Source organism: Lycorma delicatula, chromosome 6 (assembly GCF_047948215.1).
Source record: "Lycorma delicatula isolate Av1 chromosome 6, ASM4794821v1, whole genome shotgun sequence".
Lineage (NCBI taxonomy): Eukaryota > Metazoa > Arthropoda > Insecta > Hemiptera > Fulgoridae > Lycorma > Lycorma delicatula.
In genome coordinates, this window is record NC_134460.1 from 164,172,156 (window position 1) to 164,244,244 (window position 72,089).

General features: G+C 30.9%; 1 protein-coding gene across 1 annotated transcript; it reads right to left on the bottom strand.

Moving 5' to 3' along the window:
• Positions 1–3,920: 3,920 nt before the first annotated feature.
• Positions 3,921–40,689, bottom strand: fbp (fructose-1,6-bisphosphatase). Its single transcript, XM_075369025.1, has 7 exons — positions 40,371–40,689; positions 31,778–31,922; positions 26,426–26,532; positions 16,010–16,166; positions 11,919–12,056; positions 8,122–8,238; positions 3,921–4,245 (listed from the first exon to the last, which is right to left on the bottom strand). The coding sequence occupies exons 1-7, from the start codon at positions 40,538–40,540 to the stop codon at positions 4,057–4,059; spliced, it is 1,023 nt and encodes a 340-aa protein (XP_075225140.1). The 5' UTR covers positions 40,541–40,689; the 3' UTR covers positions 3,921–4,056.
• Between the last annotated feature and the right edge of the window lie 31,400 nt (positions 40,690–72,089).

Sequence of the window (72,089 nt, forward strand, 5' to 3'; positions counted from 1 at the left end):
TTGATTTAAAAAAAAATATATATATATATGTTTTCTGTTTCAGTGATGTAATTCCAAAGATTGATTTGGTTATTTGTATAGTGCTGTTGTTTGTGTTTATATCTGTAGGTGAAAATGGTTTTCATCCTTTCCTTTCTTGGAAATGACAACTTTTTAATGTTGGATTATAGAGTTTAAAATGGGTTAAACATACACTAGCGATGAACCATGCATTAGACGCCCTTCTGAAGTGACTACACCAGAAATTATAGAAACAAAGCATAAAATTGTTTTGGCAGATCAACTAGTGACAGTGAACGAGTTAGCAGAGTCTGTAGGCATATCAACAACAGTATGCATGCACAAACGTTTGGGCATGAACAAGCTGTACGCTAAATGAGTGCTGTGTTTGTTCATGCCTGACCAAAATAGTTTTAAAAAACATTTCAAGTGATTGTCTCAAGCTCTTTTTGCACAATCCAGAGAAATTTTACATTGATTTGTAACAGTTGATGAGACTTGGGTTCATTGCTGCAATCCCAAGACAAAACAGCAGGTTGAAAAAGGTCAACCTGCTCCAAGAAAAAAGTGAATATGACATTATTCTGTTTAACAAAGTTAGGCAACTGTTTTTTGGGATGATAATTTTCATTTATTATATTAAAAAGGATGAAACAATAAGAGGTGAATATTATGCAACCCTATTGCAACAGCTCAACGATGAAATTAATGAAAAATAAATTCAGGGGAAATAGTAATTTTCCACTGAGACAGTACCGTTAACATACATTTAGTTGTGATGGAGCAGTGGAATGGTGTAGATTGTGTGTGCAATTGCCGTAAGGGCGTTTTACCAACATGGTAACAGTTGCGCATAGTGTTTCAGTGACACTATGAGATCCCACCCTGCAGTCAAGTTCCTTCATGCTTAATTAAAACTTGGATTCATAACTTTGAAGAGACTGGTTTTGCTTTAAAAAACCTACTGGGCATGTATTGTTTATACGTATGCCAGAAGACATTGATGCTGTAAAAGCTGTAGTTGTAAGGGTTCTTGTTGTTTCGTGTGAAAAATTGCCTACTAATTGGAGCTTGGATATCAGAGCACGTAAAGAATATTCCATAACCTGAAATTTCATCCTTACAAGATTCAAGTTGTCCAAGAACTGAAACCTAATCATTGTCTATTGCATCCGCAATGAGAATGCTAACTTTATTGAAAATCTATGAAGCCAGTTTTTATTCAAGTGGATATGTGAAAAAGCAGAACTTCCATTACTGGACACAAACAAACCCTGCTCAGCTTCACCAGCGTTACAGCGCTAAACTTACTGTATGGTGTGCAGTTTTGTGTTATGGGGTGATAGGCCCTTACTTCTTTGAAGATAAAGGGGACTGTAACACACAGACATTTTTTGTTCCTAAGCTCCATTCTCTCCAAATCTTCACCTACAAGAAACCTGCTTTCAACAGGATGGAGCCACCTCACACACTGCCAGACAGTCTATGGCAGCAATGAAATGTTTGTTTGGGATCAATAATTTCAAGGACTGCGTACATCACTTGGCCGCCCCAGTCTCCAGACATTTCAGTCTGTGACTTCTTTTTATGGGAATATCTGAACAGCGTTGTGTATTTGTGTATCAGGCTATACCGAGAAACCTTGCCCAGCTCAGATTGAAGCGGAAATCAGCAACATCCCAGAGAACAAATTGCACCGCAGTTTGCAAAATTTCCAGAATCAACTTGCTCAATGTGTGTATGCAAAAATGGACAGCCCTCAAGTGAAGTGATTTTTAAAAAGTAATGTATATTGAAATTTCCACTCTTATAGAACATATTTTCAATATAAAATAATAAAATTTAGTTAACTTTACTTCATTTGTTCTAATTATTTAAAATTTCTCTGTGCCATCCTGTATATAAATAAACTATCATTTATGAGAATAAGGCTCTGGAATGTTTAATATGAAGTATTTTTAATTCTAATTTTCTTTAATTTATATGTGAAAAATTCAATGATGAGAAAAAACTTCATATAGAATTATTTATTTTTTATTTAAATAATGTTTTTTTTTTATGTTATCTGAGGAACTTACAATTAGGTAAGTGAAGGGACCTCCCCTATAAAAGATAACAAAAAGCATCAAAATCTATCATTTGGTGAAAGTAGGGCTTTGAATTTACATTAAGATAAAATTGTATTAAAAAACCCATAAATATTTGCAAATTGAAAAGCTTCCCTTCTAGAGATAACATTGCTAGTCGCAAGTAAAGAATCCCATTTATGATAATGATAGTATGTCTATGCCCATCAAAGTGAAAGTTGTAGATGATTTAATATGTGATAAATTAATTCTCTTAGCATGATCAAATTTTTTTTTTAATGAGATCAAACCATACTTGTTTACTTTGAAACATCTTAAATTAAGCTTGTCACCCTTATTATGTTTATTGTACTTGCATATATTCCCAACTGAAGTTAATTTAATAACTTCTCTTGGGGCTCCCTCAAAAAGTCAAATAAGTTTTTAAGATAAACAAATGGGATGTCAGTCTGTAAGCCAAATCATGTAAACCATTATAGAAAATTAAAAATCAAAATTTATCCTTTTGGTTTTCTATTTATGAATGTAGGATCTTTGATAAAAACAATAGTATTTCATTCTTTAAAAGTAACAAAATCATTCACCTTTTTCAAACTATACAACAAAATTGTTTTTGTGTTAACTCAATACAATATCATTTTTTTTAAATTATCAAATAATGAAAAAATCTCTTCAATTTATTTTAAGTAAAAAAAAAAGGATCTTCTACAGAAACAGTGTTACTATTTAAAAAAATGCCAATCAATTTTTTTTTTAATTTTAATTTTCTGCTCCTATTCAAACTGTACCTAAATATATATATATATATATATATACTCAATTTTTATTAATGCTTCTGAATTAGTTTGTGATTATTTTTTTTTTTTATTATGTTCTTGTATTACCGTGACGTGTGCTTATATTTTAAATTATTAATACCCATTTTAATCACATCTATTTCTTTTATTTTATAATTAATTGTATATTTTCTGATACTCTTCTTATCATTGTATTACTATGGTTTCTCCTGATTTAACCAGGCAAGTGCTTAGGCAGTTCTTTTTCTTAATTCATGGAGAGTAGCATATCAATCCATTCCTGATGTGAACTTAATACTGTATCGTGCACCAGTTAGAATAAAAGAATTATTTATTATTTACACGAGTTAAAAACTAGAAAAAAGATACACAAATTTTGTGAGTATTTATTGTTGCAAGCAACTATTGGTATTAGATCAAATTACAACGACTGATGACAATAAAAGATGAATTTACAGTACATGAAAATGCTAAACCTACAGGGATTTGTATTTAGAACCTTCAGTATGACATTTAAAAACAATATTCACTTTATCATCAAGGTTTGAAATTATATTAACAGCCTTAAAGAATCTAGAATAGAAAATTATCATTTACAGGCAAAATTATTGTCTCTACAAGCTGATCACAGTTCGCTTTGTTCACCCAACTGTCTCGCTTCCTAGCTAGACAGTTGGGTGCGCCAGACCGCTGGCGCATTCATTATACTCGTGGTTGTGAGAATATTAGGTAATTTAAAAATATTCATTAAAGAAAAAAGAAAAGAATTAAGTTAAGAAAAAATATAGTGAAGTAAAAAGATTAATTTTTGATTCTTTACTGAATATCTTTAATTTTCACAACTTCATCCACAAGAGTGCTAAGCTATGGCATAAAACCTTCCCTGCAATAACACAAATGTATCCTGAAAATTTGAATTTTTTTCAGTTTGTTCTTGCATGATGCTGTTGCAAACAGACTAGCTTTTGTATTTATATATAACATATTAAATATTATGTTTGTATGTATCATAAATTAAAAAAAATTGATAAAACAATTTTTTCATACTAAAATTTAAATTTTTTATTACTATACAACTTTTTTATATACATATGCTTATTATATAAAGAAACTTAATTCATTAACATACAGTAATATGCTACACTTTTTAAGTTATTAACAACCTTTAACGTTTATAATTTTAACTCTTTTTTTACTTGTAAATATTCATTGACATCATCTCTAGAACCAAGAAATATTGGAGAACGCTGATGAATACTGCTGGGAATTATATCAAGAACAGGAATTTCACCATCTACCGCAGATCCACCTGCTTCTGTAATTATGTATGCCATCGGGTTGCATTCATATAATAATCTCAGCTGAAAAAAGTTATACAAGGTTTTCTTATTTTTAAAAGTCAACAAAAAAATATTTTTTTATTATACTATCTTTAGTATAACAAACTAGGATCTTTAAAGTTTTGCTATTTTGGAAAAATAAAATTATCCATTACACATTGCACACATTCTCATTAATGAATAAATAAGCTGAAAAAACAATCATATAACCATTCACTTTTCCCAGTTAAGACATCAATTATGTATTTAAAATAGGTTTTTAGAAATCATAATCATAATTGTCATAGGCTGTCTGTTATGAGACATTATGTCAACTGTGTGTTGCTGAGAGAGCATTCTAAGAAACAAGAGTAAAGTGGTTACTCCCAACACCTTCTTCACTGAGCTGAATTTACCATACTGCAAGCCAACACCAACAATGCTGATATGCAGTCCTACAAGGGACAACTTTACATTATTTACATACCACACGGAGTGGTTGTGTAGCAAACACGGGAAAGTTTAGAAAGATTTTGAAACTTATTCCTTGTGAATCTTAAAAAAAGTTAATATTCCAAAAAATAAGTTGCTATAAGTTATCACGTCTCACATTTATCGTTAATAACCATTAAACAAGATTATACTTAAAGTATTCCCTGAAGAAAAGGCTCTTCCCACACAGATTAAGGAAGTGCTCCATAATTTCTCTGGATCCTCTCTTTGAATATGGGATTCATTAAAGCATGAAGTTTTTGTAAAGATTTCTATTTGAAGAGAGTTTCTAAATTATATGCGCCAGCAACTGAGGTTGCACCTTTTAATGCAACTGCAGGTATCTTAATCCAAACATATGAATATTTGTTTTTAGCCTTCAAAACATCTAATTATTTTAAAGAAACGCTTTTCTTCTGTGATGAGGCTTCCTAACCAAAGAATCTTTACTGCCAAAATGATCGCATTCTTAAAGTACTTGTAAAACGGAGAAGCAACATTACTTGAACTTCTCTCAATGTTAGACCAATAATTTTTTCAGACTAGTTTGACAATGCTTCACAAATTTCTCAAGATGCCTTGTTAATTTATCAGAATCCTACAGTAATATTGTTGGTTTCATAATTTTAAATATGTTTTAAAGTACTTTTGAAAAAATTAGGACAAGTTTTCTTCTAATAATTTATAGAGTTCCTTCCCACTTTCTTTTACATCATATTTTATACCTTGGTTAACCATTTTCATGGTTTCCCTCAATAGATTTGAATGGTTTTATCAGATAAAAAGTTAAAATTAGGATAAAGTTATCAAAATTACTGGTACTGGGAGCTAATATCCAAAGAGAAAGACCAATTAAATTTTAAACAAGCGATTACAAAATTTATATTACATTAGAATCATTAGAAGTGTGCTTTCTAATTATTTTAAATATAGTTCTAGCTGCATCTTTAGTCTGTAATTCAGAAATAAAGCAGATTGATCAAAAAGACTTTAATAATACTTTTACATTATCAGACAATAATATATATTATCACTGTATGTTAGGTGACACCTTTATAATCTTGGCGAGTCTTCAAAAACTTATTAAGAAACCTTGTGACTCAAGGCCAAGAAATCTTTAATTACATCACCGACATCTAATAAAGTTACCAAAGCTAACAAAATGTTTAGACATGATTTCTTCAATTATTTTTTTCAGCAAAAAATTTCAATAGATCACCGTCAAAAGTACAATACACCACTATAAATACTGAGTATTTTTTTGTTTATTTACTGCAGTATGAAGGATGTTTGGAATGTTCTCAGCTTGACACAGAGGTTGCGCTAGTATGACCAAATGACTAAGATATTTGTCAAGTAAGAGCTTTTATATGGGATGCTGCAAAATCTTAGGTGCATATGTTAAACTGCTTGTTTATGGCGATTGAGTAAAGCAAACAAGTTTTGACATTTTCTGTAAAATAGATAAAATTTAAGTTCGAGTGTTGTAAAGTTGTTTGTTTTAAAGGGCTTAACCTCAATGGACATAACAAATAGAGTTAGATTCACCTTTGTATTTCATGGTTAAAATGTAACTGCTGAATTTAAATATGAATCGTACATCCATTCAAAATGATGATTGGTCAGTATGACAGAATATCAGCTGCTGAAATTATGCGAGCTTGCTAACACTACAAACATCTCGATAGACTGTGTTTACTACATTTTACATAATGTTTTGAGTATAAAAAAGCTTTTTCTTTGACTGATGTCATTTTATAACTGTCAACCAAACACCTTCTACTGAACCCGTCTCAAGAGTGTTTTGAATTATTTAATTTAGTTCATCTAGCTCCATGCTTTTACCTTTCAACATTTAACCCGCTATGAAACTCTACTTACCCCCCCCCCCCCACAAACCTATATGAAACTTTGTAGCTGTACTGACAGAATGATTTTGTGTTTATTATGAATAAAAAATTGAAAATCCCACCAACTGTGAGCTACAATTGGTCATATGTTTTCTGAATGCTCAAGTTATTTGTGTTGTGGAAATTGATGTCAAATTGTTGGCATATATGGTGACAGTGTAATGAATGAAGGAAATGGTGTCATTTAGTTTCGGCAGGGAGAATATCTGTTCAAAACAAGCAATGCTCAGGATGCCTTACTCTCATTTCTGAACAGCTGAAAGGGCAGATTGACAGATATGTTAAAGAGAACCGATGTTTCATGTTAGGCAAACTTAGTGATAAATTTTCTGTATGTTCACAGTCTCTCTTACTTGAAATTGTGACTGTTCACCTAAATTACTGTAAAATTTGTCATCGATAGGTCTCAAGAATGTTGACAGACAACCAAAAATATGCATGTCTGCTGCTCTGTCATTCCTGGAGTAGTACCATAGAGATGGTGGTGAAATTCTGGATCTCATAGTGACTAGTGATGAAACTTGGGTTTCGCACTACACACAAGCTTAAAACATAATCGCTTCAGTGGCATCATTCTCGAGCTAAAAACATTCAAAAAAATATTTTCAAAATGCAAAGCTATGGCCACAGTTTTTTGAGATTGCCATGCATAAGTTTATGCCTCGTGGAGAAGCAATTAATGCTCTTATTTAAAAATGTATCAGTCCAAAAAAGGTTTTTACCCCTATCTGTTTATGGGATTTTGAATAAGACAACAAAGGATCTTAGTTACCTGAGGGGCATTAAAAATTGTGAAAAAATTTACCTACCTTTGAATAAAATTGTGATACACAGAACCCATAAGGTTCATTCATATATACTTGCTGCCCCCCCCCCTGCCCGTGATAGAGATAAATGTTATCAATGTGCCATATTCAGAAATCATTGTGCCAAATTTCATCCAGATTGGTCCGTTAGGCTGGAGATGTCAAGCCAAAGACAGGATAACATATATGTACATCCTTCGGGAATTTTTCAAGCGTCAATACTGTATTTTGGTTAGAAGAATCATGAAACATAAAGAGCTGCAGAAACCCTGACGTGCAAAATTTGATTCGATTAGCATACTTTCCCTTACACAGCATAATGTTTAGGTATACAAGGGCAAAGTAAAAAATAGGTTTCAGTTTTGTTATTTAATGCAAATTAACAATCCAACAAGATAAAGAGATTTAAATAAAAAGTTGTTCAATACTAATTCAAACTGATAAACAATTTTACATTGTACAGTGATACCTGACGGTAAGATTTAATAGATAATTATTTACCTGCTAAATTAAGCATATAATAAAACATTAAAACAAATTTACTTTTTAATTAGGTTTTTACAAAACAGTTAGAGAGAACTAATATGGACAACTGTTTCTTTCCCCCTGCGTCCATCCATACATAAAACATTATCAACAGCCAACATTATCAACATTACTAACCAGATGTGTCTTAATGAACTAGAAGTATTTTAATATCAACACCTCACCTTTCCACTAGGAGAATCTGTAGTTGCGGGATACATAAATATTCCTCCATACTTCAATGTTCTATGGACATCTGCCACCATTGAACCAACATATCTTGCACCATATGGTTTACCATACTGTAAAAAAACTTTTCTATGAAAAAGGTGTTAATTTAAATTAAAGTTCTAATAATATTTATTTTTTTATAAAATTAACATTGACAATTATATAAAATTTACCAGTAGTTTTAATTGCTTATTTGACAACAAACCTACTAGCTGTATGACACTTTTATACCGGGTATCATTTGAAAAGTTATCATATTTATTATTCAACCGCTATCAGTCCTATCATATTTCTGTTTGCAGGCATGTATACCATTCTCAGTGGAAACTTTTAAAACTATTTTCAAAGGGGTAGAATCCACCCTTCCACTACACCACCCCAACTCAAAAATCTTAAATGATAATAGTAACACTTGATTACATTACTTGTTAACCCAAAAAAAAATAATGAATTTTGGTGAAAAATAAAAATTCACCCACCCTTCGCTCAGTAGGTGCAAAAAATCAGTTCGGGTAGTACTTTTTTAAATTTCAATCCAACAAAAATAACTATAAAATTATGTGATATAACTTCTTAAACCGTTTGAAATAATCATAATCTACAGATTAAAACTTTGAAAATTATTTTTAAAAATCCAACACAAAATTTCACCCTTAAATGTTTTCTAGATTTTCAAGGGTTGAAAACGTGGTTTATTAAATGAGACAATGTAGCTTGTGATACCACATTGGAAACCTCTTTGAATGACAAGTAACATGGTACAAATAAAATAAAAATTGGTTCACTGGTATTGAAGTTATGATTATAATAGAGTTTTTTAAATTAAATTAATATTTTTTTTAGTTTGTGTTGGGATACAGCATTACTGAATTAATACAGTGTTACTGTATTTTAATGTAGTGAAAAAAAGAACCATAAGAAACCCCAGTTTTACAGAATATTTTACAAATTGAGCTCTGAGAATTTGCTACATTTCAACCATACCTAATAATCTGAAAGCTTTTGCACTGCAAGTTTCTTATTCATGATGGATCCAGTTTCTTGAATTTTTTACAAGTTTTACAATGTAAGAGTGTGAAACATTTTTATTTAGATGCTGTTCATTAAACGCTTGGGCAGTTCTTCTAGCACATTTATTTTGTTTGACATATGTAAAAATTATTTCATTCCTTTCTTCCAGATAGGAAGTCATTTTAGCGAGACAAATTTTAAAAACAATTAAAGGTCAAAAGGTAGAACAACACAAACCTAATGACAATTTTAACTAAAGAATACAATTTAAATAAAATATGACGATGAATTAAATACAATAAATACTTTTTGCCACTAATTACATGTAATATGAAAGAAAACAATTTGCAAAACTTTACTATAGAACTAATATTTCAATAATTGGCAGAAAATTATAAGCTGTTATAATGGGATCTTAAGCTTTTTAAAATTGTAGAGTGCAGCAGCAAACATTTGAATTCAAAATCTCCAAGTGTTAACTGAATAAAATTTGTTTGTTTGTTTTTTAATAATCAAAACTTTTCTTAATGATGGTATTAATAATCATTATTCATTAGAATTTAAGCATTAAGTATTTTTTTTATTAAAAATTATTCATTTATGAATTTATTTTTATTTAATTATTAAGTTTATCTGGTAATCAATTTTTTAACAAGTTACCAGCAAAAAAAGTAGGTACCATATTATTGGTTTTTCATATGTTTAAGTGATGTTATAATGCAGTGTTTATCGGTACGTGTTTTTCGATACTGGAGAAACCTAAAACCCATATATTTAAAAAGAACAAAAGATTTCAGACCTAATGCTTTGGGTCACTATTACTGTATCCCAACATAACCTAAAAAAAAATCGTATAATCTAAAAAAAACATTTTTAACCATAGCTTCAGTACCAGTGAACTAATTTTTATTTTATTTGTACCAAATTACTTGTCATTCAAAGAGCCTTCCAGTGTAGTACCACAACTATATTGTCTCATTTAAAAAAATAAGTTTTCAACACTGGAAAATTTAGAAAACATTTAAGAACAAAATTTTGTTTGTAATTTAAAAAAATAATTTTCACATTCCACAGATTATGATTATGATTTAAGAAGTTATATTACGTAATTTTATATTTATTTTTGTTGGACTGAAATTAAAAAAAAAAATTACTACCCCAAATGGTTTTTCGCACTTAACGAGCAAAGGGGTGAGTGTATTTTATTTATTTTTTCACCAAAATTCATTATATTTTCAGATGTAATTAAATGTTACATTTGCCATTTAAGACTTTTGAGTTGGGGTAGGTGTAGCTGAGAGGGAGGGTTCCTTTTAAAAATAATTTTGAAAAACTTCTCCCCAGAGAATTGTATACATACCTGCAAACAAAAATACATTGGGAATGATAGCTGTTGAATAATAAATTCAGTAACTTTTCAAATCATCACCCAGTATAATTGTTTTGTTTAATATAATTTAAAGGCTTTAAAATAGTTATCTCTTCTGCATTCATGACTCGTAACATAACAAGTGAGGATAATGTTAAATCAAAATTCTTTAATAATTTCTTGTTAAGACAAACTGAACCTCTTAACATTGCAGTTCTTATAGATCTAGAACGTATCACGGAATCATTTTATAAACTAAAAGAAAACAAAGTAAGGATAAAATCCAATGATTGAAATCATATAAGTTGAGCAGCATTCAGCACAATTTTCATTAGGCGATAGAACTTTTTTATTAGGTGATAGGTAATAGTACTTGTCCACCAAATACCATATATGAGGTGTAGCCTTATTATAGTGGACATACTTTTTTACAATGAACAAGTTTCCATATGGTTATTTAAAATGATAATCTTTTCACATTTAAAAATAACATGCATAATAAAGCAACCCTGTACAATCTTCATATGAAATTACCTTATTACTACTATATCTTTATTCACTATTTATTGATTTGCTTGAGACATATAAAACAAAATCCTACAGATACATTCCTTGTAATTCTTAATAAAATTCATATGTGTATAATAATTAAAAATTATTACCAAAAGCAAAGAAAGAATCATATACAACTAATACTATAGAATGTTAAATGAACAAGGTGCTACTCAGAAGTTCCCAAAATTTGTATTGCATTTTATTACATTTAGTTGTAATACAACTAAATGTCATTAATAGCATTATAATAAATTCTTCAAGCGTTAGTATGTCTAGTAAATTTGATTTAAACAGATTGTTTATTGTTGGCAGGTAGTTCTCCACTGTCACGTTTGCCTGTGATTATAATTTTACAATGACCAAGAAATAGCGCATCAGCATCGACTTCATGAAAGAAGTGCTGGGTTAGGTGTCTGAGCTCCAGAGGACACTACTTTGAAGGTAACAGTGGCAATTAAGATCCATCCACGTATGATGCATTCATTTCAGGAACTTTCAAGTAGCAACTTATAATTTGATCAACCACCATTTAGTGTCAAGTTTTAATTAATAATGTATTCTGGCCAGGCGGAGCTAGAATATAACATTATCAAAACATACTCAACATCCCAAAAAAAAATCTGCTATATATATCCTTAGGCATTCTTAAAACTCATTCAAAAATATTTCCAGCTGCTCAGTAGTAATATACTTACTTAAATATTTTTCAGAAGCTTTAATTTCAACAAAGATATACTTATATAAAATTAATAGATACAGATAAATTTTTATTTATTAAAATAAATGTATGTACGTATTTGTTGAAATATTAATTACCTTAGGATCTTTTTTACGTTGCACATATTCTACGACTGACTTATCCCAGACTGAAGCATAACCTTCATTGATACTGTAAATTTTACCTTTTGCTGGAATCTTTATATTAGGATCTGTTAGTACAAATTCACCAATTGCCTAAAAAAATAAAATTAAATAATAAACGAATCAGCATTTATGTTAACCCCAAAAAAATGGAAAGTAATATATGAATTAACAAGTTAATTTAAAAAAAAAAAAAATTAAAATCAGCCACTGCTAGGACAGATATTTTTAAGTTTAAAAGGAATAAGTAATATTTATGTATGAACACATACTGAACTGTACTTTCTTCTACTTACAAAAATTTGTTAATAATAAAATAGAATATTCCTAATTTTTTATAATTGTGCAAATTAATGGAAACACTTTTAAATTTTAACAAATTTTATTTATATGAATTTACACTACAACGTTTTCTAATATGGAAGATATGTTCGCCTTTATACTTCGTCACATCCTTCACTCTTTTTGACATAGATTGAAATTGTTTTAAACGTAGATATTTAATTTTTTCACTGCAAAATCGTAGATGAATTGCACTGTTAATAATTTTCCCCTTTGTTATGTAATCAAGCTTCCTCATTTCCCTCTTGTACGTGGCCCATAAATTCTCGGAAGAGTTGAATTTGGCTGAGTTTCCTTGCCGGTCTAACCAACAGATATTATTGTAATTCATGAACGTTTTCGCTGCTTTTGAAGATTTATAGAGAACGAGGGCTTGCTAGAATATTCAATTCTTGCTCTCTACAAAATCAGAACTCTGTTTTTCAGATCACTATATAATTTTTTTGGCATTCATAATTTCTTGAACAAGAATAAAACAATGAAATTCTTCAACAGAAAAACATCTACAAAACATTTTTTTTTAACCAGATGTTTCACCGACTGAACAATGTGTTGTTTGATAGAAATAGAATCTCAATTTATCAATAGTTAGGGTATATTCCTTCTGTGACAAACCTGACCTTTAACCCTGCTCAGTGCTCCTGCTAAAACGTACATAACTAGTACACTTATGACGTCACTTCTATGTCGTCAGCTACGACGTCACACTAAACGGCACTGGTACCGCGATAAAAACGGAAGATCGCAACGAACCGCTTTATGGCGGGTGATAAATTGCAGCGAATATCCAATACCTTTGATAAGCTGGAATCCCAACCGATGCGAACGCGTATACATTTGACGGCTGGAGGAACTTTGTCGCGGTATTCCATGCGCCGCGATAAAAGCGAAAGAGCGGAAGGGAGCGTTTTATGGTAGGTGGTAAATTGCGACGGCCGTATGGTCGGATCGCGAGGTTTTACGATGGTTGGTACAATTAAAACATAGGGCTAAACGATTTAATTTCCGATTAGTCAAGATTCGGTCGATCGAGAGTGTACTCGATGCGTTAAACAGTTAGCGCTCGACCTGCTGATACATACGCCGTTTGAATCGTGAAAATCGGATGAGCGGATACCGAGATATTACGACAGAACCCCATCGCACCCCTTCCCAATTTCCGAATGGCGCCCCACCGGCACCATTGGGAGGGGATGGGATAGTCAAGGACGTTGAAAAAATTTCTCAGAGCGCTGGGACCTACCATTTTCGAGATATTTGCTATTTTCGTCCGAAAATTCGGATCCGGTTACAAAGTATTAAATTTTCCCAAAACTTCGATCGCTGCTGTACGGAATTTTTAATAGCAACTGTGTATCTACTATATATCTCGCTTCTTTATAAAACTAGTAGCGTGTTATGTTTAACTACTGTTTAATATTTTAGTAAGAAGCAATTCTGTTTATTATTCCAACATTTTTTTGTAATAACTTCTGTATATAATACTATATATACTTCACTTATAAAACTAATAGTGTGTTATCATTTAGCTTCAGTTAGTTGTTATACTATGTTTTGGTAAAATTATGTATTTCAAACGTGTGCGAATTTTAGAACCTGCAATCCTGCTACGACATAGTTGTTATCACTTTAAGTTGAAATTTCATACCACGCTACTATTATATTTTATGTGCAATTTTTTTTTTGACACAAATTTCATAAACTGATTAAATAAATACATACTATAATCTAATTATTGTTAATAGCACTACCAATAATCATGTATTAAAATATAAGAAATAAACCATTAGATCAGTCAGTTGAATGGGAACTGAATAACAGGAAGATTGCTGTATATTCAAAAAATAATTATTTTTCTGAGTACACACCATTAATAATCTTGAGTTAGCAAACTTTAATAAAAAAAATGTTAGTTTAAGTCTCATTTCAAAAGTAGGAAAATAAAATGTTTTTCTCTAGTGAATTATGTAATTATTAGTATTGAACCTTTAAAAAAAAAATCAACTCGGTACCTCAATTAATTATTACGACACTTATATTGTGTAACTTTAAAACATGTTATACTGCTCTAATGTAATCTACATTATGAACAAAATAATAGCTTCTCGTATGAAGTTTTAAATTTTGTAATAGGTAGAAAATTCTGGTTTTACAGTTTGTATTAATCAGCTGGTGATATAATTACCATTCAATTGTTCAGTTCATTTTTTTGTCCGCATTGAGAAAAAAGAATGGTATTTTAAGTAGAGAAATTAAAAATGAGTTTTAACGTTTCAGTATTAGTGGAAAAGTAACAAACTGCTGCCAGTCCATGAAGGATTCCATAAAAAAAATTTCTACTTTATACTAGCAACATAAAAATTTGTGTAAGCCGAGTGTAAAATCTGAAAATACTGGAGGCGTTGGAGATACTCCATAATCGGATAGGCTTAGAACTGGTGTGAATTTAGAAAAAAATACTTGTTATGGAGATATTAGTAAAAAATTCTCGTTAAAATTGTTAGCAAGATAGAATTGTTGTTATATAGATAGACTACATGAATTACCATTAAAAAAACCAGTATATAAAAGAGTTTTTATACTATTTTTCAAATAGCAGAAAATAACAGGTATAAAAAACAAATGATCAGACAAATGAATAAATATTGAAATAAAAGAAATGAAATTAAAATAGCAAACTATAAAGAAACCTTTAAATGGAATAAATTTACATTTACAGGAAAAAAATTACCTGATTAAATAATTCTTTAGTAAATATAATATAAAAAATGGCTATAAATATAAATAATACACTAAAAAGTATTTCTAATAATAATATAGAAGAAAAAAGTATTTATAACAGTAATGGTATATATAAAATAAAATGTAAATGCAATGCAACAACAACATACAATGGACAAACAGGAAGAAAATTAAAATTAAGATAACACACGAACTCTTTTAAAAATCAAAAGCAAGATTATAATTATGCAACGCATTTAATAAAAGAAGGATATACCCCGATGAGAATTGAAGAATCAATGAAATTAATTCACAATTGTATTACAGAAAGAAAAATTGACATTTTAGAAAATTTAGAAATCTTTAAAAAGTAACAATAAAACTATCATAAATGAACAGATCAACAATCAAGCAGATGTCCTTTTCAAGAACTTCAGTTTACTGAAAACAGGAAATAGATAAATAAAATTAAAATCAAATATAACAGTTAATAACAAATAAACAATAAGAAGACCAGATAAGGCATGACATCAAATAAAGGGAAGAGACTGAATGTTATGTAAATACTAACAGAAATTTAAAAGTACCAATACAATAAGTTACAACAATTGAGTTATTCCAAAACATATCAACATCTAATAAAAGAATGAACCTTTGAAAGGTAAATAATACTCAATACATAGAAATAATACCACAAACAATACCCAGAAATCATAGCATTCTTAGCAGAAAATATAATAACAATAATATTGTTAATAACATTTTTGGGAAAAATGTTTTTTTGAAAATTAAATTGGTAGAAGGTAAGAGTAAATAAGGGCAGAGGATTATTCTTTGAACACTTCCCCTGATATGTATTAAACATGCAATAATAAAAAACTTTTATTGTTTGCTTATTAGTTATTTGGAAAAATGACTTTTAGCCCACCTGATATATTACAATAATCTATGATTAAATATTTAAATGATTCTAAGATAATTACAGGATCCAACATGAAACCATGTACACCACTTCCTCGGCCAAGTGCTAAAACCATCATTGTGGCACTTCCATAAAGAGCGTAACCGGCTGCCACCAGTTTATTTCCTGGCTGAAGAACATCATCAATACTAGCACGTTTATCACCAGCATCTTGCTTCCTAAAACAAAACAAAAGAACCAACTCGTTTCAAAATTCCAATGAACACGATTAATTTAATATTTCTAAATTATGGTAAACTTAATAGATTGGATCTCTACTTGAAATAACTTCTAAAGATAATATTTATTATCTCAGGCATCAAAAAGTGTGAATATTTGTGAAAAAAGTACTACTTGTATATATATGTTAGTCATTAATCATTAAATATTCTGTGATAGTGGACAAGAATATCTTGTATATCTTAAAGTGGACAAGACTAATTGCTGAACAGTAATTTGGCTCACAGCCTGTTTTGTAAGTATAAATTTTAATAATTCAGACCATGTAACATACTTTTATCATTTCATTTCAAACCTGCAATCAAAATAATACTACAATTACTTCTTTGGTGCATAAAGTGTGTTCAAAAAAATTAGCAAACTATTGCAATAACACAGAGCAAATTCCAACAAGTAATGCTAATAATTAGCAAATTTAAAAGGCCAAAACACTACTTGACTTATTTTTCATGTTACTCTTGTTTATGTCAAATTTATAACAAAGTGAAAATGAAAGACCTTGAAGAACAACATGTTTGTGTTAAATTTTACATCATAGTCATCTAAAATGCTTCTGCAAGCAACTGGGGAAAATTGTCATTTGTGGAATTTGCATTGGTGGCATCCTGACTGAGGTATTCAATACTGAAGGATACCTGTTGTTGAAGTTTGAAGATGAGTTCTGGTAAAGCCCCTAGAGGCTACGTACAGAGGGGGTGGAGTGGTGAACTTAACCGCCATGGAGAGTGTCTTCCCTTCAGGGTCAATACTTCATCATCAAGAGTTCAGCTCGCAACTCTGGCCAGTGTGGATGTGTTTATGGATCTTCTAATTAGTTATTTTTTGTTTAGTAGGTTATTAGTTATTTAGACTCTTGTTTTATTTGTTTACTGTTAGGTGTTTATAGTTTATGTTAGTTATTAGTTTTCATTGTGTTTTGTCTTACTTTTAGTTTACTTTTGTTTGTTCTAATCAGAATGACCTAGGATGTCTTGGTTATTTTGGATTTCGTTAGTTATATTTTTAGGGTTGTTTTTATAGTTTTGTAGTAATTTATCGGTTTCTTTTGTTGTTTGTTACGTTATAGGTTTTGTTTTTTATAAATATATATTTTATTATAGCTGATTTTGTTATTACCTTTTCGTTTATGCTACAATACAGAAAGATTTGTTTAATGCGGTTTGTAGCGGTTGCTACACACCGCCTAACAACGCGGTGGCCATGTTGCCATTTTGATTAGCTGAGTGTTTTGTTTACTTTTCTTAGGCAATTGGCTGATAGGTTTGTTTCCATTTCTTGTGATTGGTAGATCTTTGTTTAGTTGTTTATATTTAATATGAGTAGAATTTCCGAATCTTTTTAAGGTGGTATTCCGAGCTGGCCACAAAGAATCTAATGTGATGCATTGTGTAGTTGAATACGAGAAGCAATTGCGAACAAAATTCCTAGAAACCGGGAGATCGTGTGTAGACTATCAGTCATGTAAAATTAAAGATTATTCGAATGTCAGTCGATGTTTTTGATGTCAGGGCCATGGTGTGCGAGGAGAAGAAACTTTGTTCATTTTGTGGCAAGGACGGGCATCTGACAAAGAATTGTCAGGTTAGGAAGGGCGATGGTCCTGCCAATAAACTGCTCTGGAGCCCTGAAGAAGGCGAATCACGATTGCCGTTCCGAGAAATGTCCCGCGTTCAAACGTGCGCGGGAACTTTTGAGCGGCAGAATTGATATGTAAGCGGTTAGTAGGGTTAAATGTTTTCCTGGCTTTCGAGTATTCGTTTCGTTTGTTGATTTATGCTTTGTGTTTTGTTAGTTAATTTTTCAGTTTTATTTTTACGAATTATGTTATTTTGATTGTATGATAGGTTTAATTATTCAGCGATATTTGTAATTCTGTTTCGCTTATGTTTTAGGGTTATGATAAGTGATTTTAATGATAGGTGTTAGTGCTGTTGTTTACTCTTGCTTTGGTTAGTTTAATTACGCGTTTGCTGTTTTATTGAAAGTTTTTGTGTTATTTAATTGTGTTTATTAGCGTTTGTTTATGTTTATGACCGTTCACACTTTTGTTGTATAGATTTCTAATGTTCTTTACTCCTGTTTAGGTTAGTTTAATGTTTTGTTGTAAGTTTTTAGTTATTTTGTTAGTTTTTAAGATATTTTTTTACTTTTCTTTGTGTTTAATAGCATTTGTTTATGTTTATGACTGTCCACAGTTCTTGTTTCTCCTTTGTGATTTATTAGGTTTTGTTTATTTAGATTAATAGGTTTATTTTCCAGGATAGTTTTATTTTGTTTTTTTGTGTTCTTGAGACATTATTTTGGTTTGCTATTATATTCAGTTAGTGTTTTGTATTATGGAAAGTTTAGTTTTTATTTGTATATTCTTTTTATTTACTTTGTTTTTTTTATTTTATGGGTGTTGGATGCCTGAGTTGTGTGCTAAATGCATCCCTAACACTGAGTAGGATAGTGGTCAGCTCAGTCGGATGGTCCTGTTTAAAATTATTTATGATTCTAGGAACCAAGCTAGGCACGGTGGCATCTTGACAGCGGCCGGATGGATATGTCTAGGCCATCAAGATGACCTTTGGTAAAGCCCCTAGGAGCTAGAAAGTAGGTACGGTCAGATCCACTTCCTCATCATCCTTGAAATGGAGAAGACACGACACTGTCCAAGGGTTGTCCACAGAGCAGTATGTTAAGTCAATTTTTGTGGGTGGTGGAGTTTGATTAACTTCTGCGGCTGAGGTAGCCCAGCGGGTGTCGCATCATGGCTTACGCTGATGATGGGCTCCTGCTGATTGAAGGAGATTCATTGTGGGGGGCTGAATTCCAAGTCACTCAAGCTTGCAGGATATTCAAGCTATAGGGTCATCAACACAAGATGACATTTAGCTCGGAAAAAACCACGATGATGCTTCTCAAAGACCGTTTGGGTGTGAGACGCTGAGTCTGCATATTGATGTCAGGCCAACGTATTAGATATGTTTAGTTTCAAAAGTACCTCAGGGTGTTTTTTGATGAGAAATTGCAGTTTAAGAAGCACCTTCAATACAATGTGGGAAACGCCTGTAATGCCTACTTCAGAATTTGATGTGTGGTCAATCTTGATTGGGGTCTTAATTTTAAGACTATGAGTATAAGGGCATCTGCAAGGCAATTATGCTTTATGCGGCGCCTGTTTGGGTACATAAGCTAAAATTTAAAAGCTATCAGGATATTTTGTTCGGGCTCAATGCCTTACATTGCTAATAGTAACAAGTGGTTTCTGTACAATTTCTTGGGAGGCGATCTCAGTGATCGCCAGTGTGAAACCCATAGACTTGATTGGTATTATGTTGCTTCTTAGCAACATAACAGTCAGGTGAATTGGCTTTTGAGAAAATATAGGACATAGAACAGTGTGGTGTCGCCCTGTGGCAGGTCAGATGCATGATCTTTTCCTTAATGTTGTCGATTTGCAGGACCTCTTGGGTACACCCAAACAAGTATGTGACACAGTTTCTTTCAGGGCATGGCACTTTTTGGGACAGACTATAGAAATTCGGCCTGGTGGACTCTGATATATGTCTGCAAAGCAGATTATTGGACGACGCTTCATGTTTCACATGTAATATATTTAATGCTAGATATGTTACATTATTGTTATGTTTTGTTAATGATTTTGTGTTGCGGTTTATGATTCGTTATGTGTCGATCTCCTTTTTACCTTTTAGGTAGGTAGAATTCAGTTCCTTCATTTTTAGCTAAACTTGGCTAGTTGTGTTTTGTTTGGAGTTTATGTTAGTTAATTGTACACTGATGGGAATGTTGCTTGTGGCATTTGCATCGGTGGCATCCTGGCTGAGGCTAGACTGAAAGATGTCATTGGGGGTACTGAAGATGACCTGTAAAGCCCATAAGAGTTATGTATGGAGAGGGTGGTGTGGCGACTGAAACCGTCACATGAAGGATGTCTTCCCTTATGAGGTCAGTACTTCCTCATTCTCTCAGATCGGGCTTTCTTCATTCTTCTGATAAGGTGTTTGGTTCTATTTTCTTTCTTTTTGGGCAATCTTTGATCCTCTTGACATTGAACCGTTCCCTTGTACTCTTGTCTGTAACTGATCACTTCTGGTGGTTATATGTTGTGTTCTTTTATGTCCTCGATTACCCTTTTATCAGTGTGTTTGTATCTCTATTTTCTATGAAAGCTAGGATTTGTTTAGTTAGTCTCTCCATTCTCTTGATATAGCTATAGAAGATAATAATGTTCTTTTGCTAATGGTTGCAGTTTTTCTATAGTATGAGTCTATGTCTTCTATGGGCCAAGGATTTTTCTCAAGATCTTCCTTCCTTCTAATAATATTCTTTTAGCAGACTTTTGTTGTTCTGGGCTATGCATTCTACATTTATTATATTTATTTACATCATTTTTTTTTGTTTGTTTCTATTTAAATGTATTACTATGTGGTTCTAAGACTGGTTTTAATTATTATTGTAAATTAGACATTTATACATTTTTTTCAGTTAATATATTAAAATATCTATAAAAAGAACTTTTTTAATGGGAGTTATACATGAAATATATAATAACATGCAATTTGCAATTAAAAGTTGATAAACAAAATACTTAATATTAAAGTACATTATATTACAAATTTTTCAATGCGTTAAAGAATTTACACATATAATGGTAATTAATATTAAAGTTTATATAGATATTTATTTATCTCAATATAACGATCAGTTTATTTGTTTAATAAAATAGATAAACAAATTACTCTTAAAAGTACTATCATAACAGCAGTTAAAACATATTCAAAAATATTGGTAATTTTTTTTTAATACCAAATTCAAATTAATTACAATACTAAATATAAATATCATAATTTTTTTACAATGTATAAAAATCAAAAGAGACAAAGAACCCAACTTTTCCCTGAAAAAAAAAAACTTGCAGATTGCTTTCAATTCAAGTCTATTAACGAACATTTAGAAAATTTGATTGAATTATTAGATATGAATTGAAAATTTTACTACCATAACAAAAACAATCACATATTGTTAGACATTATCATCATTATAAAATATTTGAACTAAGTATTTGATCACTTTAACTTGTTAAATCTATCATTAGATTTCATTAGGATGCCTTATGTTGAAGATGATTTTTCAAATGCCGCTCTCATGCTTCCGAAGTTACCCTTTGTCTTGAAGAATGCTATTATTAAGAAGGGGAACAAATGAATATTTAAAAAAATGCTTTGGATTATTTTTTAAAAATATTGTGTGTTTATAATAAAATTATTTGACAGTGGGTGGTATTGTAACAGATTAGTTTTAAAATAGGATATTCCCCGATTAAAAAGAAGCAAATCAGATGATAAAAATTATATTATAGTGGATTGTTTATTGGAACTGTATTGAAAAACCTTTAAGTGGCTTGCTGCTGCAGAGAATCACCTTGTGGATTAAACAAATGAATAAACATGGTGAGTCACAAGTTACAGAATGTCATATAAACATTACACATAATGTTCATCATAATTTTTTTAGATAATTACAGCATTTAAGCATTACAGATAATTTTTATAGAATTTTATAATTATACGGATATAAATAATATTATTCTAATATATTTAATTTTATATCGCGTTAATTTATAATATTTCTAAATTTGTGATGATACAGAAATAGAATGTTTAACGTTTATTAGATGGTCTGTCATATTAGATAAACCTAATAATAAGCAAACCTAATTTTAATTTGATAAACCATCAGACACTGTTTGCGGAAGAGTCTTATAAAAACTGCAACAGATAGCAACACTATATAATAAATTAATATGCAGTTTTCATTATCTTAGTATTTTCATTTTTATCATGCAGTTTAAATAAATTATTTCAATCATGATTGAGGATGCGGGATCCATAAAAGTACTTTCCTGGTAAAATTAAGGTTAAAATATGTTTTATCTCGATCTAGATGTTTATCTTCTGTACTAGGTGGTTTATATTAATAGAATTTTAAATATATATATATTTAATAGTGTGTAAAATGAAAATAGAAGTTTGTGTTGGAGAAAGTCGAGACTAAATTACTACCGAACTTGAAAACATTTACACCCACCTAATAGGATAACAATAATTATTGTACTTTAATTTATGCAAATTTAATTTATTATCGTTTTCATGTTTTATTAGTTTAATTCATTAGTATTAATAATTTAATAAATAAATATTGCAAAAAAAAAACTAGAATTTTAATTTAGGTGTATTTTTAAACTAAAAAAATCTTAACTACTGCTTGAATGTATATTGTATCCATAATTACACTAAATTAGATGTACAATTATTTTTGTACAATATTTAATTTCTTTTATTATTTAGAATTTTCAAGTTTTTTTTTTTGTAAGATTGTTTTCATTGCTGATTGCACTATTAACCCTTGAAATTTGCATTATACGTCCAGTTCTTCTGCAAGTTCACCATCTTCCCTGTCTTCATCAGAACAGTCATTTTCACTACCACTCTTTAGATGCATGATAAATTTATCCATCATTTTCTCAATTAGCAGTTTCACTTCTTATACTCAGTTTCAGCTTTTTTTACATGTTCACAATATGGTGTCCAATCATCCTTATTCATTTCATTCATTTTTTCCTAGACAATTTTTTAATATCTGACATTAAAAATGTTGCGTTATTACTATCAATATATCTTTTCAAAGCTGACCATACCATCTCGATCAGATTTAAATCGGGATGGTTAGGATGCAGAACCTGATGACCATGTTTTTTTAATACTTCATCAAAATGGTACTTTATTTTTTAATTTCTATGCGATTCAATTATGTCATACAATTGTGGTTTTAACACTGCTTTATTAAACGGAATACTGTTCTTTTCTAACTAATTAATCATGCCACTTTTACTAACATTTGAATTCGAAGATTTTTCTAGAAGAGAATTGTAGTATGACGCATTATCAATAACAACCATTGCCTAAGGTGAAAGACCAGGAATTATTTTTCCAGATGCCCACTATATGAAATTATTGTTGTTGACACTGACATGATAGTCACTGTTTTTGAACTCATCTTCCAAGTTAACATTGCATTTGAAATGAACCCCATTTCTCCTCCAGTGTGGATTATGATTCACCTTTATTAATTGATTGGCACTTTTATGACAGCACCACTGTCATCGAACTGTGAATTTGTCATTGAATGGGATGCTAAACTATACCATTCGTCTAAATGAACAATTGAAGAGTTTTCTTATCAGCAGTCGGTAAGTTTTCTTAAATATTCCATCCTTTTCCACCAGATGTCTTCTTTCTCAATCAAAAGTTTCCTATTATCATCAGTTTTACAACACTTAAACCCTAACTCTTTCAGGATAGCTGATTAGTATACTTCTAGAACCTTTAAACAGAATATTATGCTGAAATGTTTCACATAATTTATTTAATATAGGCAGTTCATTATGTTTTGTGCTTAAGTCCTTTACTGTTCTTTTTACAATGCCTTGATCAAAACTGTGTAAACCGCTGACTGGTTTTGAACATTGTTTATACTTTTTCTTGAGCAGAATGAACATGACTGCGATTTAGATTTAAGAAGATCCTACTTTTCTTTTCAGAATTTTTGAACTTGTGATCTTGAAATCCCACAAGCTGGAGCTGCAGCCATTATTTCTTCACATTTGATGTTTATTACTATGAATATCATCAACAATAGTAATACTCATTACAACAAGTTCATATAAATATAACTCAAATGTAATATTTTGATAACCTTTATTCATTTAAATTATTCATTCATTTTATGACTCGGTTGATGGAGAGGTGTAATAATAATCTATTAATACAAATATAAACAATTTTCTTTTTGTACTATATACAGTAAGAAATATTTATAAATACGCTAAACATTTTTAAACAGATTATAGTCTAAAATTAAAAAAAAAATTTTTTTTTTTACACTCTGTATTGCAGAATACTGAGCAACTGTCTGCCTTGTGCAAGCAAGCTTTTATTTTCATCATACCCACTACATCTATGTATTATTATTTTGCCAAACTGCCTCATGAAGCTAAAGTCTAATTTCAAGAAATTAATGTTTTGAGTTTGGCATGGTACCGAACTTGTTGGAACACTCCATTCTATTTTTGTCAAAAACAATACTCTGTTCAAAAATAGAAAACCTTCTGTTATGATGCACAGACTTGGGGGTTTTTAAACTGTGTTAAAGTATAGAATCCTTTTTTGGATATTATGTTAAAAAAGTCTTATACCATCATGTTAAAATCCCAGACTGTATTGTATATTTAGAAACAAATCTTTTCATAATGTTTTTAGATATTCTTAAATTCATTAGTGTAAGAAAAAAATCTGCCAGTTTCTGGTATAATCTTATATAAGGGATACAGGATAATACATATATGTATACATAGACAGAGAGATAAGGTTTTGGTGTGCCGAATTTTATAGTTTGTTATGTAATGAAATAAAAATTAAAACTGTGTTTACTAGGATTAAAGAAAAATTATATAAATTATAAAAAATTCATTAGATAGTCAACATCATGTCTGGCCCTAGTGATCCGGATATCTTTTCAATTTTTGGGTATCTAAAGTTGGAGGCGAGCTTTTTACAACTGGATAAGTACATTTTCAGAAAAGAGATTATACTCGATATTCTGAAATTCACGTCACGTTCAGTGGCGTAAACCACTGGACATTATTATATAATTCACTTAACAGTCCAATATCGTGCAACGCTCGACACGATCTTTAGACGTAGTAAATCTTAACCGATTATTGCTCGACGTCGTATTCTATATAGTTTAGCATCAGTTTAATCTGAATCAGCTGATAGTAAACGAACGCACATACGATATCATATCTAGTAGGCTGTGTTCCGACATCTTGTCTGAATTGTAAATAAACAAGTTAAGGTATGAAAGATAGCTGGAAGTTCTAGTTGTAATCGAATTCGTGATTTCGAATTGAAAAATATTATGAATAAGTTTTCTAGTAACGATTCGGAAAGTCTGTTTAGTGGTGATAGTAGTGACTGCGATCAACAGTTAATGAAAATACTCTTGATTTTTCGCCTTCAGGATCTGAAGTGATAGTGAATTTGAGGTTATTGGTTTGCCGGTTGTGACAATATTGAAGATATTTCCCTCAGTAATACCGAAAATTCTGATAATTACGTTGACTTAGCTTCGGAAATGGGCCATTCGGTGATACTTGTTATAATGCGTTATGGGAAAAATACGATGTAATTGAGGGTGATTTGCATTATTTTTTTTTTTTTCAATTTTATTATACATATTCGAGTGTTCAGAAAGCTGCTAAAAAACTGAAATTTAACCGTATCGCTTACGATTCGTTCGTCCAAGAGCTTCAGCTTCCAGATTTAAACAAGCGATTGCAATATTGCCGCTGGTTTCGGTCTCTCGTAAATGATAACGGAATCGAATTTTTAAACACAGTGTTCTTTAGTGATGAAGCTTGGATCCATATCGATGGTTATGTGAGCAGTCAAAACTGTAGAATTTGGGCGGTTGAAAATCCAAACGCTTAATTTGGTTTTCAGTTGTATAAGTTACTTTATTTTATATTCAGTTTGTTATTGTGCATTAATAGTTTTCATTATCAAATTATTATTATTACTATTTTGTTATATTGCCGTAATTGTTATTTTGTTTTGAAAGTGTAATTATCCATGCCAATTATGAATATTATAAAAATATTTTGTAAAATTGTTACTGTATTAAGATGCTCTGTTTCTAGATTACTTTATGTGTTTAATTTTTTTATGTTATTACTATTTTTTAAATCATTTCTTATTTATAATCATTTTTATTGTTGATTATTGTTGTTGTACTTACTGCTAATTCCTCAGATGCTTCTTGAACCATGAGATAAATCTTTGCTAAAAGTTTGTAAAGTTAAATTTTTAATTTGAAAAATATTTTGCCTTTGAGGAAAAGTAGAGAGACAAAATTAAACTGTAAAAAATTATGTACAAATGTTGAAAACATGATAATTATTTAACGTGTGAGGACAAGATATCATTAGTCACCTGATGTATGAAGTACATTGGGAGGCAAGAAATTGTTAAAATCATAAACTTTAAATACACTTCTTAATAGGAAAAATTTTATTTGCTATATTTAAAAAAATGGATTAGCAACCTTATATGATATAAGAACATTAAGTTACCTGTAAATAGAAAAAATAGAGCCGATCGATACAAGACAATCGATGTTTGAAGAACCATCAAGTGGATCAAAGCATACAATGTATTTACCCTGTTTTTCAAAATCTACCTAAAAAAATTATTACAACAATTTTAGTTTGTTAAGTAAAACATATATAAATATAATTCTTCAAAATATATAATTTTAATTCATTGTCAAAATGATATATATTCAACCAGGCAAAATGTTTCAACATTTTGGACAAGCAGGTTCCTGGTACAATAAACTACCCCACCCCAGTCTATTTTGATTGGTAGGTTGCTCATTCTCACCATCCAACCGTCTTTTTCCTTGTCCTTGATACTTTCTCATAATTTTTATCAGTTTGGTGCATGCAGCTCTCTCTGTACTTGGTTCTCCATACTCAGTATGCAGGACCATGAATAGCCAGAGCATCCTTGAAATCTGCTACGCAGAGTTGCACATGGATTGACTTTGGGATTACATTCTGACAACTTCATCAATAACTAACTAAAGTGAATATCAGGTGAGGATCTCCTAGATCTGTTTAAAAAAAAATGTTTTAAATACTAATTACATTGGAAATATTTTGAACAAGTAAAACACACTAGGTTTTTCTCACTGATAACTTTGTTAACCAGTAAATAAATGATACATTTGCATTATTAATATTTTTATTCAGACTAGCAACTGATGACAGTTACATAGTTACTGTTTTCAAAAATTTGTGAATTCACAATATTTTTTTTGTTACATCCAATGACAGTTGGTTACAATGAGTTTTATTAAGAGATTTATTAAATAATAAGAGACAAGGAAAAAAAAAATGTAAATAATTTTTTTTAATGATGACTGACTGGATGCAGATGAAAATAATGAGATCCTTGCTGAGAATTAAATGTAATACCAGCTGAAAAGTTAGAACACCACCAATTGGGTGAAATATCAATAAATGTATAGGCAAGTAATTATTCTGAAAACATTAATTTTATATATTCTGACTAATTTCACAATGTGAATGTATGTGTTAATAAATTTAAGCACAGCATATATTGACAATGAAAAATTAAAGAAGGGTTGTTTACAAAGTAAAAAACTGCATACGATACCAAATGCATAAATGAACAACCAAATCATTCAATGTCGGCAAGTATTCTATTATGTTAGCTCAATAACACCTAAGTTATATGATAGCATTAAGTGGTAGCATTTCCGCCTTTCATCCGGAGGTCCCGGGTTTGAATCCTGGTCAGGCATGGCATTTTCACATACTACGTGTTATCTATCTCATCCTCTGAAGTTCATATCACGGTGGTCCCAAAGGTAAAAAATAAGATATATATATATATATATGATGGCGATTCATTTTTCTTCTCTGTATAATATTTTTTCAAGTATGTCTTTCTTTCTTTTTCCTGTTTAGCCTTCGGTAACTACCGTTTAGATAATACTTCAGAGGATGAATGAGGATGATATGTATGAGTGTAAATGAAGTGTAGTCTTGTACAATCTCAGTTCGACCATTTCTGAGATGTGTGGTTAATTGAAACCCAACCACCAAAGAACACCGGTATCCACGATCTAGTATTCAAGTCCGTGTAAAAATAACTGACTTTACTAGGACTTGAACGCTGGAACTCTCGACTTCCAAATCAGCTGATTCGGGAAGACGCGTTCACCACTAGACCAACCCGGTGGCTTTTTTCAAGTATGTCTGTGTAAATACTTTTCTGAATATTTTAAATGAATAAAAAATGTATATATTTTTAAATTATGTAGATTATTTGGTTTCTAAATGCCAACAAAAGTTATGTGTAAAAATTCATAGTCAATCACAAAAATTTAAGGAAGTTACTGTTTTTTGTCTATAGCAAAAAACTTTCTATTACTTTTTATTTTATTGATATTCATTTCTTTCAGAAAGGCTACCATAATCCAGAAGAAAAGAAAATAATAAACAGTACATAACAAAAAGAAAGTATATTGTTTTTTGTAAAAAAAATAACCTTCCAGCAGATTTTTTTTATATTGTGATGTTCTGAGATCTGTTGTCCCCAAAATCATGCAAATACACGTACAAAATTCCAAATGTATGCAGTGTATGTGAAGTGGTCTTTATGTCTTAACCATGGTTAATATTAGTGGAAGTTTTATTATTATAATTTAGGATAATTAAATGTAATTTGTGAACACAGCATTTATAACAATGAAAATGAGTTTATTTTGGAAATAATTTGATTCTAACATCGGGGAAAAATTAAAGGAGAGAGGAGTAAAGTCAAGTTAGTTAATATATTTCAAAGGGAAATTGATTTCATTAACATTTCCGTTGGAAGCTTTTTTGTTTTTTTTTTTTAGCTATTCACAAATTAATATTATTAGAAATAACATTGAAATTGGAAAAAAATAAATTTCCTGTTTCAAAATACCGATTTGAAATTAAATTCTCTACGTGATCTTATCAGAGTAAGAACAACTTTCTATCATTATTCTGTAAAGAATCTTGGGAAGTAATACTTATTCATTTTTTTTTTTCATCTAATGAGAAGTAGGAAGATACTGCAGGGATGCCATCACCCCTTCATTATCTCAGAAGGGGTTTTTTACTTAGAATATTTAGAAAAGAGTTTGACTTTATAACTATTTAACAAAGAAAAAAAAATGCCTGATTTTTTATGTTCTACCTTATTTATTTGACAATTCTTTGTTGTTTTTAATAACTGAATTTCTATCAGGGTGAAAATAGTTTATAATCGTTTTGCATAAATTTTTTTACAATAATTAACATGTTTAACATACTTCTTCATTGCTTTCTATTCTGCACCAATCTCTTCACAGCAATATTCCTTTAACATTCCACATTCTGAAGAGCAGGTTATAAAAGTAGAATGTAGGAGAATATGATGCAGAGAACATTTAAAAATACCAAGGGAACTTATTCAACTAAAGGACCTCCTTGTTCAATTCAAGGGATCTTATTTATTGTTCAAACAGTCCCACTGATTAGAAGCTATAGAAATTTTTTACTTACTTAAAAAATCATTGTCGACGTTTTATTTATTTTTATTTTTTCATAAGTAAATAAATAAAGAAGGATGTAAAGAAAATAGTTTTCAATTAATTAGCAGAGGAACGGAAAAATTTTAAGTTAAACGTAATTGCCAGGAAAGTTTAGTACTGATTACATAATAATGAAAATACAATGCGAGGTCAAATATATGTTAACTATAACAATAGTCATTATAACGACATAAATATCATAATGTAATGACATTATATATAATGTCATAAATTTAGTATTTTAGAGACAACAATGAAATGTTAATTAAATTTAATGAATATATAAAAATTGAGAATTTATAATAGTTTATATAATTAAAAAAATATATTATTCACGTGATTATATACGCCATAGATCTTCATTTAAAAGATTATTTCATTATGTAATAAAGTAATAACTGTTAGCAAAAACATTACAGTTTAATAAAATGAAAGATTAAATGAATTCTATAAACCTATGACATCTTTTGGGGACAAAACTAAATATTAACAATGACATTCAATAATTTTTATTAATGGATGCAAATATCAATCGGTATCATTGTTTTTTACCTATGATGGAATGGAGACAATATATGTGTTTAGGGTAAGAGGATGTGTGTGTTACCATTTTTCACAAAAACTACTAGACCGATTTCTATGCGGTTTTTTGCATTACATAGGTATCACTTCAGAGCAGGTTCATAGACATGTTTTATATTGTTGTAGGCCACCAGTTGGTGCTGACCAGAGACAGTATATGCGTTTGGTGTAAGAAATTGTGTGTGTGTGTGTGCATGCGTGTGTTACTTTTTTCTCGAAAACTATTGGACCAAGATACATGTTTATAGATGTGGACCAATTATACATGTTTTACGGTTATAGACCACCAGGAGGCGCTGCAGTAATGTGTTTCTCTAAAACAGCTGGACCAATTTTGATGTGGTTTATTGCAATAAATAGGTATCACCTCAGCGCAGGTTCTTAGATTAGTTTTCTAGTTATAAGCTGCCAGGGGTTACTGTAGTAGTAGTAGTAGTAGGTATGTTTCTTCAAGATAGTTTTTTAACATTTTTAATTTTATCACTTTTTTTTTTAGTTTTGTTAAAATAGAAAAAATCATAGTGCAGTATAGTTGCAGTGCACTTTGCAATATGGTTACAGTGCAAAATACAATTGCAGTATTAGTAGTAATTTGTTATCACTAACTAGTTTACAAACCTGTCGACCTCCGTAGCAGAGTGGTACAGAGCCCCGGCTTTTCATCCAGGAGCCCCGGGTTTGAATCCCACTCAAGTATGGCATTTTTCATAAGCGACAAAATTCCATTCCCATATTCCCACATACAAGCTTCAAAAACTTCTGTGGTGAATTAATTTATAAAGGAAAAAAAAATTATCATTATGCTATAGTATTCAATTGAAACTGTGTGCACTTGAATGAAAGAACTGCTGTCATACATGCACCTCTTTTATTTCCTATTTAAATTATTATAATCAAAATTATGTTATACCGATGATTAGAATAAAATATTTATTGCATCTTTTGCATAAAAATGTTGTTGGCATTTAAAAAAATCTTTGAATAAGCCTTGTGCTTGGCAGAGTGATAAATAAGGGTTAGTTGAAAAACATGTAAGAAAATCAAATTTTTATCACAATCGGTTATTTATTTCTTTTTACAGACATTTAAATTTAACTTTTCAGACAATTTTTTGAAAACTGATTTTTCTATTATCATACCAATAAAGTAGTATGATCATCTTCCAACAGTTTCCTCCCCCAAGCTAGTTGTTTCATTTAATAATATGGATTGCTCTTTAATATTTTTCAGGAATGCTGTTTGTGATCGTCCTCAGCCAACTTACTCCTCTGCAATTTGTTTAAGTATTGAGGTGTATTAAGATGAATGACCAACTTAAGTAATTGAATCTCTTGTTGATCGTTTTAAGTTCCTGGTCCTGTTATTACATTTGAAATGCAAATCGAAGATAGCATGTAGAAAAAAGGTAAAGTATCTGTTAATTCTTCCCAAAAAAACAAATTATATATTTTGACTGTAGTATTAAAAAGTATTAAAAATTGTTAAAATAACCTAAATTAACTCATTACTGAATCATATTCATTTTTTTATATATGACTTAGATTATACGTAAGTAGGATGCATTTTTCTTTCTTTACATTCAGCATATTATTTAACAATAAGAAAACCTCAAAACTATTAGTATATTCTACGTTTTTTAATTGGATAATCCCATTAATGGTACTTGGGAAGTAGATAAGGCAAGTATTAAAACAGATTTGATTTCACTTACTTTAATAACATCAGCGTTCTCTTCGCTCACTAACAAACAAGTTGTATATGAAGATTTCAACATGTTTATGAAGAGTTCATTGCTTAAAACATCCAGCTTCTTAACTTCTTCACCTTGGACATTTGTGGTTCCAGCTATGCCATACCTGTATAAAATGACATTTATAAATATATAATTTTGTAATTCTCATATATAAATCTGTAAGAGAAATCCAAAGTAATAATAAAATTAAACTAACAATATAATTAAAAAAACAAACGGAAATTAATCTTATCACATATATGAGATGTTAAAAAATATTGTTATATTTGTTAACCGTAAATACTAAAACATAGAAAAATGAAATTTACCAAATGCTCCTCCTACCTCGAATGATATATTTTGACATATGTAACCACTACTTGGGATGTACTGTACCTTTGAAACTATGAAAAGTATTAAATGGTCATCCCATTTTTAGGGATGTTATGCCCAAAGTTTTTTATGTTAATTTTTTTTCAATATCCTTTAAAATGATGTCACAATCTTACTCTTTCTTTTAAAATTTTTGAGCTCCCCTTTCCTGGATGGTTGGGATGGGATGTTCTACCTAAAATTAGATAGTTTCAAGGTCATTTACTAAATTTCAATGTTTTAACTGTTGAAAAGTTACTTAACAAAGTTTTTTACAATCCTTAACAACCGGTATATTAATTAATTGTACACTATTTTTTCAGAAAAATTTAAATCATTCTTATGACCTCTGAACAAGATTGAAATGAACATAGAATGCATGCATGTGTAGTAGATTAATGTGTGTAGGGGGCATGCACATACATACACACACATACAAACTGCATTGTGCAGTATGTGTAATCTTTCACTCTAATTCTTGACAAAATTGCCTTTGGACAAATAATTCAACAATAAACAAATTTTGAAATTTACAATATAATTACCATACCTCCAAGTTCTAGCCATCCTCCAACAATCTTACAATAACAGCATACATAAATAGAAAATATTTACTTTTGTATATTTAAGAAAATTATATATGTTGAAGTTCTTTTAATATTTTTTTTTTTTTTTTTAATACAATACTGATTTTGATATTCTAGATTGAAGAGCATTAAATGAGTCCAGCACGATCTTCAAAAAGATGTAGGTAAAGCATCTACATTTCAACCTACTGCAAATTAATTGATTAATAAATTTTTTTCTAAACAGAATTTATAATAAACATTGAAATTAATACTAGAACTTAATTTTTTGCTAAATATTACAAATTTTATTGCCTTTTTATCTCTATGAATGTACATAATAAATGCACCTATTGTTACGTGCCAAGGATGTAAGGAACCAGTATTTTTACAGTATCCTTAAATGTTTTGTGGAGAGGGTTGTTCTGACCATGAACTGTCTAATGATTTTTTCCAATCAAGTAACTCAGTAAAACATTTATTATTATTTTTTTTTTTTAATGAATAAGTCAAATAAATAATATTTACAGAAGAATTGAATAAATATACACCATGCCAAATGAGAATAATAATTTAAAAGATAAATACATTTATCGAAATATTATTATCTGACAGAAGGTGAAAGATCAAAAATTATGTATGAGATAAATGTAAAATATTTATTTATCATAACCGGAAGGAAGAGAAATAACTTTTAATCTATTATGTAATAATTTTTATAATAAACAATTATTATTACATAATCATAATTGTATATAATAGCTCTTTTGCTAACTGCATAAGTAACAACAAATGTAGTTATAATTAATGATTAAAAATTATCTAAAAAAAAAATGAATGGTAACAATATTTATCAAAGGCTGAATTCCAAAGTGCACAATAATTTTTTTTAAATAATTTTCCAGAAAAGTCAGCTGGCGTTTTATAATCATAAATCAAATATTATACTCTAATCATTTTACTAATTTAAAAATATTTTAGGTGTTATTCTCAACAATTTCCATTAATCTAATGTACGTACGAACACCCTTCATCTTACCTCATGTAAATTCAATCCTTTTGAAAATTATCATAATACTATAAATAATTATTTTAACACTATAAAATTTTAAACCGTAAATTCTGATAACATATATTTGATATAGAGGGAAAACAAAAAGGTGTAAAACAGTAAGTGTTTTAATTTAAAATCAACACTCGCCTTTCTTACTACAGATAATAATTCATGTAGTTAGCAAAACTATAATAATACAAAACAGAACAAATGAAATCATAATTTGTCAGGGGAAGTTTGTCAGTTGATTCTGCAATTGACAAACTCCCCAAAAAAATTGAATAATATCGGATGCAAAATTAAAATTTTACAAGATTTTAATTTAAACATTTTAAATTAATTTTATACACAAAATTTTCAGATTACAACAAATTATGAAAACAATAAATCACTTAACGTCTCATTTCATCACAACAAAATCACAAGCTCCCCCGTATATCCTCCTTAACAGAACATTCTTCTATATATATTTTTTACATGTTTCATTGCAAAAAATAAATCTGACCAAGATTCTAGATAAAAGGCTGAGATGGAATGACTAAATCGGTTTAAAAGGCGATTTAATAAATTAGTTGCCTAATTTTTGCTTAACAAAATTTATTTTAACATGTACAGTCTTTACTAAAAAGAATACTTATTCTTAAAGTGTTATTTTCTATTCACCTTTTCATGTTCAAGTGTTTTTGACAAAATACACAGGTTTTAATAATTCTTTTTATTTTGTGTAGTATATTCTATCGGTGCTGAAGTAAGTTTTTTCCAGCGATTGGTTTTTACAATTGTATAATTGATGTTTCAAATGTAAATTACACGGTTTGAAGATATTCTTGATTTGAAAAATCCGTATGTTTATATTTATGATGAATACGCAATTTTTGCAACAAAAAAAATTATTCTTCATTGGTTGGATGAAGTTGTTAGTCTATTCCACTCATACTGGCACACCAGTAGAATTGAGACATTGTATAATAGAAGCTGGAGCTACTATTAAGAATAACAATGATGCTATTAGATGTGCCCGGCTAACATGGATTCGGCGAGCTGAACTATGCATTGAACAGAATGTGGTCATACTGAGAAACTGCTTTGAAAAAATGTTTGCAGTTTTATAAAGTAAAAATTTTGACATTTAATCATTTTTAGATGTGATTTTTATTTTTTTAAAATATATTCTTTATTCATTTTTTCTGTTACCGATAAGTTTGCTGTTTTGTTTTCATTTACATTTTGTTGTTCAAACATTGTTAAAATTATTCTGTTTAAAATCGTATTAATTCTCCGATCCAGTTTGTGTGATTTATTTCCAATTAAAGTTGAACTACTCAAATTAGTGTTTAATTTTAATAGACATTATTTACATAAATTTTTTCAGAATTAAAATCTCTTCAAAGTTAACTAGAAATTTTTGCTTATGGGTAAATTAACAAAGTTATTTTACTCCAATATTCAAAAAGTGTATTTTCTGACTAAATGTTTTGGGTTTTACCCAGATTTCCTTAAAACCTAAGCAAAATAGAGAGGTCTGGGATCACTTTTATTAATTTCTAGACCAAAAACTATAAGGAACCACCAAATTTAACTCTTGATTTGTATCCCAAGAATTTTAGTACGATTTAATTTCACAGAAGAAGCACAAAGCAGAGCTAACGTTTCACGAACTAAAACTTGTCAACAAACCATTTTCTGACCTATGTTTATATGAACTCTTTTTCTTATTTTTGGCTTTAGAATCATCTCGCGAGAGCATGCCATGCACTTTGGAATCACTCTCTGTACGTTCCAACTTTGGCCTGATTTTCAACTCCATCAGACATAAGGACATAACAGTACCCATTCCTCCCCTCCGACAGTAGCTATACAAATATTTTAATAAGATTTTGGAGTATATGTACTCAACAATATCTGCTAAGTAAATAAGTTTGAAAATTTTGCATATAGAAATTAAAAAATGGCCATTAAAGTATTTTAATTATTAATAGTTCTGTATGCAGTATGATTTATTTAAAAAATATTAAGCACTTTACTGTGAACAAAATAACCAACCCTATTTGTCAAAATTAGCCGACAAACAACTGAGATATGCTGAAATTGTTTAAGTGGATCACAAAGTTGCACTGCATAATTTGCACTCTCCACCCCCTACTAAAAAGCAGGTGAGGCATTCCCCTTTTTCACTTTTTATTACTTCATATCAATAAACAATTTGTGTTAGATACTAAAATTTTCTTAAAATGTTTCCTTATCAGCATAAGGAAACATTTCTAGTAATAATACAACGGATTATTAATTTTTTTTGGATTTTTTTATAATTTGTGATCCTTTATTTGTATTTCATGTTGTGGCTGTTTTTAAAAAAAGGTTATATGAGATAATTGTCAAGCAAGTGATCATTGTGACCCAAATTTTTTACTAAAAGTCTTGATTTTTTAATACTCTAAATGCAGTATATTAATAATAAAATTATATTATGTGGTCAAGGAGGTTAAGATTTTTTACTAAACATTTTGATTTTCTCAAGTATACTTTTTAATACTAGATAATTATTAATGTACAAATATCATTTGATTAACTCAAATTCCTTTGCTGAAACATTTTGTTTTTTCACAACTGTACACCAAATATTACTTAATGAAGTCATTATTTACAATTTCTGTTAGTTTTTTCAGTCTGTGGCTATTTATACCTTATAAAAATATAATACAATGTGAAATACCATTCATAATAATAACAGAAAAGGGTGTGTAAAAAAAATTCAGAATCTGACTCCTAAAATTTCAGTTTTTATGTTAATGTTTTAAACAAATGACCACTTCAACCTGCAGACATCACTATTTCTTTAACACAGCATTATTAATATGGAAACAGTTTTTGAACTTATCAGTAGTCTTCAGAATACACCCGTACTTCTAAAAGTACGGGTGTAAACTTCTAAACGTTTGGTAAATATTCCTGTTAACTACCCTATTTATCCTACATAACATTTCTTTTAATGTTTATTTCTAAATGAAACTGAGTCAATGTGGTTTTCAAATTTTATCACAAGAAGTGAGGTTTCCATTTAAACAGAAAGGATTACTGTAAATGGATTTTTTCAAATCTTTATTTTAGCTTAATCTGTTTGTTTTATTTGCATAACATTTCATGTCATTTTATTTAGGATAAATTAATTTACTATAGAATTAGAATAATACAATTTTCTGAATTGCTTTTACTAATTTCACAAATCAATGTGGAGAATTTTTTAAAAATATATAAATAAGAAATTTAATAATAAATAATTGGCACTAAAGAGCATAAGTAAGTGAAAAAATAAAATATTAAGCCTAGTAAATGTTGGGGAATTATAGCATTTCTGTGGCAGCTTTTTTTATCACATGTATAAATATTAATCAATATAGTTATAAGAAATTTCAACTTCTGCTAGCTGCTGGATTTGAGTTGGCTTATTAACCAAGTAGGAAATAATTGAAAAATGTAATCACAAATGTTTTCTTGGCGCCTCCCCTCCTTTTGTAATAATGTTTCTTTGACTTCTTTTAAATAATGACAAACTTTAACGAATAATTTTGTTTTATTATTTAGGCTTCTCCTTCTATGAATCATGAGACCTTGCTGATGGTAATGGGGCTTGAGTGCTCAGTGATACATAATAGCCGGACCGAAGGTGCACCCATATCAGAGAGGTATCTGTTGAGAGCCAGATTAAGGAATGATTCCTGAAAGAAGGCAGCAGCTCTTTGAGTAGTTGTTTATGACATAGGTCAGGAGGACGACTTAACGCCCATATCAACATCACTCAATCTTCTGAGAACTGCTCAACTGAAAGCAATGGAAAACTACAACTGTTTTTTTCCAAGAAAATGTAGCTCTTTATATTTTTATGTAACAAAGATGGAGGCGCCTTCCTTGGTAAAATATTCCGGAGGTAAACAAGCCCCCTGTTTAGATCTCTGGGTGAGGACTATTGAGGAAGGAGTCATCAGAAAATTAAAAAATAACATTCTACGAGTCGCAGCGTGAAATGTTAGAAGTCTAAAAAAGGTTGGTAGGTTAGAAAATTTAAAGAGGGAAATTGATAGGTTAAATGAAGATGTAGTAGGAATTAGCGAGGTTTGGTGGGATGAGGAAAATGACTCTAGGTCAGGTGAGAATAATTAACTTCAAATAAAGGGCAGGCAGGAATAGGTTTCATAACAAACAAGAAGATAGGGAAGAGAGTAGAGTATTTCAAAATGCATAGTGACAGAATCATTGTAATATGGATAAAATCAAAACCTTAGCAAACAACGATTGTTAACGTCTATATGCCTACAAGTAACCATGATGATGATGAGGTAGTGTGTATACAAAGAAATTGACAAAGCAATTAAACACATGCAAGAGGATAAAAATTTAATAATAGTTGGCGATTGGAATGCAAGCACTGGAAAAGGCAAGGAAGGAAGGAAATATTGTGGGTGAATAAGGGCCAGCAAAAGGAATGAAAGAGGGGACCAACTTATTGAATTTTGCACAAAATATAATTTAGTAATTGCCAACACCCAGTTTAAAAATCAAGGTAGAACGTATAAGAATGCTAGTGGTGAAGAAGGTAAAAGGAACTATTGAAAATTAAGAAATACTATAAACAGGAAGTGCAAATTAGCGAAAGAAGAGTGAATTAAAGAAAGTTGTTCAGGGATGGAAAGAGAAATGATCATTGGTAAAATAGATGAAGCATACAGGAAAGTTGAAAATTTTGTGGTACATAAATTAAAATCTTATGTGTTAAACAAAGATGGTATACAGATTTATAATACAAATGAAAAGGTCAATAGGTGGGTGGATTATATTGAAGAGTTATAGGGAGGAAATGAATTGGAAACTGGTGTTGTAAAGGAAGATACAATACTGAGATCTGAATTTAAGAGAGCATTAAAAGATTTGAATGCAGAAAGGCAGATGGAATACCTGCAGAATTACTGCGGAATGCAGGTGAGGAAGCGATTGATAGATTATACAAACTGGTGTTTAATATTTATGAAAAACGGGAAGTTCCATCAGACTTAAAAAAAAGTGTTATAGTGATGATACCAAAGAAAGCAGAGGCAGATAAATGTGAAGAATACAGAACAATTAGTTTAACTACTCGTGCATCAAAAATCTTAACTAGAATTCTATACAGAAGAATTGAGTGGAGAGTGGAAGATGTGTTAGGAGAAGACCAATTTGGTTTCAGGAAATGTACAGGGGCAAGGGAAGCAATTTTAGCATTCAGATAAATAGTAGAAGGAAGAGTAAAGAAAAGCAAACCAACATACTTGGCATTCATAGACTTAGAAAAGGCATTTGATAACATAGATTGGAATAAAAGTTCAGCATTTAAAAAAAAAATTATGGTTCAAGTACAGAAATAGAAGAATTACTAACATTTACAGGAACCAAACAGCAACAGTAATAATCGAAGAACGTAACAAAGAATCCATAATAAAAAAGGGAGTCCAACAAAGATGTTCCCTAACCCCGTTACTTTTTAATCTTTACGTAGAACTAGCAGTTAATTATGTTAAAGAACAGTTTAGATCTGGAGTAACAGTGCAAGGAGAAAAGATAAATATGTCAGATTTACCATTGATGTAGTCATTCTTGCTGAGAGTAAAATAGATTTAGAAGAAACAGTGAATGGCATGGATAAAGTCCTACGCAAGAACTGTCAGATGGAAAATAAACAAGAACAAATTGAAAATGTAGATGTACCACTGAATATAAAAATAGGAAGAGAAAAGATTACAGAGGTAGAAGAATTTTGTTATTTGGAAAGTAGAATTACTAAAGATGGACGAAGCAGTAGCGATATAAAATGCCGAATACCACAGGCAAAACGAGCTTTCAGTCAGAAATATAATTTGCTTACATAAAAAATTAATTTAAATGTCAGGAAAACATTTTTTAAAGTATATGTTTGGAGTATAGCTTTATATGGAAGTGAAACTTCGATGATCGTAGTACCTGAGAAGAAATGATTAGAAGCTTTTGAAATGTGGTGTTATAGGAGAATGTTAAAAATCAGATGGGTGGATAAAGTAACAGATAAAGAGGTGTTGCAGCAAACTGATGAAGAGAGAAGCATTTGGAAAAATATAATTAAAAAGGAGACACACTTATACGCCGCATATTAAGGCATCCTGGAATAGTCGCTTTAATATTGGTGAGACATGTAGATGGGAAAAATTGTGCAGGTAGGCAATGTTTGGAAAATGTAAAACAAACTTTTAGGGATGTAGATAAGGAATCTTGAAGAGCTGCATCAAACCAGACAAAAAAAATTTAGGCTTACTAAGCATCAAAAATTAAAACCCGGTAAATTTTCAAGGCACCTGTTAATAAACTTATTTTAATATAATGGACCTGTTCCTCCCTAGGTTATTATTATTTTTTTTAATTCTACCACATGAGTCATGATTCTAATTCAGAAAACATATTTTTTGCAGTAGTACAATAACTGCAGTTGGTAATAGCTGACAACCCGAGCAACGCGTCGGCAAATCGGGTATTTAAAAAGAAAACAAGCAAAACAAAAAACTTAGTATGTGTAACTTACATATGGGCGATTCCAGCTTTCCTCACAGCCGAACTGACCGCTTTAACTGCGGTCTGCAGACTATTAAGAAGTTGTGTAAGATCGCCGGTGGCGGTCGGAATTTTTCTCTGTTGTTTTAAAACGAATCTTGTTAAAGTCATGGAATTCGTATCCATAGGTTGAGAAGACATTTTTAAGAAAATAAATTGAGTTAAAATTAACACAATAAAGTCATTTATACAGAAACCACTCAATGACAGTTACGTACGCAATATTACAGAGTGCAGAATATGTGCCACAACGCAACAAACGACTACAAGGCTTTCAAAATAGTTGATCCCCCCTCGCTCACCATGCTGTGTTTATCGCCAATGATGCCAACATATAGTAAAAACTTTCCCTATGTAAGTTTTATAGATAGTCAGAACGAACTTGTACATACAAAAATGAACGTCACGTACAGACGGTAATTACGTATTATAACAATATATCGGAATCTTACATTTGAATCCTCTGAACATCTTGTAACAAAAAATAGAATGCATAACTAAGGGAACTAATGAAATCAGTCAAATAAAGCATGACACCGAGATAACGATCAGAATATTTATTTTTAATCTGAATGCAAAATAACTTACTTTTAACGTAAGAACGTTTCAAAACGTTTAGTGTTTAATGAATCTTCTTTTTTCGCTAAAAAAGGTACTTCATTTATATATTTTTTTTTACAGAGATACGGTATCAGTATAAATGACAAAATAAATAAATGATGTATTTTTGTTGAAGTTGATGCTAGAAGAAATCATGCTGGCCAGAACTCATGCGCACCGATAACCTTTTACATATGACATTGATTTTTAAGTTACGAGAGATTTTGAATCGTTACTATTCAGTCACGAATTTTAAAAAAGGATGTTATAAAAATTTTACAAAACTTTTTTTTTTTTAGTTATTTCACTTTAGAGCTAAGGAGTTAGCCCATATTAAAGTATTGTCAATAAAAAAATAAATTTGAAAATGTTTTCTTCAGCACTAACTTTAATAAATGAGGCCCGATAATACCAGATTTGTAGATAATTTTCTCAATTTGTAAACAATATATTAGCCAACATTCGTGAAACTTGTTGATTTTTACATATGATAGTAATAATGGGTAATGGGCAATATTTTAACTACAAACACGAAAAGTTACAAGAAAGTTTAAATTTACATCACTTGCCTGTAGATAATACCCAATGCTTCAGCGACTAGTTTATCAAATTACAAATTGTTCTGAAGTTTCTCTGTTACTCAGTATTGTCTAGTTGCATAAATTCTCCCAAGAGCATAATTTGTTTCTACGTTCATAAATGCTGTACTTTTGTACAAATAAAAAAACCTGATGAAGCATCATGTGGGTCCTATTTATAGTTCCAAAATTGATTGCTATCTTTTTCATATATTACACTGTATGAAGTAATACAAATACATATACTTCATTATTATTTACATATTTAAAGTTCTGTTATTATTTTATTCACCACATTTAAAAAATCTATTTTGTTATTTTTGCCCTTGCCTTTCCTGAAAATATTTCAGTTTTTTACAATCTGAAGCAGTGTTTTTATAATCTGTATTCTACTGCTCATATTTATCAGGTGATTCATTGTGATAATGACATAAATTAATTTACTCTCATGCATTTTGAACTTATATAAGATAGTTTACATTCAAATAATATTGTTTTATAGACTTCTATCTACCTATCTGGGCTATTTTTCACGTTATAATTATTGTTTCAAAACCATAGTAAATCAGTTTTTACAATTGGTATAAATAATTCCCTTTCAGGCTTTACATAAATAATTCCCTCTATAGCTAACAAAATTTTTTTTCACCAGATTCTCATTTTGAATTTCAGTTTCACTTGACCAGCAAAATTAACCTTACTACAAAATACAAGGTAGTCTACTCAACAGATGTGGTTTATTGTCTTACCTTTTATGTTTTAAACATTTGAATTGTATTTTTTTTGTGTTTATATTAAGAGATAGTGGTTTCTAAAGCATAAGTTGTATAAAAGACAGAATGTTCAAGACTAATGAGAAAATTGAGGGATGCAATAGAAATTAAATCCAACTTTAATAACTTAAAAATATTAAATAAATTTTGCATAAAAGAAAATAAATTCATGTCAGAATAGGTAATAATGATAAAGAATTTATTTATCACAGCAAAGTTTCTAGATATGATAATTGATCATAATGTCTCTTGTAATGATGCTAATATGTTTTTGCTAATCTTTTCTAAAAAAAAAAAAAAAAAAAAAACAATCTTGTAAATACAAGATTATTTAAAATACATTAAAAAATTTTCCTTTTTAGAAACAGTATTACTCTTTGAATTTTTAAATAATATTAATTAAAAAACCCTGAATTTTTGCACCTTCATACAGTGTTCTAAATATATGCTCAAATAATTTTCATTAACTCATTTTGAATTGTGATTTATTTTGTAGTTTTATTTAACATTTAGCATCTTCATAAATTTACCTTAATATTATTTCATACATGGACTTTAATCACATGCATTTTTTACCTTATAATTAATTATATTTTTTGTGATGATGTTCTGATCAAGTTTTTACTATCACAATTTCCCTTGATTCATCCGAGCAAATTCTCGGGCATTTCCTTTTTTTATCCGTGGACTAGCATACCTTTCCATTCCTGATGTGATTTATATAAATTTTTTTTTGTACCAACCAGAGTAAAAGATTTATTTATGATGAATATAAACAGTTAAAAATATTATATAATGCATTAATAGTATTTTACAAAAAAATTCACTACTTATATGGGATCATTTTTTTTTTTAATAAGTATAGAAAGAACTTATAATATTTACATTCAAGCTATTAGATATGTGATAGAGGTAAGGAAATATGATTCTTTGAAGGATTTACCATGAGTGATGGTTCTTCATTATTTATCAGATAAATGTCAATTGCCACAAGATAAAAGGAACAGTAAGTTTGTGGAAGTTTGGAGTACAGTGAATTAAGTTTAAGCCTTGTTAAGTTAGGCCAAACTTAATCACATTAGAAACTGAAATAAAAAAAAAACTAAAAATGGTTAAACCTATTTTAAACTCAGAAATATTTTCACTCAATAAAAGAATTTCTTCCTGTACCCATTAAATAGATAGTTTAGAATTTATGTTTTAATGATCTCTTCTGACTCGCTCACAGTATCCTTTGTACAGAATCACCAGAGGATAGTGACACAAAAAATAATATAAATAAAAGAATTCTGCAAGCCATCTTAATTAATACTGCAATTCATTTTATCTTTATTTATCTATTTTTTTTTAATGATGGATACATTTATGAGAGATATTTATAAAGAAGTCAACATATCTGTTAGAGATACTGTTCTTGACAGATTGTGAGAAATTATCTAAAATTCAGAACTATTTGTTTACGAGTGGAAATTTAGATAACACGATTTAAAAAAAATATGCATATATAACAGGATAGATTATGAAACATTAGGCTCAGCAGAGTGGAACATTCAAAGTGGAGATAATTGTATATTATATTACTAAAGTTGTAATGTTAAAATATTTATTAACTATATTTCAATTAGGGTAGAAGATCTAGACGGAGTATGAGATATGATATGAAGGTAGTCAAATTAGAGTATACTTGACTCACAATTCACCTAGTAATTAATATAGAGCGAGTCAAAAGTTAAATTTTAATCAGATCCTGAGTTATTTTTATATGTTGGCATATAAGAGGAACAAAACCCAGAAATACCAGTACACAGGACCAAAATGCTGTTTAGATTTTTATCTTCAACCGATCAGAATACATTGCGTAATTGTAAATTTCTATGTTTCAGTTCACTTTTCAAAGTACTTTCAGAACTTTTATTTTGTTAATCCATATGTCGATTATATTCATTGTAATTTTCTTCTCATATTAAAAGGACTTTTGTAATATTTTACCAAAAATATATTCATAATCAATTGGTAGAACTGAAGTAATATACTCGTACTTATAATGAATCATCGTGTCATATAATGTTTTTTTCACTCGATTCTTTCTAGATTCTCCTCAAGATAGGTATAAGAGGTGAATGAATGAATACCTTTCGATTTATTTTATTGATAAGAGATTGTAGATCGTTATTATTATAATATTTTTTGTTTTTTTTTTTTACAGGGAAAAGGATATCGGATGTGGAAGAACTTTATAAATCGCAAAGACTTATTATAATTAAAATTGTAATATCATAATGTATAAGTTTTTTTTTACTTATGTTATATGCCTGTAATCTGATAACGTATCATAGACATAAATATTGTTAGGCTGTTCTTATCAAGATATTGCCACGGTTTCCCTTGATACAATAGGGCAAATGCCGGAACAGTTCATTTGGTTTTCCGTGAAATTTAATCTTTGATATTCTTATTTACATTTAAAATAATAAAAAATTTTTTTTATTTAAAATCTTATTTGTTGTAATCTTTTTCATTACTTGCTGAATGATCACTTAACATATGACCCGTTAACCATTAAAATTTGAAATTTACCTCAAATATTGCGATACATCTACATATAAATACAGGGTCATTCACGGGAACCGGATGTTTTTGAAATAATCATAAAAAATTGAATATTTACTTTAAAAAAGTTTTATTGGTAAAGAAACACTTCTTAAATCAAAACATTTATTACTTACTCATGAACGAAAAATTATGTCCGGCAAGTGATGTCCATTTTGGGCAATACATTGTTGTAGCCTTTCACGGTAACCGGCCTCAATTTTTTGCAGCATGTCTACATCAATCTGGGTGACGCGATGACGAATTGCGATCTTTAGGTCCTCCAATGTACGCGGTTTATTGCCGTACACACGCGATTTCACAAACCCCCACAGAAAAAATTCACAACTACTCAAGTCGGGGGACCGAGAGGGCCGAGGAATGTCGCCGAATCTGGAAACGATCCGTCCCGGAAACAAGTTACGGAGAACAGCCATCGTTGCCCTCGCTGTGTGCGCTGTAGCTCTATCCTGCTGGAATAACATATTTTGAAAATCGATTCCCCGGTTTCGTAACTTTCGTAATTCAAGGATGAAAAACGTATTCAACATCACAATCGTTACATTGTGTCAGCTGTTACAGTTACGGCAGCGTCATTTTCTTCAAAAAAATATGGTCCAATAACACCGACCTTTCCTATTGCACACCAGACAGTCACCTTTGAGCTATGAAGTGGTCTCTCGTGAAGCCGATGCGGGTTTCTTTCTGCCCAATACCGGCAATTCTGTTTGTTGGCGAAGCCATTTAGATGAAAACGGACTTCGTCACTCATTAACAATAAAAAATTTTCATTTTCTTCAAAAACGGTAAGCATTTGTCGACAAAATTGTAATCGCTGCGTGAAATCTTGCTCGTTTAACTGCTGCACGACGGCTATCTTGTAAGGATGGAAATGCAGGTCTGTATGCAGAATTCGTCTTACCGTACTTGTGCTAATTTGAAGCGCTGCTGAATGCCTCTGAATAGACCGGCACGGGCTTCTGACAACGGCTTCCCTAACTCGTTTGATGTTCTCCGGAGTGCTAGCAGTTCGTCGGGGACCCGGTGGTTTTTTTTCAATATTGAACCGCTTGTTCGAAGGTTGTTTACCCATTGTAATATTGTGTTACGAGAAGGGACACTTGCTTTACGATGGGTATTAAACTGACGGCGGAAATCTCGCTGAACAGCAGTTACGGATTCGTCGTTTCGCACAAAACTGTCATACGCGCACAGGCGTTAGTCTAGCGTCCACGGCCCCACCTCAACGACTAAAATGTAAATGCTATGAACAAAGGAAACGTCAGACACCAGCCACGTGCCCCTCCCACCACGAACGCCCGAGTACAACCCACTTCAAAAACATCCGGTTCCCGTGAATGACCTGTATGAGGCATTGATAACATAAAATTTTGAACTTATTTAAAGGAGTGGGGTACGTATCGCCGTTTAAAATTTTTAATTTCTGTAGAGGCATCATAGGTTCTACAAATTTGGTACAGTACTTTACGAGTTATTTACAGTACTGAGATGTGTTAGTGGTCATACTTAGGGGTGGGAATATATTTCCGAAACGGATAACTAAAAATTCATGAAGCAGGAAAATATTTGTCTACATTTGTAATTCTAATAAATTTTATTCCCGGTCTGGCAGAGGGATACGGCCGTACCCCGTCTTTTTTTTCTTATTTAGTTTCCGGGAATTACCGTTCAGATATACTTCAGAAGATGATATGTATGATTGTAAATGAAGTGTAGTCTTGTACAATTTCATCTTCGAGCATTCCTGGGATGTGTGGTTAATTGAAACCCAACCGCCAAAGAACACCGTTATCCACGATCTGGTATTCAAATCCGTATAAAAATAACTGACTTTACTAGGACTTAACCGCAGGAACTCTCGACTTCCAAATCAGCTGATCAGGGAAGACGCGTTCACCGATAGACCAATCCGGGGGTTACGGCCGTACCCCTAAGTAAAATAAATTTATTCTTTGGGGGGTGAATATTAAATAGACATTTTTTGGAATTTCACATATCGATCAAAAAAAGTTTCAACTTATGTAAGAAAAGTTTTCGCTAAAGCGTCTCGGCAAAGATTTGAAATTTTATTTCGGCCAAAAAACCGTGATCCCTTTTTCCAGTTTTTGCAAACTTTTAATACATTCCCCCACTCTCGAAGGTAGTGCTTGTTGTTTTTGAAGTTTAAAGAAAATCGGTCCACGGTTATGAGACCAATCACAAGCCAACATACATACGCACAAACGTCCGACTGACAAAAATAAATTCTTGGACTTGCAACATTGGATTAAAAATATGTTCGTATTATTATTTATAATATATTTAAATGTTTTTTTTTAAGGGGAGGGGGTAGTTAATTTTTTTTAATGTTACTGGCGTCATGCATGTTCCTGAGGTCACAGTGATTTTTTTCAAACCTGAAATAAATTTTACAGTATCCACTTCGTACTTTCAATTCTGTATTGAATAATTTTTTAATATTATTCTTCGGTAAATTTCAAAATCATACAAGTACAACTGGAATAAATAAATAAATTATATAACGTAGACTGGAATAAAATGTTCAGCATTTTAAAAAAATTAGGGTTCAAATACAGAGATAGAAGAACGATTGCTAACATGTACAGGAACCAAACAGCAACATTAACAATTGAAGAACATAAGAAAGAAGCCGTAATAAGAAAGGGAGTCCGACAAGGATGTTCCCTATCTCCGTTACTTTTTAATCTTTACATGGAACTAGCAGTTAATGATGTTAAAGAACAGTTTAGATTGGGAGTAACAGTACAAGAAGAGACAGACTTATAGGCCACATACTAAGTCATCCTGGAACAGTCGCTTTAATATTGGAAGGACAGGTAGAAGGAAAAAATTGTGTAGGCAGGCCACGTTTGGAATATGTAAAACAAATTGTTAGGGATGTAGGATGTAGAGGGTATACCGAAATGAAACGACTAGCACTAGATAGGGAATCTTGGAGAGCTGCATCAAACCAGTCAAATGACTGAAGACAAAAAAACAAACAAAAAAAAACAAGTACAACTGAGCCCTTAACAAGTTACCTTATACTATATCTTTGTTCTCGTAAATGCTAAGCTATGCATCGTATATTTGACAGATTTGATACCTCAGCGGCTTTATAGCATCGATTCGAATTTCCCACCTGGTTTTGCTGAGAGGCTTTAAGGTTAGTTCTTCAACGCGCTTCAATAAAATGACCCGTCCAAAAATCGATGAAGAAAAAAAAGAGTACAATTATTGGATAATATTAAATGCTGGCTCCTTCTAATGACGATTAGACCATATCATTTACCATCAGGTTAAGGCTCTCACACGGTATCAAAAAATGTATGTTTTCCAAAGGCAATCCCAGGTTTTCTAGTTCTCGAAGTAAGACATTGAAAAGTTGTTGGCTTAACGATCTATCAATCGGAAGAAAGCCCAAAAAATGTTCGTGAATGTTGATATCTTCTTGTTCAGTCGACACATCTTATAACGAAGGTCATTTGTTCTGCTTTACTCAAGTCAGGTGTGAATCTATATAACTAATATTTTTATTTTTTCACTTCATCTAATATGTGACTTTTGACGTATATGCAATCAGATGAATGAACTCATTTTGAATGGTTTTATTTGAGTATGTGGCTTATTTTATGCTGTTTGTTCAAAGCCCTCCTCACATGCTCCTCCATGAGGATCAAATTCTCCTAATAGTTGAGGTAGCTTTAAAAAGATTCCATTACCGTGTTCAAACAAATTTTCATTGCTACCTGTAAATGCCCAGCAGCTTTTTCATAAAGTTGACGATCGACACCACAAGTTGAAAAACGGCGATCCGATGATGGGTTTCTGTATACCAAAATCATTGAGAAGTAGCATCTATTGTTTGTGAATTTTTTAAAAGAATACTCGATTCAAGCTAGGTCTTCTTTTGGGCTTCAAAATGTTTTTTGTTGTTTCATGATTTTTGAGGGTTTGAACTGTATGTCGCTAATCTCTACAGCTATATTTTGCTAAAGAAGAATAGCTGAAGCAGAAAAGCGAGTCTTTGGGTACAGAATACTTCAACCGATTTCTGCGAATTTTCTCTCCGTTGCTGAGATATCTTGTACAGTTGTTTGAGGTGAACCTATGTCCGCCGGTATCAGTAGTGATATCGAAGTTGTACATCGGGGACGCTGGACCTGTTTTCGAAAGACAAATCCTTTCTGCATCAGAAGTACATTCAGGCCGTAGTCCTGAAACCGGTTTAGTTCCACAAAGTTATGCCGATTTATGTAGGGAATATGAATTAATCATTAAAATTAAGGATAAAATGAATACAGTTACATCAACCAAGAAAAAAATAATTAATATACGCGTATTACCCTGCGGCTGTAGCATTCAAAAAATTCAAAATGAGTTTAGTGTTAGCCCGTCAATCCAAACAATTACTTAAAACAAATGGAATTTTGCCACAAATCGGCAAAAAGAAACCCAGTCGCGTAATAGATGAAAATGTGATTAAATGTGTCCAAGATTTTTACCAGAATGATGAGCACAGCCGAATGATGCCAGGCAAGAAGGATTGTGTCTCTGTAGGACAAGACAAGCCGACAGGAAGAAAATTAATATTCAAAAAAGCTTACCTTATGTAACTTAAAAAAATTGAACACAGCCTTCAAAGAAAAATATTTAAAAATGTTTTTTAATCGGCTGATTTAAGACCTAAATTTTGTGTTCAGGCTGGTGGATCAGGTACTCTCTTTGTTTGCGTGTGCGTGTCACTCACCAAAGTGTAAAACTCGTTTTATTAGATTTATTTTAATACTAACTTACATAAATAAAATGTGTTACTCATGGGCTCATCAATCTCTCTCGTTTTTTTTAATAAAAATTGTCACTAACTTTCCACAACAAATATAGATATCTTCTGCATTCATTCTTGCTGAATTTAACCTCTCAAATCTAGTCTGTTTATTGCCCTACAATAATATGGTTTGAATGAAGATTCAAGGAGTTTTGAAGAATAAGTATATATTTTAACCTTTCAAACAATATATTGTACAGTAAATAATGCAATTACACAAATATGTACAATTTAATTTAGTTAAATTAATTAATCCTACCATGAGCATCAAGAAAGATGCTATAGACAGACATAAGTTGTATATGAAGACATATACATACAAATGTACAATATACAAATAACTAACTGTCAATATACATTTAAATAAATACAACTTTTAAACTACAACACATCAGAGTTCAAGGTTGTAACGACTTAGGCTAATCCAATGCTTGCATGTAATCAGCATTTTTTTATCTTTCCTCCTGGAGCTCAGATAAAGAGGTGTTTTGGTGTTTTTACATAAAATTCTTCATGAAAAAAAAAACACGGAGATTCTAAGTTAATACCACTCCACTTGACTGATCGTCGTTGGGGTCTAGTATATTGTGATTCCAAAAGCAATCACGCAGCAAAAAAACAGGATAGTTATTAAGTAATAATTGTTTCAAGTTTAATTGAAATCAGTCCTTTGGTTTAAGAGATATGAAACAAACCTACATACAACCGTACATACAATGACTTTTATTTATGTTGTGTAATCAGATTTGTCTTCTAAATGAATCAAACCATCTCTCTGTTGCCAAAAGTTTTCAGAGATTAACAGTTCTATTGCTTTAATATCTGAAATGCTGAGAATCCCTTTGTAAAAAGTGAATTTGTGATCACTATTCTTTTTAAATTTTTATGTCTGGTACAATTTTTTTATGTCCTTTGACCATTCCTCTATATCTCATATTAGTTCTTCCAAACATTTAACACATAATAATTTACATTTTATAGCTATTTCCTTTAACTTACATCAGATTCTCTTATTTTCAAAATTTCATATTTTTTTTTCAAAATCTACTTTCTTGAATATTTTAAGAATGTTTTCTTTTTTCTTCCATTATACTAATAAAAATTAATTGTCTAAGAAGAATATATTAACTACCTTAGTTAGTTATGCCATTAAATTATTCATTAGTAAATAATGAGTAGTCATATTATGACTATGAAGTTACATAAAATTATAAATGGATAATAATTAATAAACTAAATACTGAAAAAAGTAAAGTAAAGCTAAACAACATACTGAAAAAGCCAAAAGAAAGGCACACTGCTGAAGGTAGACACAGTAACATAAGAAAATGAAGTAATTATTTACTATTCAGGATGCCACATCAAATTTTGGTTTCCTACCAATTGGTATATTAAGGATTTAATGTTTTAAAGATTGAGGAAACCATTGTTTTGGAATTGTTTGAGGAAGAAACAGCTGTCTATGATAGCAGGTTATGCGGGATAAATTCCTGCATTACTGGGTAATTGTGTAAGTGTAAGTCAAATAGAAACAGGAATTATGTCTTCACAGCTTGCATATGAAAATAAGCGGGCTGGCATGAAGGGATACTGACAGTGGAGATGTGGAAAGCAGATTCACTTTTCTTTGGTAACTAATGCCTTGTCAGAGTAAGAAGTTAAATTGTTGGTTGCACAACAAAAAATTTCTCACAAAATTTTTGTTTCATTGAAGGCAATTAGCACCTTACAGTCGACGAAATCTATTTGGAAGTGTATATTAGTCATGGAAGTGCCCATTCCATTATCACAAGACATTTGACACAAAATCAGAAACAGGCCCAACTGGAAATTTGCCCAAAGGCTCCTGAATTGATTTTGACAAGAGGGAATTTTTTTTGCTTTGAATAGTCCCATGTTGAGACATGGATTCATCACAACACTCCCAAGTTAAACTCTGAGAGTATGGAACGGCATAGAATGGAGAGCCCTGACCTGGTAAACAAATTTGACCTGTAAATGCTAAAATGTGTCAATCAGCTGGAAAAGTTCTCCCAACTGAATTCTGTAACTGGAAAAGTGTATTGCTCATTGATTTTTTCCACAAATGTTGCACTGTGAATGCTGCTTTTTATTGGCAGCTCTTGGAGAAAGTGAAAGCTACCAACAGAAATAAAAAGCTAATGCCAGCCAATGAGAGATGTGTGTTTCTCCTTCATGACAATACTAAGCCTAACACAGCCATTAGCACTCTGAATGAACTGGATGAAATTTACTGGGAAACCTTAGAACATTCCCTGTCCAGATTTATCCGCCTGCGATTTTTTTTGTTTTTGGGCCATTTAAAGAGGCACTGACAGGGCATTGATTACAAGGTGACATCAAAGTAGAGTTCATATGCAGTTGGCTCATGACACGTCCTCATATTTTTTATTAAAAAGGATCAAAAGCTCCCACACATTGAGAAAAATGTGAACAACTTCAGAGAGACTCCACAGTAAAGCAATAAATATATTTTGTATTTTTATTCTGTACTAACAAAATGTTAAAAACAGAGGCCCAGTTAATTTAAAATGATATAGTTGTTACAAACTTGATAATACTGTAAAAATATTATAAATATATGTTTCATGTTTATTATAGATCATTGTAAATATAAATTCTGCTAAATGCTTTAAGAAATGGTGTTTATGATTCTAAAAAATGGGGTGCATTTGTGTATACCTCGTACCATAGCATTTCTGTATTTTGAGTATGGATTGTATCTAGATCCTTAATATTATTCTATGGTTCATGCTATAGAAAGTAAAACCTTCTACATTGAGAGAATTGTACGATTGCCAGAAGTTACCGATTATAGTTGTACATGGATATATGTGTTCCTTGATAACTAAAAGCAATGTATTGATGCCACATATAAAAATTCGAAAATATTTTCAACTGTCTTGTTCTGTTCCATTAAAACACCCACTTCCCTTCAATTAAATCTTTGTGATTATAACTTTGCTGTCCAATTTTGTTTCATACACCTCAATTATCTTACTTAGTCCTCCTAGATTCAAAATGTTCTGCTGTACTACAAAAAGGCACACCTTTCAAAAGTTAGACTAGTTCAATGCAGATTCCACTAGATATTCTGAGCTTGTTACAGATTAAATCCTGCATGGCAGATATAAAAGCACTCAAAATGGCGTACTTTTTTATATGGAAAATTTTTATTTTTGAACCGTGTATGCCTTAATTGTGAAATTTTAATACTGCAGTATTTTCATACTTTCTTTCAGTTATGTTTCACAATAATTATTATACATTTATTACAATGAAATACTATGCTCTTAGGGCCATCTTCACTACCACACTTTGGACATTTATAAGCTCTTCGACATTTATAATTACAATAAGCTCTTCCAAAAATTTAACCAGTTTTCTTCATTTTCTGTAATTAGAAAAACTATCAAAATCGTGGTTGTAATAAAATATGTAGCCATAACTAAGAGTAGGATAATAGCCTATATTGATATCGATAAGATAGTACACAATCAATGCTCAGGATTAACGTTACTTGTCTTTCAAACCTTTTACCTACTGATAGATATTCTTATCTAAGCTATTTTAATGATATTCTTCATTATTAATAAGACAAAAGATATTTTTTAACAGTAAACAACTGCTAAAATTGGATATTTAAAAAATGTTAAATAACCAAGTAGGGTAACCTGTATATGACGCACCGGACATGACAAACACCAACTGGATTTATAATTTAATTTTATCAACAATAAAAAAAGCAACATCTATAAAACTAAAGGTTTTATAATATAATTTGATTTATGAAAAAAAAAAAATAAATTAAAAAATTTCACAAAAAAAAGGAAGTGACAAAACAACAAAAATAAAGCAAAAAAAACACCAACTTTAGAACATGGAGAGGACAAGATCAGGCATACGGAGTATTATACAGGTTAATATTATTATTTTTTTTTTTTTTTATTCTCCATTCCAGCATACTACTCATTAGAGCTATTATAGATTACCATTTTTAATTCACAAATATAGTGAATATAGTGTATATTTTAATTCATTGATACCTGAAAAAACAAAAATAAATGATATGGGAAAATTAATCACACATTAGTTAAATCATATTATAATATATTTTGTATTCGAAAATTAGATTAAAAAAAAAGTAGTTGTATTTAAAATTTGATGGTATTTTAACATTTAAAAATTTATATATATATACATTTATTTATTGAAAGAAATCTCACTGAATAAATGTTAAAGAAAATTAATTTATTATGTATAAACCCTCAACTCAATTAATAAAATAAAAACAAGTATGTGGATAAACAAAAATACTATCAGCCTACAGATATAATAAGAAAAAACTTAAGTCAAATTTAAAAAAACATTTTTATTATTTCATGATATTGTTTCCATTTTTAGTTTTACTGAAAATTTCTCTATAAATACTATTCATAGAATATAGTTTAAATTTTATTTTTACTCTGAAGTGTATGAAAGTGTATATATATATATATATATATATATATATATATATATATATACACACATGCCTGTCACTGGACAACTAAAGAACAGATACCGACTTTCTTTAACATTCAAGTTAAAGAAAGGCTGGCTCCTTTCTTTAGCATGTATGCAATAATAGGTTTGAAAATATGATTGACTAAGCCTTCTTTTTAAGTATGAACTCACTTAAAAATTTATTTTATCACCTTTATTTTTACGATGTAATTTTTTGATCTCCTCACTTATGAAAAGAACACAACTAAACTGAAAGAGAAACATTAAATCACATGTCAATTTCATGATATATTATGATCTTAAAAACAGAAACTTTATTTTGCTTATTTATTCCTTTCAGTAACTACAGGGACTGAGAAATACCATCTACCTAAATAAATATTCAGAAAATGAAATTCTAGGAAAATAAAATTTTGAAAAGCCCACAAAAAAGAAAGAGATCATGTATTTGGATTAATCTAAATCATTTCCTATTAGTAAGACTGAACAAAAAATGAGTGCAATAAATAAGGCTCAAAAAATAAAATAAAAATTAGAGTCTAGAATATGTATTATAGAGGGTCCAGACATGATTTCATTACCAAAACATTTTTTTTGATTTTTCTAAAATCATTAATCAGATAAAAAAAGTACACAGTCGCAAAACAAAATTTTCAGATATTACAAATAAGTATATTTATTTCAGTATCCTACAAAGATATAAAATATACTGAAAAGGCAATAGCAGATTTGAACCAGAAACTTCAGGGTAATGATAATGTTAAATAAGTTTATAATTCTGATCTTTTATTTCAAAATGTGTATGTTGCAATCTGTTCAACTAGGGAACAATAAGCAACTCCCCACCCATGGCAAAATGAGATGGGGATGGCGTGTAAATATTAAAAAAAATCAGTTATGTTTAAGAAATTAAATTGTTTCTAATAATAGTTGCTGACATCTGAATAATTTGTTTTTAAAGAAATCAGTATTTGTTTTTTTTTTACGCATGAAAAATGAATTTATCAAATGTAACCAAAAAGATCTTATTTTTATTTTGCTTGATGAAATGATTGATTTCTACTCTTCACTAAAATAAAGACCTGTATTAAAAAAATTGTATCCCCATTTGATTTTATTTACCCCGTAGAGTTGTTTTTATGTAATCATATCTATTTCTTAATTCTTTTTTTCAAAAATAAATACCTGTGGTAACAATCTGCAGTGATAGCAACTCCTGAATTATTATTGTAGAGAGGAATTGTAAATTTAAGTGTACTTGGAATCATACCAGAAACTTTTACTACTGTCAGATAAAACTAAATAGGGCAAGCCTGTCCTGAAATATTGAAAAGAAAACTGTTAGAATTTTACAATACAATTTAATTGTGTACTGAAATATTAAACAATTCTGTTGTTCTATCTAGAATAATCTAGGATAAACAGCAATCATTTAAATCAAATACTTGTGGAGAACATTTAGAAACATTAGTATGAAACAGCTAACTGGAAATGGAATATCTCTGAATTCAGTTATTAACTTGGATACTTCCTTTGAAATTATTTCCTCTGTCGTTTAGCAACAAACCCCACAATATACTATATTATAGGATATAAGATAAAAAACTTGGTCTCTTAGATCTCATGAGCATAATTGTAGTAGGTGGGTGACCTGACAGGACTACAAAAACAGCATTCAGTTTTTTGCTACAATCTTTTTTTTCTCAGGAATAAGAAACTTCTCATGTCTGGCTTACTAGGGAAAATTAATAGTAAAATGGTGTTTCCAACTGTCTTTTTTATTAGGATACTGGTAAATAATACTGTTGCATGCCAAGCCTACATAATTTTTTTTTTTGGAGTTATTAATCGATTAATTGGTTTGATGCTATTTTCTCTTTCGTTTTGTTTTTGCTGCCTTTAAAACTGTAACTTAAGTATGTTACTTTTTAGAAAATTTAGCAAATTACATCCTCAGTTATCTGTTTTATACATTGCAGACTTATACTGAAAGATTATGAAAATCTTAGTGCCGCTTTCTTTAGGTCCCCTATTCCGGCTTTGACCTTTTACAAGGCCAAAATAATATGGCCGGTTACAGGGCCAAAGTAATATGGCTAATTACAAGGCCAGTAATATGCGGTTTATCGTGAAATTGATTGTTGAGTAATTGAAAAATCAGCTTTTAGTCAAAAGATTAAATATATGTTCAGAATCATTAGTACGTAAAGAAATCAGGGGAATTCTTTTTATAGAAATTACATTATCTATAACATTCACATTATCCATCCTGTGGGTCACAGCTGGTTATAATAACAATAATATATATTCGTGCTTTAATATGGGTAATTTTATCCTGACATTTGAGAAAAATCTTACTGTAAATGCTTTGTATCGATCTTATGTTAATAATTCTTGTTTTTTGAATGCTTTTGATATTTTGTATTTTGAAACTAGCACGATTACAAAGGTTTCGGTTTATTGAAACTTTAATTGTGCAAAAACATGTAAAAGAATGTTGTTGTAGAAAATTAATGTAAACGAACCACATCCTTTATTTTCAAATGAACAAGCCCATGAGGGAACCTCAGCTTCTCCCAGTTGCTCTCAAAATGATCAAGTTACAGTCACGTTTGTTAGAAAAGACTTGTATTTAAGTTACTTTGAAAATACTTTAGAGGATGAAGATTATATACCATCTACAGATGTAGGCTCTGAATCAGAGAATGAAACACATAAACCTAAGAGGAAGGTATTAAGTAAAACAGTTATTGAACGGCAAAGTCGAAAACGACAGAGAAACATTGAACAGTAGACTTGTAATATTAGCAAACAGAAGTATTTAGCTGGTGAGAGCAATACAAATAAAAAGGGCAAAGAATTGGCTGCAGAAGAAATTAAGCCTCCATATTTGTGTGAAATGAAATGTTACCAAAAATTACTTAAAAATTGAAAAAGACAGTTCATTACGTCCTACATTGAAGTAAGACTATAAGAAAGATGTAGAGGTACGAATAGTACAAAACCAAAAGAAAATTCTTTTCATTATAGTTTAAACATAAATGATGTAAAAATAAGGGTGTGTAAAGTTATGTTTTTAAACATAACTTTATATCTATATACAGTCATAGCTATATCTAATACAGTCATAGTTAATGCAATTCAAAAACAAGAACCTGGAGGAATTGTAGAAATAGACAAAAAAGGACAGCATACACCTGCTATGAAAACACCCGAGGAAATAATTCAAAATGTTACTCTACATATAAATGTTATTCCAAAATATGAGAGTCATTATTCATGCTTGAAAACTAAGAAACCATTTTTAAGACCCGATTTAAATTTAGAAAAGTTGTATTTATTTTATCAACAATTCTGTGCTGAAAATAAAATAGGTAAAAAAAAAAATTTTGAAAAGACTTTAAATAGCCATATATATATATATATATATATTAAACATTAGTAAACCTGGCTACATGGCCTGAGATTCATATCTATCAAAATTAAACAGTGAATTAACTTCAGATGGCAAAAAATTTATTTAAAGCGATTATGATTGCACCTTTAAGGAATCATAGAAGTTGTATGACCAAACAGTAAAGATACTTAAGATGCAAAGAACAGTAAGTCTGTTGAGAGCTGATTTACAAAAATTTTTACCAACACCGCTGTTAACAAATATAAAAAATTTCTACTGCAGGAAGTTATGGACATAATTTCACAATTTATGACATAGTGAGATTGAAATAGCTTCTTGGATTCTAAAATGGGCTGAACAAAACATTACCGATTCAGAAACTGAAGAAATGATATTACGGTCAGACAATTGCTATGGCCAGAACAAAAATTTTGTTATGCGTTTACGTATATTGTTTATCTATATCCACAGATAAAGTGTGTCATAAATTCTTGTTAAAAGGCCATACACACATGGAAGCAGAAAATGTTTATGCGCTGATAGAATGAAGTAAGAAGAAAATAATGAATTTTTCAGATACTGACGCCTAGGGATTGACAACAGGTGGTTTGCCAATGTTCAAAAAAGGAATCTTTGCAAAATGGAATTACATGATTTCAAGATTTTTAAATCCTGTGCAGTAATACATCCATTTATTTACACAAAAGTTTTTAATTATCTGCCAATACAATACTCCTGTGGTAATTTGTTTACATTAAAGTTCAACAAGAAAATATTGATGAATTATTTTATAAATATGAAGATGTTGACAAAGAATTTCTTTTGATTAAAATTTGAGAAAGAATGACGTCAAGTTTCCAGATATACTTGATGTCATTAGTTGATCCAAAACCGATATCACAATTAAAATACAAAGACCTGTTAATTCTACTTAAATATTTACCATCAGAGTGTCATCTGTTTTATCAAAACATATGTAACTGCAGTGAAGTAAATGATTTTCCTGAAGAAGAAAGTGATGAAGACTACAGATAAAATTGTTTGATGTAGATTTTCTGCTATTTTATCACTTTTTATTTAAATTTTCAATATTTTGTGAATTTTTATTGTACAATAGATAATATTACTACTGAAGAAATTATATTTTTTAGTTCTTTGTAAATTTTTGTTGAGTGTCCGTAACAATATTACGACGGTTAATTTTTTTCAAGGTCCGATCGGTCACGAAATTAAAAACCACAATGAAAATAAAAAAATTTATTTGTAACAAGTACTTACATAGTTACACTATTTCTCTAGATAGTCGCCACTCGATTTAGACATTTGTCGTAGCGTGGTACCAACTTTCCAATACCCATGTCATAGAACGGAGCCGCCTGTGTTTCCATGTTTCTACGCTGGTCTGCAGCTCGATGTCTGTGCCAAAATGTTGTCCTCCTAGCCAGCGTTTCATGTGAGCAAAGAGGTGAAAATCGGATGAGTCAAGTCCGGGCTGTATGGTGGGTGATCAAACATTTCTCAACGAAAACGCTGCAGGAGCTTCTTTGTTACAGCTGCAGTGTGCGGCCGAGCATTGTCATGGAGAAAGACAATGCCTGATGATAGTTTTCCTCTCCGCTTATTCTGAATTGCCCTTCGTAGACGTTGAAGAGTCACGCAGTATGAGGCTGCAGTGATGGTCGTGCCACGTTCCATGAATTCCACCAAGAGAACTCCATTCCGGTCCCAGAACACAGTAGCCATACGGTTTCTGTTGAAGGTTCGCTTGAACTTCTTTGGTTTACTGGGAGAATGAGAATGCATCCACTGTTTGGATTGTTCTTTTGTTTCTTCAGTTTCGAAATAGACCCATGTCTCGTCCCCTGTGACAATTTTGTTCAAAAAATCTTCTCCTTCATTGTGGTAGCGCTGGAGAAACGTTAGGGAGGCGTCCATTCTCATTGTTTTGTGATAGTCGGACAGCATCTTGGGAACCCATCTCGCACACAGTTTGCGGTACTGAAGTCTCACTCACAATGGTGTAGAGAGCTGGCCTTGAAATTTCAGGAAACGAATCACTTTCGTTTACAGAAATAATACATAAATTGTGAACCGATGATTTTCTCGAATTGCCTCATCCGCTCGCTCAACGAGATCATCGGTTGACACTCGCTTCCTTCCCTGACCGCCTGCATCATGAACATCTGTACGTCCTGCTTTAAAGTTCCTGCACCATTGTTGCACTTTGCTGTCACTCATTGAAGTTTCACCGTACATATTACTTATCTGTCGATGAATTTCAGCCGCATTACACCCCTCTGAAAAAATCGAATTATCGCACGTACTTCACACTTGACGGGAGATGCTATTGTTGTAGACATGTTTACGCGTATTTTTTTTTTCATATAGCTTATGCTAGATGCGTGTTCAGAACGAAACGAAGTGACGCGGCGTGATTGAAGGCCACACTAGAGACGCTGCGCAACATATATTGGCAAAGGTTCACCCGATTTTTGCGCGGGTTTTTATTTCACGACCTTGAAAAAAATAACCCTCGTATTTTACACTTATTTGTATGAGCAAAATACTTTTATTTTAATCTTTTAAAATTCCCTTTTTCTTTTCATTGTAACAGTGTTACAACAATATTGCATAATTTTTTTTGTTTATTGGTTGAAACAACTAGAAGGTTGTGTTGCACTGATATTATCTATTTTTTTCAAAATAAATGTAATTTTTTCAGATTTACTGCCTTTTTTTACAAATTTCTGGACATGATGACAGAATTTATTAAAAAAAAAAGAAAGTTAAGTAAGTAGAGATAAGACACATGTCCATTTTTTAAAAATATAAAGCAAAAATTAATAAAAAAGCAAAAGCATCTATTCAAGTAGACCTAAATAGAATATTTTAATAGCAAAAATTATGTTGGAAGATGGAGATGAAAAAAGGAAATTAGTACAAGCAAATTTCAAAACTTCAAACTGCTGCTCTATTATAAAATTTAAAAAAAGGAGATTGTGTCAACCTCCAGGCTACAGAGATTTATTTCACCTAATGCAAGGTTAAACTTCATTTTAAATAATATATAAGAAAAGAAAAACTGAAAAAAGAAAAGAATTTCAGTAATGGATTAATAAATAAAGAAATTAAATTTTCTGTTATTAAAATTCTGATTGTTTTATCTACAATAATTTTGAACTCGCCATGAATAAGAAAAAAGGTATGATATTGTAAGAACCAGTTTCACCAATCAAAAGTTACAATTTCTATGTATTCTCCTGAAAACAAAAATAAATTAACTTTGGTTACATTAATTTAAATTTAATGATATATTTTTTATAGAAGAGTGAGGACACGATCTTTGTCTAGCAACTCCATCCTGGGTCGAGAGAGCCGACAGAAGAATGTCTTTTTTCCACTTATGACCAAGTACTCAATAGACAACACCCCATGGGTCTTTGTTTCCCTGCTTTTGTAAAAAAGAGTGCCAGGAATCCTACAGCCTACACTCCTTTTTGAACGTAGCCTCGTCCAAGTCAGTGTTCTGCTCCCTCATTGGGGTCAGAACCTGCTCATTGGAAAGACCACAGTCAATGTCATAGATTATGACACAGGGCCTATGACCTTGCTATATAAAAAATTACAAATTAAAAATTGTTAATGACATTTATGTCTCAAAACCTTTGGATGAACATGACAAATAATTCTGTTAACGAACCAAAAATAGTTACTGAAAACATGATCATACACCATACAGATGAAACTCAAAACGCCCTTTTTATTTTTGCTTCGCTATGATTGGGAGTTAAAAATATAAATTTAAGCAAGTTGTTAGGTTTAGTTTATTTCTCTAATGTGTTTCCAAATCAGCTGATTTGGAAGTCAAGAGTTCCAGCATTCAAGTTTTGGTAAAGGCAGTTACTTTTATATGGATTTGAATACTAGATCGTGGATACCAGTGTTTTTCAGTGGTTTTTTTTTTCAATTAACCATACATCTTAGGAACAGTCGATCTGAGACTGTACAAGACTACACTTAATTTACATTCATACATATCATCCTTATTTATCCTCTGAAGTAATACTTTATTGTGGTTCAAGAGACTGAACAAAAAAAATTGAACAATAAGCAACCTCCCCTCACGGGAACCAATGAGATGAGGATAATATGTATAACATGTAAATGAGTGTAGTATTGTACAGGCTCAAGCTGACATTCTGATTTGTGTGATTAATTTAACCCTAACCACCAACGTACACACCAGTATCCCTTTCTAGTATTCACATCCGTATAAAAAGTTTAACTTACCTTACCTTACAGCAACATATTTTTAAAAATAATTTGTACGATTTCAATTTTATAATTAAAAAAAATAATAATAAAAATGCGAAGTTAAAGTAATTTATTAATATAAATATATAATTTAAATGGTATCTTTTAAAACATCTTAAACAACATGAAATTGTTCGAAGAATTTTTCAAAATCTGATCGTGAGAAAAGAATAAAAGACGTGGTTATTCGTGAAATAAAAATAATAATAGCAATAACATATAATGTATGTTATAATAGGAGTATATTGATTTTACAAAAATTTTATTTCTTCATAAATCATAATATATAAAAAAATTTACATTAAAAATTTGAACGTTAAAAGTATCATAATAATGAAGAACTTGATTCTGTAATAATATTAGAGCTTTAATAAAAATAGGTAATCCAACATATCTGACATTCTTCGATCTATTTCATAATAAATATTTCACTTGCTTTTTTAGTTGTGTCGACATAATCATGACGACAGTTGATTTTGTATTATTGTTTTCTAATGTTATTAGGTTAAAACAAATAATGAGTGTAAACTGTATAATGCAAAATGTAAAGGTGAAGAACAGTTGAAGATAATACGAAAAAGTAAAATGTCTTGGTTAAGCACATGTGTGGCCATCTGCGAATATTCTTAATAAATAGATGGGTAAGATTAAAAATAAAAATTTGGCAACTATAGCCAGTAAAAAATATTTACTTACTAAGTAAAAAGTTGATTTTTTGTTTCGTAAAATATATTTCATAATATTTCTCAGAATTAAATTCTTTACTAGTTTTGATAATAAAATGTACGCATTTATTAGTTATTTAAACTTAAAAAAACGTGTTTTTCTTCGAGAGTTTTTCTAGTTTACATTGGATATTATTGAAAACTACGGAATACAGTCCTAAGACTTGTTTTATTAGATTTTTCCGGTCAAAAAACACAAACCATAATAACGCCTTAAAAATTTCAATATGACCTAATTTTCCCGGGGGAACTGGAATCCGGGCAAAATTTTTCGCTAGCTTTTTTAAGCGTTTTCGGACATGTGTTTGTATAAACTTTTTTCAAGATTTAGAATCGAGACCCAAATTATTTGCCTTTTTTCCTCAATCGTTCTGTGTACTAATCTAGTTTAAAATTTTAAACTAGATTAGTTTTTCTTAAGTTGTCGCTAAATTGAGACTGAAAATAGGTATTAATTTGCAGCCGATTAGTAAAAGTCGAAATGTAAGATTTAATGAGGTATTGTGTATGGTAGTAAATGTGTGTTTTGTTTTTTCGTAATCAAAAAGAAAAAAACAGTTAATATCTTATAAATTATTAGATCAATGGAATTTTTTTTGTTTTGTCATTATCAAACTTGCTTACATTTATTGACTCATTTTTTAATATTTTTTCTATATTCATAGACTGATATTTTTATGTTACAAATTGTTCATGATTTATAAAATAAATTGTACATTACCATATATTATACACGTGTTAAAACTTAAGAGAGCCTTCACTTAGTTTGCTATGTAAATAGTTAGTTTGTAAACACTTGCATAATAATTTACAGAAAGTGTTTAAGATGACTTTCCACTTCCTAATGAAAATAAGGTGGGATAAGAACCATTCACTAGTTCAGTCCACACTGCAGTGAAAAGAATGCTGAATTGTTATATCTGTGTTGTATGCAGTTTTTCCATTAGCTAACTAATGCTAATTGTGCTAAAAGGGTTCACTACTGTTCAGAGGAAACACTGGCATTTTAGTTAGTGTTTTTCGCAGATGAAGCATGATTTCACCTCAGTGGGTATGTTACTGATAGAACTGCTTGAGGTACTGAAAACCTTACATTTTCTTTAAATCCCTGCTATAAAAAAAAAATAGGCCTATGGTGTACAGTTTAAAAGTTGTGAATATCTTTTTTCATTCGCCTTTAGTTTAATCAATAAACTGCAGTTTTAGAATTTAAAACCTTACAACGGTTAATTATTGATTATGAATTAACTGGTACACTACTACATTAAAAATAGAGTAAGTTACAACTACCACTGTAAAGTTTCATTGATGAAAATTAACATAAATATTTTTTAATTTTTAACTTAAATATTTGGCAGTTGTAAGAGAATAGCTTAATCAAATGCATTTTCAATGGAAAGAAAAGTCTTAAAACTTTTAAGTTTTATATTTCAAGATGCTTCAAATATTGGTAGGATTTTCTAACCTAAAATCTATTAAAAAAAAAAAACAAAAAAAAAACAATTTGTTCTTGTCTGTGAGTTAATTTATGTTAATTTGGAAAACTATACACCAAAATAATTGTATATTAAAAAAAAAACTTGTATTACATAATGATTTTTATGAAATTGATAGAAAAGGCATCTATCAAAAAAATCTATACATCCATAATAAATGAGCAAAACATAAACTTGTTAGAAAATAGTAATTAAATTTCTATATTATATAATGATTTAACATATCTATAAATCTTAGGTTGTATAACCTAAATTACAAACTACCACAATAAAAAAGATTAAAATGTTTGAAAACTGTAATTTTTATATTAATGTTTCTATTTTGTTAATATAAAGAAAAACATAATATTTTATATACTAGTTTTTATAATTTATGTGAAACATAAGCCAAAGATTTAATCCTATTTATACATTACAATTTAATCCATTTTTTTAATTTGTACATTACAATCCATTGAACTTCTGGAACAATAAGCAGTCCCATGGCCCAGTGAGATGATGGTATGCATATACATGGATTGTAAATGAGGTGTAGGCTTTCATATACTTAGTCAACCATTGCTGAGATGTCTGTTTAATGGAACCCCAACCACCAAAGTACAACAGTATTCACTGTCTAGTATTCAAATACATATAGAAGAGTACTTACAAGTTACTTTAGACAAGTTAATGTTTAACTTATAATATTGGTTTGATCATTTTTAATTAACAAATATTACATTTCTAAATATTTTCTGAAATCTCTGCTGAAATTTGTATAATTCAAGACCTCACCTCATTTACATGTCGTACATATCAACTTCACATTCAGATCCATGCAAAAGTAGCTTACATTTACTAGGATTTGAATCTCAGTACCTTTCACTTTCATATATAGCTGTGTGAAGATGATTTACCAGTTGACAAATCCGGGGTGGGCTAATGCTCTTGTATGAAATAGTTGAACCTAATTTTAGCAAGGATAAGCAAAGTATACTAATCATTAATATTTTGATAATGTATTGTGTTATATTATATATAAACATCATATTTTAATCTAAACATTATCAGTATTTATTAAACAAAATATTCAACAGATTATTTGATTTAAATAATGTTGCTCTTTATCTATTAGTTGATTGGTTTCAATATATAAATATTTATACATTAATATATTCTACAATTTCTAACTTTATCAAGTCTCATGTTAATGAAATTAATAATCTTGATGTCTTAGTATACAGTCAACTGGCCTATTTCTCCAAAATTTTTAAAATCTTTTCTAATTTGCCATAATATATTACAATCATAAGATTATATTAATAATCTTCAATTATTAATTAACTTCAATTGAAAATTTCCTTAGAAATCTTTAGATTTTTCAAATTTTATTTTTTATTTCTTTAAATTATTTTAATTTATATGATTTGTCAGTTATGACACAAACATCAGTATTCAAATAATTATATTTTATATACTAAATTCTAATGGAAATGACTTTGATATAGTGTAAAAAAAAGTCGATACAAAACCAATTAATGTTGGTTTAACAATTAATATTGTTTGCTGATATTGTATAAAGTTCAGAAACTTTTCAATTTTGTAATTTAATCAAGTTAACGTTTCATAGAAAGACCCAGCAGCAAGGAACTGAGGTCCAGTCTCTGCAATGAATAGGTGGAGATAAAATAGCCCCTGACATTTTTGCATTGTTACAACTCTAGAGTTACTAAAAGTTGAGTAGTTATACTGTCAGAAAAATCCAAATTTCATTTCAAATGTTGCTTAATGTTTTGTCAGCCAGTTTGGATTATTTATTCTGCTGTTAGAATATAGGAAGTTAAATATATGGAAAGTTAATTTGTTTAATCTATAATTTTTTTATATTTTTTGACAAATATTATAAATTTCTATATATTTTTTTGAAATTAAAAAAACAATTTAACACACGTACATTTTAAATTTTGATTTAAAATACTGTATTGGGTTTCCTTTTCTAATTTAAAATAAAATAAAATAAAGTAAATAAAATAAATGAACTTTGGTGATTGAGGTTCAATTAACCACAGTCTCAGGAATGTTCATCGGCCTGAATTTGTACAAGACTACATCTCATTTATATGTCATTCATATCATCTCATCATTGGATTGAGGGGGAGGGGATTGCTTCTTGTTCACTAGTTGAAAAATTGCAACATACATACACTAATGTTTCACTACAATGTGTCAATAACTGAAATGAGTAAACAATTTTTAATGAAGTGTATTTACAAATGAATAATAAACATTAGGCATGGATTGTATGAAAAAAGAAATATAAACAAGATTATTGATAAAAATTCAAAATTACCGTTGCTGCTGTGGGAATGTATAATTTTTTGTTTTAAGGTTTTCAAAAAATTTTTCTCAAAACTACAATAACGTGATGACAATTTTTGTACATTTACAGTCAGCATGGTAAAAACATTATTTTCCAAGATTGTTGTTTGATGTAACTAATCTTTCATTCCTAACTTTTGTTTATTTAGATATTGTTATACCAGATACTACCAGCATAATCGTTACTAAACTGTAAAATTTGATTGCCTGGCAGTAGATAGTCAACATTATTGTTGTAAATCACTCCTTATTTATTTGTCTTCAAATAAAAATCAATAAAATCAAAAATATGAAAAAAAAGCTTATACAATTTGATTTTAAATATACTTACAGGCTCAAATTTTGCACGCACATTGGTTTTTGATGACAAATGCAATGCGGTCCAAAAAAATTCCATGGAAAAACAAATATGACAAGCATGATTACAAGTAACTACTTATACAAATCCTCAAAGAAAATCAGTTTCTGACTGAATTAGAAAAAAATACTTTTTCCTGGCAGGGTGTGGGAAACTTTTTTGCAAGATAAATAGCAATGTATTCATCAGTCTACTTCAAGTAAAGGATGACTTGCAAGGTTTGTAAGAAAGTTCACACAAAACAACTGTGACAGTAATATAAAACTCTGAAATCCAGGTCAGTAAATTGCTGTATTTTATAAATTTAAATTGAAAAAGGCAAATATTTAGAAAAACAGCTTTTCTGAAAGCTATATTGGGCAAATATATTGAAAGCTAATTATGAGGGATCATAATTGTGAATAAATGTGTCAATCCTGGTTATGTCAGCCTTTATTAGCCTCTTTATCTGATAAATTGTTCTCTATCCGTAATGATGATAGTAATAACAATGTGAAATATTGATGTAAATCACATGTACAATAAATTAAAGATATTACTATAAATGATGTTCTAGAACTACTTGTGATCCCTGACCGTATGAAGTTTGTTGTAAATGAAGATTCTTGAAATTATAGATTATGGTGATGTAGATTATAATGATTCTTCAAGTTGCATGTAACATCCACGGTCGGAGGACCAAAATATATGTATGTTCGATAAGTATTAAATTGATTGATGCGGGTTCAAAACACTAAATAAATATACATATTGTCCACCTTGTAATTATGTAGGATCCTTTAATGTTTTAATGCATTTTAATGGTTTATGTATAAGTATACATGATTATATAATATGTTTAATTTATGTATTACATTATTGATGAATATTTGTGTAACTTTTTGTATATACATGTTGTGTATGTGCATGATAGTAAATGTCAGCTGATCACTTAAGCCAACTGAATTAAATTCTTTATTTTACATAAAGAAGGAGATTAGATGCTCTCCTTCGCTTCCTGTCATAGAGGTGTCTATAGAAACTCCCATGGCCAGACAGGAACTGGATTATCTTAAGACACCTCCTCATGTTTTCTGCCCTACCATGGTTTCAAACAGATGATTAACCTCCTCGTCCACAATCCCGTATCAGCTGCTGACCACCTTCTTTGCCATTTTGCCAACAACTCCAGCAGCAGGAGTGAAGCAGTGACAAACACCACCTCTCTGAAAACTGTCACAGGATACCCTTATTGTTAAGAAGGTTCTTTGTAGGCTCTCAATATAATGTGTTGCAATCCTCTTCTGCAATGTGCATCTCCAGACTGGCGCAGTATAGAGATTGACTGACCTCGCAATAGATGCAAGCATCCTTCTGTTTGAGGTGCTCAGTTCGGCATCTCTGCACATAATCCTGAAAATCTCTCCACCACATGTGGCTGAAAAGACCCCTTACTATCACGCCAGACACTCAAATACTTCACTCTGGGCAGTAGCTTGACCTCAACCCCTTTCACCGCAAAATTAGGGGTTGTAACTCCGCTTTCCAGGCAATTACTATCACTTGTTTTCTCTACCACCAATTTCAGCCCTCTCCTCCTACTAATCATCTGCATCCTCATAGTAAAGTCGCCTCTAGTCATCACTTAATCCCCAGGGGGGTTTATCCCTGTGGTATAAATCCCCTCTGGGTGCTGCAGTCTTAGGACATATGTGAGGTTCCATAACAGTCAAAGGACTGAACCGTGCGGAACCGCACAGTGCATATCAAACGCCATGCCCTCCCCATTGGCAGAACCCACCACCGTTCTATCTATAAGATAGTCCTGAATGACCCTAACAATATAAGGGCTTATCCTTCAAATAGATCTTTTTTCTCAGTGACCTCTGAGCCACGCTGTCCACCAGGTTCATTACCCTCCCAACCACTGCCATCGTGGTGTGAACCCTTCTTTCTTTTTATCTTTTGCAGCTGAGGAGGGAAAATCTGCATCCAGATGCCCAGCAGCCCGTACTGCTGGGTGTGTGGGGGGTTTCTTGCTGAAGACGGGGATCCACTAAACTCTCCACCTTCCACCACATGGTGACTGAATCACCTACACAGTATACTCATCCCCACGCATGTGTGGAACAGGTCTCCTGTGTTGTCTAAGAGAGATAACGTCCAACGTCCCTGAGGGCTCCCAGCAGCGACGATCCTGTTTGACCCCCGCTGCCCATCCCAGAGGGCTGGCCTTCCACCATCCATCTCCAACTAAACACGCTGTGTCTCTGCTCTTATGCCCTTAGCCAACTCACTGGTCCTCCATCTTTTTTTTGAGAGGACCTTCTTAAACCAGTTAGCGCACTTATCCCACCCAACACTTGAGGTAAGCATTTCTTGCATAATTCCTTCTGGTGAAATATCTTCTGAGAATGGTCTTTCCAAGGACCACCTTGAACATACAAGAAAAGTATGCTCCCCTGTTGTACTCATTTCCATAGAACTGGTGATAGACTTCTAGCACAGAGATATGCATTGAACAATTCATGGTCTGAAAGCCATTGGGTTGTCTAAAAGTCCACTTCAATCATCGATCATGAAGTTATTTACCACTCCCTTATATTAGGAATTAACCTAAATGTCCATCTTCCCATTGCAGCCACCATCCATCCATCTGTCCTGCCATTGTTGTAGCATTAATTCCCTTACCTACTCTGGATGTATCTTGATATCTTGCCACCCTCTCAGCTGCCAAAAAATCCAGGGGTGGTGTCCCCGCTATTGCAAGCACCATCTCCAATGATATGGTACAGAACGCTCTGCCAATCCTGATGGCAAGTCTTCTATGTACCATGTTTAACCTCCTTTGATTTTATCATACATTTAAGGCTCACAATAGAGCAGCATATATAATTGCCGAGAGACAACCACCAATGCTATAATGCGTCTTTTTGAGGCACTGGGTAGGTCCCCTGTGATCAGCATCACCTCTCTATGACTGATCTCCTGCTACTGGCCTTCTTTAGAGCTTAATCCACATGCGCTATGTATCCCCTTGACCTGTCTAGCCAAATACCTAGATATCCTAGAAAGTGCAACGACATGCCCATCCACATTAACACTAAAACTTGGGATACATCTTCTCCCTGTCAGTAAAACTGTTTTTTGGACAGACAGATTGTCCTCTAATCCTCATTCATTAATGTCAACATCTCTTGCAGCCTCATTGCTGCAACTACAATGGCCAAGGTCATCTGCAAATGCTACAATTTCCACTCCGGTGAACAAATCATTCTTAATAGGCAGTCAAGGCCACATTCCACAACAAGGGGCCCAACATTGATCCTTGGGGTACCCCATGCTACAGATTTACAACTATATCTCCTCTCCCTCTTCTCGATATTATAGTCGGCTCCCTCTCCAACAGGTATTGAGCCACGTTCATCTCTTCCAATTGGCTACAAATTATATCCCATCTTAAACTATTAAAAGCATTTTTTATATCTAATATCACAAGAGGGATCCTCCTAGTATGTCTAGATCCTGTAGCTGCAACATTTACCAACTCCATAACCTTTTGAATTGCTTCTACAGATGACCTACCCTAGCAAAAACCAAATTGTCTTTGACAATCAACCTTTTTCTTCTCTCTCTATCGCTATCACTCTCTCTCCCCTCCCCCACTCTCTCACCCTCGCTCCCTCCCTCCCACCAATCTGGCTGCCAATATTGCTTCAAATAGCTTGCCTAATTTGATTGATCATACAAGACTGGTCTATAACCTGACAGATCATCCCAACTCCTGTCAGTCTTATGGAAGAGGACTATCCTTGCCAGTTTCCAATCTCTGGGAATAGATTATCAAAGAGTACACTATTTAACACTGCTAGCATTGTCAGTGATGATGCTTCAGCAACCGCCCTTATTATTCCAACTGAAACACTGTCAGTTCTGGGGCTTTTACCCGTCCTGAGTTTTACGAATTCACAGTAAATCTAAGAATGTCATCTGCCACTATTTCCTTCCTACACCAATTAACTTCTCTTGGAAAGAGTTCCTGCACAATTTTCAGTATCTGATGTTTGGGCAACAATGGCAGTCTTTTTCTGAATTTACCAATTGTACAACAATTTCAGCTGCTATACACATCACTTCATTTACTTTGAAAATTTACACTTAATTAATTAAACATTGCAGTGAATTATAATAATTTAGTATTTAGTTCATATGTCTACCTAGAATTCTAACAATAATTAAGGTCAGCAGGTTCATTAACAAATATGATGATGACAGGAGATGTTTACATTAAGCAAGAGGACAAAGAAAACAAATGAATCTGACACGTACTGCCCAACAAAAAAGTTATTTTTTCTTATAATATGAGAATATCAATATAATTAAGTTGTAATATCAGGTATATAAATGTTATTTATGCAAATATAAATTAAGATAAACCAAGTATATTTATTTTACTTTTTTTTATTTATTAATATAATGTATAATAGTGATCACAAATCAATGACTATGTATAAAAATAGTAATACAATAAGAATAGTAATCATAATGCCTCGTAGTTTCATTAATCTTTCATAATAACAATAATCAATAATGTTCATAATATTAACTTTGCAAGAATGTATATATAATAACTTGTACCTATAATCTTATTAGCGACTAGAATTTCTTAAATATGTTGTTCGTGACACACCTATTGCAAGTAGATGTTTCCAGTGACCCTAGAAAGTGTAAACAATGACTTTGTGTATGTGTGTGTGCACGCGCGCGCGCGCACTTGGATTTTCATGAATGAATTTTTACAAAAATGTCTTTTCACATAATAATATGTATTTTGAATATGAGCAAAACTAACTCCATCGCAGTTAGTGAATCCAACAGTGTGATACATACGAAAGTTCCTGTTCCCAAAGTCGTACCGGCACGAGTAGAGACTATCACAGCTGGCAGTAAGCCACCTAATAAGCTCCCCGTAAAGGGAACCCACATAACTATCTCCTCTGGGATGTCAACTGCAGCATCCCATTCAAATAAATCTCCTCCACCATCACCTCATATACTTGAGGATATGGTTGAAGAACCACCCGACCCTAGGGTATCAGAGTTCTTTAAAATAAAAAATACAAAAAATAAAAACCGATCACGTACAG

Excerpts from the sequence above, each read along its gene's own strand:
- fbp (XM_075369025.1), bottom strand. The coding sequence starts at position 40,540 with ATGTCTTCTCAACCTATGGATACGAATTCCATGACTTTAACAAGATTC. Across the intron at positions 26,533-31,777 it reads AGAACGCTGATGTTATTAAA|GTAGATTTTGAAAAACAGGG; the intron begins GTAAGTGAAATC and ends TAATTTTTTTAG. Across the intron at positions 8,239-11,918 it reads AACGTAAAAAAGATCCTAAG|TATGGTAAACCATATGGTGC; the intron begins GTAATTAATATT and ends GTTTTTTTACAG.